Source organism: Balaenoptera musculus, chromosome 19, assembly GCF_009873245.2.
Source record: "Balaenoptera musculus isolate JJ_BM4_2016_0621 chromosome 19, mBalMus1.pri.v3, whole genome shotgun sequence".
Classification (NCBI taxonomy): Eukaryota; Metazoa; Chordata; class Mammalia; order Artiodactyla; family Balaenopteridae; genus Balaenoptera; species Balaenoptera musculus.
In genome coordinates, this window is record NC_045803.1 from 9852046 (window position 1) to 9922222 (window position 70177).

The following is a 70177-nucleotide window of genomic DNA, read 5'->3' on the forward strand; positions in this document are numbered from 1 at the left end:
TTGCCTCTCTTTTTTTAGTCTATGTCCTCTGGGGATCAGATCCACCCATATTTCTCCTCACAATCAGATTCCAATTTCACTTACTATAATGTTGACACAGTCCCTTCTGGGTCAGATTCCAGAAGAGCAAGTTGGGATGCAGGACTGGCGTTCGGTTCTCTTGCTCCTTTCTTGGACAGGGCAGTTGGTAGTGGAGGGACTTTGAAAATCCACTCAGGTGGGGGTAGGAGAGCTACCCATCATTTCTGAGGTGCAGTGGGACCCTCTCCACAGCCACCACCAACTCAGCATAGCGACACATGGCCCAGAATAAATGTTCTGGTGTCTGTGTGACCTCCAGGCCTGGCATGGGACTTGAAGTGGCCTTGGTTTGTGCATTTCTGGGTCCACGGGGCCTTGACTAAGATTATGGCAGACTCACCCTAGGAGAGCTTGTGAAACGATTCATTCATTGGGTTGGAGAGAGGATTCCCATTTCTAGGAGATGGAGGTGACCGTGGGGGAGACGGTACAGGGGAAAAACTATTCTGACCCTCCATTCTCTACCCAATTCCCACGATTGGGTTAGTTCACGAGTTCCGAACTCCTCTCACTAAACCTCTCAATGAAAAATGTCCATTGGTGCAGAAAATGCTTTCAAATATACTAAGTGCTTTATTAAAAATTCCACACCTGTATATACAAAGAGAAAAAGATTTTTAATTCACTTTTCTCTGTATAAAATAGCACACAACATTCCCCAGTTACAATGACATGAAACTCTTAACAAAATTTTAAAGTATATTATGTTCCTGGTTGGAAAAATAAGTTATTTTTAAAATGTTGTCTGTGTGTTTGTGTATCCCATGACATTCCAGCCCCTGAATTTTAGGAAGTTTCTGAATGAGATTCAGAATTTTGTCTGAAAAAGTATTCTCAGAGATAGGCAGAAAAATGCAGAATTAAGAACAAACGAGGACTTCCCTGGTGGCACTGTGGTTGGGAGTCCGCCTGCCAATGCGGGGCATACGGGTTCGAGCCCTGGTCTAGCAGGATCCCACATGCTGCGGAGCAACTAAGCCTGTGCGCCACAGCTACTGAGCCTGCGTGCCTAGAGCCTGTGCTCCGCAACAAAGAGAAGCCACTGCAATGAGAAGCCCTCGCACCTCAACAAAGAGTAGTCCCCGCTCACCGCAACTAGAGAAAGCCCCCGCACAGTTAGGAAGACCCAACGCAGCCAAAAATAAATAAATAAAAATAAATAAATTTATTTTTTTAAAAAAGAATGAAACTGTCAGCTTACTACCAAGGGTAGATTTGAGGTCAAGACCCAGTGATGTTTTTTTTTAATTTATTTTATTTTTGGCTGCGTTGAGTCTTTGTTACTGCGTGCGGGCTTTCTCTAGTTGTGGTGAGCAGGTGCTACTCTTCGTTGTGGTGTGTGGGCTTCTCATTGCGGTGGCTTCTCTTGTTGCGGAGCACGAGCTCTAGGCACGCGGGCTTCAGTGGTTGTGGCACTTGGGCTCAGCAGTTGTGGCACGCGGGCTCTAGAGCGCAGGCTCAGTAGTTGTGGCGCACAGGCTTAGTTGCTCCGCGGCATGTGGGATCTTCCCGGACCAGGGCTCAAACCCATGTCCCCTGCATTGGCAGGCGGATTCTTAACCACTGCGCCACCAGGGAACCGCCCCCCCCCCCCCCCCCCCCCCCCCCCGCTCCCAGTGATGCTTATGTGGCACTATGAGTCAGACATCTTCTAAGGGATCGACCCATGAGTTAGATACGTTATAGTATCAGCCCCATTTTGCAGGTGGGGAAAACTGAAACACAGAAAGGTTGTCACTTGCCCAAGCTCACACACTGGAATGTCACCAGAATTCAAACTCAGGCAGCCTGGCTCTGAATGAGGGCTCTGGACCACCAGGCTCTACTATCTCCCATGTGGCAGCAAGGTGATTAGCCCTCTTCTGGCCTCAGTTTACTCAACTGTGAAATGGGCTTCCCATTAGTCACCTCTTCGGTTTGCTGCAAGGGTTAAACGACATCGGGCTTAGGTCCAGGAGAAGTGTTTTTAAAATGGGCGCCTTTGTTTCTTCAGTTCCTTGCAGGAGGATGGGAGAAGAGGCCTGGCCGCCTGCCTCCCGTGTTAAGTCCTGGTGAGTTGTCCAATGCTCCACTGAGAGGAGAGACAAAACAGGGCAGAGATCCAGACCCTGGGTCTTCCAGAAACCACGGGGCGAAGTGCCCAGGGGCCTGTGTGCCTCTCCCCACCCCCCACTCTCGGCTGGGTGAGGGGCCCCTTGGCTTTACCACGGTCTCCCCCCCACCCCCGGACCTGACCACACCGCATCCTGTTGGGGCCCTGCCAGAGAAGGAAGCGGAGTCTGGGGTCCCACTGGGAAGTCCCGCGGGGTGTGATTCAAGGCCTTCCCTGCCCCCCAGGCAGATAAAGGCGCAGAGCCAGCCTGGAGCTGCTAGCCATCTCCGCGCGCCCTGCCTGCCATGACCCGCCGCCGCGCGCTGCTCGCCTGGGCCCTCCTCGGCCGTCCTCGGCCTCGGAGCGGCTCAGGAAGCCTCGGTAAGCTGCATCCCCATCGTGCCCCGCAGAGGGTGGAAGGCCCTGACGTCCGAGTGGAACCAGCGCCTAAGACGGCCCGTGCGCTACGTGGTGGTGTCGCACGCAGCGGGCAGCGCCTGGGACACCCCGGCCTCTTGCCTGAAGCAGGTCCAGAACGTGCAGCACTACCACGTGCGGACGCTGGGCGGGTACGACGTGGGCTACAAGTGAGTGAGGAGGAGAGGCAAAAGCTGGAGACGGGACTGCAGGAGAGAGAGGCGCGCGGGCCCGGGAGACCGCAGGGACCCTGTTCTAGAGCCGCCTGGCCGACACCCCGGGCACCTTAATCAACCGCGCAGCATCTTCGTTTGTCCCCAGGGTCGCTGCTTAGGGCTGGGCGTGTGCAGGCAGCGCAAAGATGCTAGGAGGAGGGGAAGCGGCTGCAGTCCAAGCTCTGCCCCCAGAGGAAGGGACAGACTTTGCCAATACGCAGGAAGATGTCCTGTGCACTGGATTCCCTTGGTAAAGTCCGGTGCCTCGTTAAGCACCGGGCCAGGTTGCCGTCCCAGCTCCATTTACTGCTGGCTGAGCCCTGGGGCAGGCATTCACCCTCTTTCAGCTTCAGTTTCACCTTCCTCCTCTGCAAAGTCAGTGGGGTCGTGGCCCACTCCATCACTAAGCCAGCCAGTACCACTTAGGACACCGCCTGGTGTGCAGTGGGAGCCCCCAAATCCATGGACTGTTGGTGCCTATTACTATGTGCCAGGCTGTGCGCCAGATGCTGGGATGGGGGCACAGCCATGAACAGTGTGAATCTAGCCCAAAGGGATTTAAAGACCAGCAGGCAGGGGCTTCCCTGGTGGCGCAGTGGTTGAGAATCTGCCTGCTAATGCAGGGGACACGGGTTCGAGCCCTGGTCTGGGAAGACCCCACATGCCGCGGAGCAGCTGGGCCCGTGAGCCACAATTACTGAGCCTGCGTGTCTGGAGCCTGTGCTCCGCAACAAGAGAGGCCGCGATAGTGAGAGGCCCGCGCACAGCGATGAAGAGTGGCCCCCACTTGCCACAACTAGAGAAAGCCCTCGCACAGAAACGAAGACCCAACATAGCCATAAATTAAAAATAAATAAATAAATAAAAATTTAAAAAAAAAAAAAAAAAAAAAAAAAAGACCAGCAGGCAGCAACAGGTGAGAAACAAGCAAAGTCAACAAGATGAATTCAGATGGTGAGAGAAGCGATGGAGAAGAGGAACAGAGTGACTGACGCGGCTCCGGCATATGGGAGCCGAGAGAAGAGTGTAGTAAGCTGGGGGTACAGCAGAGGTAGAGGCCAGGAGGCTGAGTGAGTGGGTCATTCCTGAGGGACAAAGGTCAGGGTGGCTGGAGGTAGCTGTGAAGAGTGATATGAAATGAGGAAGGAGTTGGCAGGGGCCAGATGGCACAGGGTCTTGTGGGCCATGGGGAGGACCTCCTTTCTACTCTAAGACAGGAGCCATGAGAGGGATGTGAGCCTGCTTGGGTATGAGAAGCTCCCTCCGGCTGCAGTGTGGAGAACAGACTGTAGCGGGGGTGAAGGCAGAAACAGGGGCAGTGATTGGTTAGATCTGCCTCTGGGGCCCATGCCCACCAGCTCCCTTTCCAGGGTAATAGGCTGGGGTCCCGCAAAGGGGCTTCTATAACAAGAGACTCTACTGGTTCTCAAGCCTCGGTAAACAGCAGAATCACCTTACTGGAAATGCAGGTTCCCAGGCCCCATGCTTAGAGACTGCTTCAGTAGGGCTGGGGTGAAGCCAGAAAACCTGAGGACCTCGCTTGGAAAAATCTGGAAGCCTTCAAGGGTGTCCCCAGCTCTTCTGGCTCAAGATTTTACAATTCAAAGGCTCCAACTTCAAATTTGTTTTCCAAGAGTCAGGCGCTCCAATTCTAAGCGTTTCCCTGAAGGAATGAAGAGCAGAGCTTGGCTCCACAGCCTCTGGTCTAAATCACTTTATAGAAAAGCAAACTGAAGTTTGTTTCTCAGATTTTAGGATTCAGAGTCTGATCCAAATGTTTTGAATCCCCCTTCCTTGTCGCATCTTGTTCGGAGCCTCAGTTTCTTCACCTGTAAAATGGGGCTCCTGACTACCCACGAGGTGGTGGGGTTTGAAGTTTAAATTAGATGCATCCATTTAGCTAATATACAGAGAGTACCAACTGCTTGTGCCAGATGCTGGGGCTGTGGCAGGACCATAACCAGCCCAGTCCTGGGGGTCAATATCACTATGGTATTTCTAGTCTCTTCAATCCAGATTCTGAGAGTCTGGCTTCCCAAGTGGCAGATGCAGGACCCAGTATTAGAGTTCCCACATTCTGTGCATCTTTGGTGACCTTGTGAGCCAGAGGACTGAGGTGACAGATATCGCATCTCCAAAACGCCCATCTTCTGGTTAATTCCAGGGTGCCAAATGAAACTCACTCAAGCAGGACGTGTTGAATGAGTGAACCTGACAGATCTGCTGCCAGGATTGGAAACCTCAAAGAGGCAGATGCTGGGGCTCCAGGGTTTGTGTCTGGTTGCAGCGCCAACCCTCGAGTCCCTGATCCTGTCACTCAAGTGTACCCCAGCAGGGAAGAGGAAGCAGGAAGCAGGCTGGGGAGAGGGCAGAAGAGCTTCTCAGTGGAGTTCTGAGAAGCATTAGTGTCCAGGACGTGACCTTGGGTAAATAATCTAAGTCTGCTTCCTCAGCTTAAAGTGGGGATGACAACAGTGCCTGCCTCCGAGGACTGCATGTGAGAATTCAGCAAATCAAGAGCTCAGCCAGTCCTCCAGGGAGGCAGGAGAGAGCCAGACCATGTGGGTGGGAGTCACGGAGACCTGGGTGAAAATCCTGACTCCTCACGGGGTTGAGGATGCAGAAAGGTGCATGTAGAGCTGTGCCTCACAAATGGCAATGGCCACGGTCATTGTTCTTACTGTGGAAGATTAGAGGATAGGAGGAGGGTGTTGGGGAAATTGTGTGTCAGTGACAGGGACAGGGGTGGGGCGAGCAGAGGATAGGGAGGGAGTCCTACCCCACCCCCCGAAGCCCTCCGTCACTCATCCAGACCACCCTCCCACCCCCACAGCTTCCTGATGGGAGAAGACAGGCTCCAGTATGAGGGCCGGGGCTGGAACACCTTGGGCGCCCACTCAGGTCCCACCTGGAACCCCATACCCCTCGGCATCTCCTTCATGGGTAACTACATGGGTAAGTGACTGTCCAGCCATCAGCTAGGGGGCTGACATGGAGCCTGGGGGATGGCACCGCGTGGTGAGTAGTTGCTGGGAGGCTCTGCCACCTACAAGCTCTGTGACCTCGGGCAAGTGACTCTGCTTCTCTGAGCCTTGTTTCCTCTTTTGGATAAAGACCATTTTCAACCACATGGTTTCAGTGAAGATTAGTTCATCTCTATAAAAGTTCTTAGACCAGTCCATGGCACCTAAGAAGTGCTTGATAAATGGCAGCTATTGCTGTGGCTTGGCTGGGGAGGTCTGGGGGCAGATGAGGGCAAATAAGCAGTAATCTTGACAGCTGACACTTGCCGAGGGCTTACTCTGTACATAAAATAACTCTTTTGATCATCCCACAGCCCTGTGGGCAGGCGCTTTCATTCTCCCCTTTCACAGATGAGGAACCTGAGGCACAGAGAGGTTAAGTCACTGCTTGGTGGCGGCAGGCTGGGTTCTGGGCCCTAGCGGGCCAGCTCAGAGTACAAAATCAGAAGCACTACCCACACTCCCTCTGCCCTTCGAGGAAGCCCCAGCCTAACTCCTGCCTCTACCTCCCACAGATCGGGTGCCCCCGCCCCGCGCCATCAGGGCAGCCCAGAGTCTGCTGGCTTGTGGCGTGGCTCAGGGATTCTTGACTCCTAGCTATGAGGTCAAAGGACACCAGGATGTGTAACAGATGCTCTCTCCAGGCAACCAGCTCTACGAAATCATCCAGCAATGGTCACACTACCACCGCGTGTGAGGCCCTGTCCGTCTTCTCACACCGCCCCCCCCACCCCATCAGAAACCCCACTGCCTCCCCCTCCCCCAATTAAGGCAAACCTCAAACTGTATTTCCGTGTCCCACCATCCCCCTCCCTACCCTCTCTCCCCTCCATAAGATCCCAGCCACCCCCCCCACAACCTCCCAGAACTCTGATCTTGCTCAGAACCCAGAGGCCCCGACCCTGAACCAAGACCCCAGAGATCCCAGCTTGGAAGCCACATCACAGCTCAGAACCCAGAGGCCTCAGGTCAGAGCACAGGAATAGCACCAAGTCAGCTGAGATGTCACCAGCAGAAGCTCAGGGGTCCTCACCTCCCGGGCAGGGAGCCATGCAGCAAGACACCCCGTCTCTACCACACCGCCAAAGACATCCTGGGCAGCATCTCTGCTTGAACTCCTCTGGGGACAAGCTGCTCACTCCCACCCCTCAGGTCCCCCCCCTCGTTGCTTTAGAGAGCGCGGGAGTTTTTTCTGAGCCTGTACTCCAACCTGCCGCCCAGTCACAGGCATGGCCACAAATACACGCAGGTCCCAGTTACACCCCCTCCCCACCCGATCTTCATTCCTCCTCACTCCACCCCAACCCTTCAGTCATAGGCTGGGAACATATGTTTATTTACAAAACACACTTACCCTCCCTCCCAGAATGCAATGGCTTCGGGAGACGTAGGGATTAGGGCCTCACACACCTGAGACCCCAAGAGCACCAGGAGGAGCGGGGGGCCTGGGCGGGGCCAGCACACACCAGCCCCGCCCCTCACGCCGAATCCATCCGAATCCATTGGAGGGGCAGTAGTCTCTCTCCGAGGTCACGAGCGCATGTCCAGTCTGTTCATGTATTCCTGCAAGGCCTTCAGGCGGGCGTCGATTTCGGCCATGTCAGCTGCCTGGTGGTCCGAGCTGTACTCTGTGAGAGCAGTCGTGGCTGTGGGGGTCCGTGAGGGGCCCAATATCCTGCCCTCAGTAGCATCCCAGCGGGCTCTGGGGCAGGTGAGGGGGAGATGTGGAGTCCCAGGCTCACCTTTGATGGGGATCCAGCCCCCCGAATCGGCCAGGCGTCTCTGATGGCGGCCGCGTTCCAGGGGGCTAGGCTTCTGCTGCTGGGGATGGCAGGAAAGGGGGTCAGGCACCCTCTATGCCTGCCCCCCAAATCCCACCGGCAATTCTGAACCAAAGGACCTCATAAAAATTAAGGGTTGACACCTACTGAGCACTTATATGCAAAATAAACTCCTTGTAGCTTCACCAGAACCCTCAGATGTGAGTGCTATTACCATCCCCACTTAACTGATAAAGAAACTGAGCTACAGAAGCTAAGTAACTACCGTGAGTCACACAGGTTCTAGGAAGGGGAGGCAGGTTTCAAGACCTGGGAATTTGAGGCCAGAGCCGGTGCTCCTAACCAGAGTCTCCTGCCCCCACCTCATCCCCATCCTCCTCTCCGATCCAAAGGTCTCAAAACACTGCCTCCAGAGGCATTTCGGAGCCGCCTTTACAACCTGATCCCCTAGAATGGAATCATGGGAGAAAGGGCCAGCGAGCTTCCGGTGGTTTAACGCTGCCCCTGCCTCCTCCAAAGCCTGAGGAAAGTCACTCACCGTATTGGACCCACTCCAGGTGGTGGGGCTGGGCGGCTTCCCCCGGCGACGAACGCTGAGAGGACAGAGTAATCAAGGACCAATGGGAGGGGTCTGTGGCACCTGCCACCTCGCCCTCTTCCATGGTTTCAAGGCTCCAGCCTCCATCACCCAAGTTCCCCGCAAAAGACTGTTTCGAGTCTCCCCAGACACCCGTTTGGAGGCGGTCCTTTCCCCCAGCCCAAGTTTTACCCTCTAGGGAGGGATTCAGAGAAATCCTCGAACTCGCTGCAGGAGCTGGCGGACGAGTAGCGGCTGCGGAAACTGTCCACTAGAGGGAGAAGGAGAGTGTGAGCCTCTTGCACTGGCCACAGCCCCGCCCAGCCCGCCTGTCAATCCCGCGCGCTCCAGCCCAGTTACCCGAGGAGCTGCGGTTTCGCGAGCGGTTAGCCGCGTCTCCTCGACCGGTCACGGCTGCGGGGGGCCGAGTCTGGCGAGACCAGGAGACGGATGGACCGTCCCCGCTTCCTCCGCTGCCCAATCGGCTTCGCTGCTGCTGCTGCCTGGAGAACGAGAAAGGAGACGCCCACCTGTGCGCCCAACTAATTCGGGAAAGGGCGTCGCTGCGCCCCGTGGGTCACACCTAAATAGGGAAAAATCATGCGGAGACACAGACCAGGTAGGGGTGGGAGAGACAAATAAGCAGGGCGGGGGGATGGGGGAGGCTGGCGATCAGGAGAGGGGATGGAGGTCAGGCGGGAAGCCGGAGCAGGTAGGGGGAAGGGGAGAGATGGAGCAGATGACAGGTGATGGAGATGGGAGTTGGGGATGGATGGTCAGAGGGTCAGGTAAAGGGACAGGGATACGGGCAGGTGAGGAGAAAATGGGCGCTAACTTCATCTTGATCGCTCTCTGCTTCTTCTCCTTGGCTTTCACAAAGGCTGTTGGGTCGAAACGGGGCACGCAACCACCTAGGACCGGGTGGGGGTGGGGTGTGGAGAGAAGAGGAGGCTGGAGTCATAGGATCACGCCTCCACAGTTTAGTCCCATCCACCTCCTCCCACGGGCAGGGCAGGGTCATCACAGACCTGTGGGCGAGGGCGAGGGGCGGGCAGGGCGGCCTTGACCCCGGCCCCCGCGGTCGCTCTCCCGGGATGAGGAGCGGGCAGCGCCACGGCCACGCGACGTGGAGCGCTCCCGAGACGTCGAAGCCCGATCTTCCCGGGCCGAAGGCGGCACCACCGGTGTAGTCCGTCTCCTGGGAGCACAGAGCCCACTGTCAGTTTCCCACCGGCGACAACTCCTATCCCAAGCCTCTTCCCGGACTGCACCATCTCCGAAACTTCAGGCCCATCCCCCATCAACTCCTAAACATTCACGTACTTACACGATCCTCACAGATACCTTCTCCCAGGGTCCATCCCTATCGGAGCCCCACAAACCACGCCCCCCCAAAACCCAACTGTCACTTCCCTACATCCTAACACATTCTTTCACCAGACCCTTCTCCCAGAGGTCTCCCACAGCCCCCTGGAAACCCTTCCCAATTTTTCAACACCCACCCCAATACATGCCAGCAAACATCACTCGGATACCCACCTGCTTAGCCACGCCCCTTTGCTCAACTAGACCTCAGACCCCGCCCCTTTTCGGTCCCTATCTCCAGGTTCAGCCTCCTGAATGCCGCCTCAGGCCTGCCCATCTCTCTACAGACCCCGCCCATTGTTTTCAACTACTGTGTGTGTCCTTCCCTATGCCCCATACAGTCCATTAGGCCCCACCCATCCCTCCATTCCCGCCCACTCTCAGGCTCTACCTGTCCTCTCCACCCTACCTGGGCCCCGCCCCGTCACTCAGGCCCCGCCCAACCACGCCCGGAGCCCACCTGCAGGCGGGGTCCACAGCTCCAAGGCCCCACCCACCCCTGGCCGCGCCCCTCACCCCCTCTTGTACATGGCCAGCTCAGTGTTCAGCGTCTTCAGCCGGGCACGCAGGCTCCGCTCCGATGCCTTCACCTCCTCTAGCTGCCGGGAGGGAAGAGGGGCGTAGAGGTCCAGACTGAAGCCAAAGTCCGGGACCCGCCGGCGCCCAGCCGGCCGCCCCGCCCCCTCACCTCCTTGGCCAGGCGGCGGCAATCCTGGCTTCGGCGGCCGGACCCGCGGTGCCCGAGGCCGCGCTCCTGCCGCAGCTCCAGCTCCAGGCCGCGCACGAGCCCGCGCAGCGCCTCGACCTCCTGGCGCGCCGCCCGCCCGGCCAGCGCCTCCTCGCGCGATCTGCCCAGCTGGGCCTCCAGCTCGCGCTTCTCAGCCGCCAAGCGCGACACCCTGGGAGGAGGAGGTAGAAAGCGAATGCTGGGGCGGGGTGAGGGGCATGGTGCCATAGTCCTCACTCCTCCACTGGGGTGGGCACGCACCATTTCTTGATCGGTAATTAGAGAAATGCAAATGAAAGCCATCAAGAGATGCTGAGCTGATAGGAACTTTATAAGACAGGGATCCAGCTCTCAACATCCAAACCCATCAGTCCCAACACCACCTGACAGTAGCAAATACACAGCCCCGCCGAGGAAGGCACTGTCCCAGAAACCTGAATCTGATTAGCCTATAGGTTTAACAACCACTTCGCGGGAAATAAACAGAACAGGGGACTACGTGAACCATGGAGATAAAATCAACAAAATCCAGGGACTTCCCTGGCGGTCCAGTGGTTAAGACTCCGCGCTTCCACTGCAGGGGGCACGGGTTCTATCCCCGGTCTGGAAACTAAGATCCCGCAAGCTGGGCGGCCAAAAAAAAAAAATCAACAAAATCCAGACTGTGGGAAACTGTACAAATAACCAGGCTTCTTCCACAAAGAAGTAGCATGAGAAAGGGGGGGAAGGGGTACTGTAATAAATTAAAAGAGATATCTGGATACTTATTCACACAAGCCAATTACAAAAAGACTTTCGTGAGATGATCAGAGAAGTGTCACCACATACACCCTGGGTATCAGATGACATTAAGGAATTTTTGTTAATTTTGTTGGATGTGATAACAGTGCTTATGAGTTTTTTTTCCAAAAATGTCCTTATATGTTAAAGATACATATTGAAGTGTTTACAGAGGAGATTCGGTGTCTGGGCTTTGCTTCTCAGGAGAGAGGAAAGGGCATAGATCAAACAAGATGGGCAAAATGTAGATAACCGTTGAAGCTGGGGCACAAGTACACGTGCATTATACTACTGTCTACTGTGCGTGCTTGGAATTTTTCCCAATAAAACATTTTTTAAAATCTGTGGCTCCCCCGCACTCTCCAAGGAGCTTCCCCATTCGGTCCCTTCCAGCTGACTTCCCCCCTCCCCTCCTCTCCTCCCACCTCCCTCTCCCATGGTCCTCTATGCAAACGCAATTCCCTCCTCCTGAACCCTCTCTCTCTCCTCCTTCTCCTGGCAGGAACCACTCCACTCATCCTCCAAACATCACATCCCCCCCGGGGAAGCCTGCCTGCCCTCCCAGCCAGGCTGTCATGTCCCTGTATTCTCTCCTCTCCTGGCTCTCTGTACGTTTCCTTCCCAGCACCAATCATGGTGGAGCTGACGTTGATCAGTGTGATCATCTGTTTTCTGTCTGCATCCTCACTCCAGCTGTCTGGTCACTGTGTAGGAACCCGGGCTCTGTGGCCAGGCTGATGGAATCCAACTCTATTCCACTTCTTACAAGCTGTGTGACCTGGGGCAGTTTCACTTCACATCTCTGTGAAGTGGGACGATAATAATAACACCTGCTGATAAGGTTGTAGGAATCTGTAAAGAGCGCTTAGACTGTGTCTGGCACTGAGTGATGGCTCGGTAAACATCGGTAGGGCCAGGCAGTGTGCCTGGCACACCGTAGGAACTCAGTAAATGTTGGATGACTGAATGAATGAATCTTGGAGTCTTCCCAAACTCCCTAACTCCAAGCCGGGAAGGGAAAGGTAAGAACCAACAGTCCAGTTGTGGATCTCACGGTAGATGACGCCACCTTGTGGCCATCCTGGGAAACACATGCACACGCACCAGGAAGACTCACAAGGTTCTCCAAGCCCCATGAGCTTGCACTTCTGGGAGGGGAGAGGTCTGGTCCTCCCAGTCAGCACTGAGCGCTCAGTCCTGGGCTAGCAGCTGCCAGCAGTGCACAGTGGCTGAGGAACCAAAGGTGGCTTGGGCTGATTGCCTGGATTCAAGGTCTAGCCAGGCCATATTACTTCACTGTGTAACCTGGGGCAAATTCTCTAACCTCTCTGGGCCTCAGTTTCCTCCTCTATAAAATGGGGACGATAGTAGTGCCTACTTCGGGAGGATTAAATCAGTTAAATCATACAGCACTGAACAGAGTCCCTGGCACACAATTAAATGCTCGATAAACAATAGCTACTGGTATTATTATTATTACTACTTCTAAAAATAGTATTAGCCCTCCCCAATGAATGAGGCCCCCACCAGATGGAGACCAAGTCCCAGTCAGCCCCTCCACAGCCCTCAGCACACAGCAGGCACTCGGTAAACATGCCCATCAGGTTCCTGTCACAGCCTCCCATAACACAGGCTCCCTTTCCTGCCTAACCCCACCTCCATTTGCAATATACTCGGGTGGGTATGTGATCAATGTCTCTCTGCCCCCTGCGCTGGCACTACACCATGGGCAGGGAAGGGGCCAACACGAGAGAGGCGCTTGGTGAAGGTGGATTCAACTGAATAGAGCCCTGCCTCTCACCCTGTCTTTGCACATGCTGTTCCCTTTGCCTGGAACACCCCTCCCTTCCCAGGCAGGGTCAGGTCTCCCTCTGGACTCCCTCAGCCCCATCCATGGTGAATCTTCACTGTCTGCAGACACATCTGTCTCCCGCCCTGGACTGGGAGCCCCAGGAGAGGACAGGGCCGGAATTATCTCGGTCATTGCTGTGTCCCCAGCACCATTAACACATGGTGGGCACAGAGGAGGGGCTCAGAATAAGTATTTGGGGAATGAGGGATGGCTGTCCTTCCAACAGTGCTAAGCATTGGGTCCCGCAGTGCATGATGGGATGTGTCCCCCCCAGCCCCAGCTGCCCACCCCCACCCCCAGACTTACTGCTCCCGCAGATGCCAGATCTCAGTTTCCCGGCTGTCCCGAGTGTCCTGGCCATCCAGCCCTCGAAGGCGGCTCAGCTCCTCCTTTAGTGAGCGAATGATGCCCCGCAGGACCACAGGGTCTGGTTTGCCCTGGTACGGGAGGGGCAGCGGGTAGTGAATCCTGAGAAGGAGGATTAGAATCATGGCATCTCAGAGGCCAAGAATCCACCCAGGAAAGGACATGTGACCATTTCTGGCCAAATACTACAGGAAATTGATTGGGAGTCTTCTGGGAACACTTTTGGTTTCCTGATAAAAACAGCTGATGCAATTAACAAGCACAGCCCTGTTCCATTTCCTCCTGCTTTGATATAGATGCAATGCCTGGAGAACCAGCAGCCATTTTGTGACCATGAAGAGATAAGGATGCAGTCAAAAAGCCAACACATTAAGGACGAGGAAAAGAAGAACAAAAACAAAAACAGAAGGAGCCTGAGTCCCTAACAAAACTGTTGAGTAGCAGCCATCTACCTAGACATCTCGTTATGTGATAAACTATTGTTTAAGGCACTGATAATGGTTATCCTGATACTTGTAGCCAAACACAATAATAAATGATATAACCCTCAACACCGAAGATTCCAAAGGCTAGGCTTAAGCAACATCCCCACCTAGCCCTGGGTACCAGGGGTCCCTAAGTTCTATCCACATCCTCTCCCACCTGACCACCAGCTACCAGCCTGGTGGGTATACTTGTACTCACCTGTCAAACTCCACAGAGTAGATGAGGATCAGGTAGCGCTTGGAGTTGAGCTGGGCCGATCTCGAGGCCAAGGGGCCTGGGCGGCCCCCCATCTTTCGGTTCCGCAGGGACTCCAGATCTGTGTAGGTCAGCAGGTCAAGGGTAACCGACTCACTGCTCTGTTGGAGAGAATGGGAGGGGCTGCCAAAAGACCCAATGTGGCCATACCCAGAGCACACAACCCACACACCTGGGCCACGCCCCATTCATTCTTTGGGCTAGCTGGGCTTTTCCACACTGAGGCTGGTGATCAAGACGGCCCTGCCCCATGAGGGGCTGCCACAGGACATCATTAGAGGGAGAAACTGAAAAGAACCTACATGCTTAGCCATAGGAGACAGCTTAGTGCTGTGGCTTCCAAGTACTGTCCACAGACCCCTGGGGGTCCCCAAGACCCTTTCAGGGGAATCCATGGGGTCAAAACACCTTGCATAATAATACTAAGATGTCATCTGCCTTTTTTGCTGTGTTGACATTTGCACTGATGGTGCAAAAGTCATGGTGGGTAAAACTGCTGGTGCCCATTAGCAGAAAGCAAGCCAGGGGCATCAAATGCACTAGTAACCGTTGTATATTCCACTGCCACGCAGTCTCCGCAGTGGGATGGGAAGGAGGGAGAAACACACAAATAAATAAATAGATAGATAAAAACACAGAAAATGAAACCTAGGAATGTCCTTGATAAACCTGTAAAAATTATTAATTTTTGGGGGGCCGCACTGCGCAGCTTGCAGGATCTTAGTTCCCTGACCAGGGATCGAACCCGCACCCCCTGCGGTGGAAGCGTGGAGTCTTAACCACTGGACCGCCAGGGAGCCCCAAATTATTAATTTTTTTGACTCTTGACCCTTGAGTGCACAGATTTTTACTACTGTGTGTGACAAAATGGAAAGTTCACATTCGGCTGCGTATCAAGGTATGACATTTTCTAGGAAAAGCACTTGTGTGATTGAATTTTGAGCTAAATTAGCCACTTTTTCATGGAACGCTATTTTTACTTGAAAAGGTACTGACAGACAAAAACTACGGTTATTCAGTCTTCGATGTTTGGCAAGCATTTTCTCAAAAATGAACAAAGCGAGCCTGTCACTTCAAAAAAATACAGCTAACAGTATTTGTTGCCAACAATAAGATTCAAACTTTAAAGTGAAAATTAGAATTTTGGAAAACTTGTATCTGCCACTGTGTGCTTGACAGCTTCTCAGTGTGGCAAGGCTTTCCTGGACAGATCAGTGAGGATATTAACAAATATGACTTCCTGATATTGTATAATGAAATGTGTCAACATTTGGAAGATTTGCACAACTCCGTGAACCAATATTTTCCAAATGACCAATGCATGATGTTACAAATGATGCTACAAATGCATGATGTTAGAAAATGGGTAAAAGATCCCTGCAAAGTAAAGATACACCAGTAGATTTTAATGTCACAGAATAGGAAAAGTTCACCGGTATGGTCTCAGATTCCACACTGCGATAAACCTTTAAGAAACTACCACATGTCCAGTTTTAATGCGCTGGCAAAAGAGGATATGCACAATTATCTGAAAAAGCTATTAAAGGACTCCCTTTTTCAGCTATATATCTTCCTGAGGCATATTTTTCTGCATGTACGTCAATCAGGACATATCACAACAGACTGCAGAAGCACATGAGAATCTAGCAGTTTTCTACTAAGCCGGACATTAAAGAGATTTGCAAAAATGTTAAAAGAAAACAACAACACTATATTTCTTACTAAATAATTTTGGTTTTGAAAACATTTTTCATAAAAAGGTTATTTAGGTCAGTAACAGGTTTGTTATTGTTATTTTTAAATGAATTTGTAAATATCTTTATATTTTTCTCAGTTTTAATTTACAATACGGCAAACAAATATTGATAGATAAAACCTGCATGAACAAAAGCTCTTTGGTGTCCTTAGTAATTTTTAAGAGTATAAAGGGGTCCTGAGACCAAAAAGTTTTTTTTTTTTAATTAATTGTTATTGGAGTATGGTTGCTTTACAATGTTGTGCTAGCCTCCACTGCACAACAACAAAACGAATCAGCCATACACATACCGGTATCCCCTCCCTTTTGGACTTCCCTCCCATTTAGGTTACCACAGTGAATTAGGTAGAGGTCCCTGTGCTATGCAGTATGTCCCCATCAGTTGTCTATTTTATACATAGTATCAATAGTGTGTATGTGTCAATCCCAGTCTCCCAATTCCTCCCACCCCACCCCTTTCCCCCTTGGAATCCATACATTTGTTCTCTACGTCTGTGTCTCTATTTCTGCTTTGCAAATAAGAACACCTATACCATTTTTCTAGATTCCACATATATGCCTTATTATACAATATTTGCTTTTCTCTTTCTGACTTACTTCACTCTGTATGACACTCTCTAGGTCCATCCACGCTGGGACCAAAAAGCTTGAGAACCACTGGGTTAAATAAACCATGATGCATGGGTACACTGGCATACTAAGCAACCACTAACAAGGATGACAAACTCAAAAGTTGTAATAATAATAAAAATAGACAATACCTGTATAGCACTTATTATGAGCCAGGCACTATTCTAAGCTTTTTACATGTAATTCATTTAATCTTCGTAACATTATGAAATGGGGACTACTATCATCCCCACATTACAAATAAGGAAACTAAGACATGGAGCAACTGGCCCACGGCTCCCAAGTAGTAAGTGGTAGTGATGACTGATTTCAGAGTCCATGATCTTGGCCATTATGCTATACTGCCTATAGATACCAAAATGTTAACAGTCTGAGGTGGGGGATAGAAACGGAATTCAGACTCTTACTTTCTAAGTCACACATTACTTTAATATCATCACAATTTTATGAGTGCATATTTTACCTGTAATCAGAGAAATAATGTAGTTCACAGTTTTTAAATGATGTCTAAATAGCATCTATGTCACTCTAAGCTCTAACCTGTTTCTTTTTTTCCTATTAATATTTTTAACTATTTGACATTATATATATTTTTTCAATTGTCTGTCTCTCCCACTAGACTGTCAGGTTCGTGAGGGCAGGAATTTTGTCTCTTTTGTTTAGTGCTGTATTCCAGTGCCTGGCACACAACAGGTGCTCAGTAAATGAAATGAATGATTATCTATATCCACTGACATGACTAAATTTTTATGAATTATTGTTGAATCTTTTAAAAGGCTACAGAATACCTTGGGAAATATATCAACTATATAAAATTATAGATCTGCAAATACACACACGTTCACAAGTGAATACAGAAATGGAGAAATGGCTGGAGTGATTTGCATCAAAATATTAATAAAAGGGACTTCCCCAGGGGTCCAGTGGTTAAGACTCCGCCTTCCAATGCAGGGGATGCGGGTTTGATCCCTGGTTGGGGAACTAAGATCCCACATGCCATGCAGTGCAGCCAAAAAATATATATATATTAACAATATATTACTAGGAGTAATATATTGGGAGTATTGGGAATGGAGTGATTTTTACTTTCTTCTTTACATTTCTCTGTGACTTGAATTTTCTCCATGATAATCACTATCATTAGAATTACAATCAGAATAAGGCATTTACATTTGGGAAAGAAAAGAAAACGATAGCCCTGTTCCTTCAGTGAAAGAGAAGGTAGAGGGTCTTGCATACATCAGGTGGGCATCTACCCTCCCAGAGACCCAGGGAACAGACAGCCCCCCCAGCCCCCAACCCTGGCCCCTACCTGGGTGAGGGCCGACTCCAGCATGTTACAGAAGATGTTGAACTGTTTGAAGTTCCCTGTCTTGTGAGTCAAATCTTCGATGACTAGGTAGGGAGAAAAGTCCTTCCTGAGGTCTGACCACTTGCCCAGCCCAAGGGCAATGCACCCAAGCTTTCCACCTTTCCCCAACACCAGTGGCTCTGGCCCAAGGGATGAGTCCTACACCCCCTCCCCAGCTTAGAGAGCTTCTAGTCAGGTAGAAGAGGCAGGTGGACAGGATGCTGATTGGCCTCATCTTCTGGGAGAAGCTGATCCCAGGGAAGGACAAGTGAGCCCACCCAGGCAGGCACACTCACAGCTGGCATCGAACTCGGCCCGCCACTGGTCGGCCGTCATCCGGTCCTCCACCTCCAGCTCTAGCACCTGCCCAGACACCATCACCCGCACGGCATGCTCCACACCCCGGAAGACGTAGTCCACCTGCAGGCCAGCTGGCTGGTCCATGGCCAGTGTCACTGGAGAAGGGAATGAGACAGAGACCCAGAGGGGCTGAGAGCCCAGACTCAGGAGCTGGAAGGCCAGAATCCTGGTTCCACCATGTACCACCTTAGGAAAGAGACTTTGCCTCTCTGTGCCTTAATTTCCTCATCTGGAAAATGGGTATAGTAATGGCACCTACCTCATAGAGCTGTCATGAGAATTAAATTGGACAATACACATAAAAGCACTTGGAACTGTGTCCTGCACGTTACTATGCCCAATACATGCTGGTTAATAGAATATACGATTTCCAATAAGAGGATCAAGATTAATACTATTGATTACTAATTTATTAATCCTTATACTCATTATATATTTATTATTTATTCATTTATTTAAACATTTGTGGAGAAAAGTCAAGCTGTAAAGGGAGACAGAGTATTGAGATCAGGCTGGGCAGAGATTTTAAACAGAGGGTCAAGGGCAGGCCTCCCTGGGGAGGTGACATTTGGGCAGAGAACTGAAGAAGGTCAGGGAACGAGCCAAGTGGCTATCCCTAAGGAAAGTGGTCCAAGTCGAGAGAACAGCCAGTGCATGGATAACAGATTATCCATGATAAACTTAAATCATTTACATTGAATTAACAATTGAACTTCTTCATTAGTCCGCTGTAAGCATAAATACTTTCTCTCAGCCAACAGGACTACTACTCACTGTTAGTTCCATGAGGAGCTGGAGGAGAGGGTAGGCCTCCACCCTCAGCATGAACTCTAGGGACTGGTTCAGAATGGGAGCCCCAGGCTGCTTGGGTTCGTGTCCAAGTTCAGCTATGTGCACTTAGATGGGCAAGTAACTTAACCTCTCTTGGAGCCAGATTCCTTATCATTAAAGCATAAGCCATCCTGGGTGCTGGGGATATGATGAGAAACCAGATTCTGTCCCTACCCTCGAGAGGGTGGCAACAGTTAAAGACATAAAAATGTCAACTAGTGGGGTAAGGGAATGCTAGGGAGTAGGGGTTGCTCTTTTAGCTCAGGTGGTCAGGGAAGGGCCACCCTCTCCCTGCTGAGCAGAGGCCTGGAAGGAGGGATGGGGGGAAGACAGGTGAATATCTGGGGATTAGGATCCAGGTAAAGGGAAAAGCCAGGCAAAGATTCCAAGGCAGGATGTACCTAGTTTGTTCTGAAAACACCAAGGAGGTCAGTGTGAGGGAAGGAGAGGGGGAAAGTGAGGAGATCAGAGAGGTAACGGGCCAGATGATGTTCCTGCAGGCCTTTGTAAGCCCACAGAAGGATAACAGCGTTCATCTCCTTAGATTGGTGTAAGGATTAAATGAATTAATCATGTTAAACTCCTTGGTGAAATTGAGCCATGCCTGACCCAAGCAAGCACTCAATACATATCGGCATCGTCATCATTTTTTTTTTATTGAAATATAGTTGATGGACAACATTATGTTAGTTTCAGGTGTACTACACAGTGACTTGACATCTGCATACATTATGAAATGATCACCACGACAGACCTAGTAACTGTCTATCCCCATACAAAGTTATTCCAATATTATTGATCATATTATGTGGCTTATTTTATAGCTGGAGGTTTGTACCTCTTAATGCCCTTCACCTATTTCATCCCCACTCCCAGTCATCGCTATTCTTGTTATTATTACTTTGTTGTTGTTTCTGAGCTTGAAAGGGACTAGAGAGACAAGGCCAGCCCATTCCCTTCCCAGTGTACAGATGGGGAAACTGTGGCTCTGTGAGAAAAAGAGCCCTGTGCAGAGTCCCACGGGTGCTGCAAAGACAGAGCCACCCAGGGATCCCCCAACCCAGATCATGGGGACTCCTCCAGTGCCTGACCTCCTTCTCTCCCCACTGTCTCCTTTAGTCCTCACACTTTCCCCAATTTAGTCCTTCCTAAAGTCTGATGTTGGAAAATTTAATATTTTGAGCCCTGAATCTCTAGGTCAGTGATTTTTTTTTTTTTTTTTTTTGACCGTGCCACTGCACTGCATGCAGGATCCTAGTTCCCCGACCAGGGATCGAACCCGCACCCCCTGCAGCAGAAGCACCGAGTCTTGACCCCTGGACTGCCAGGGAAGTCCCTCTAGGTCAGTGATTTTTAATCTTTTTAGAGTCCTCAAGCTTTTGAGAATCTAATGAGATCTCTGAACCCTCCCCAGATAAATGAATAGATCCATAACCTCTGCAATTTCAGGGTCTCCCAGAATACCACCCCCCCAGGCTCATCCACAGATCCCCTTTCTCAAATGCCCAAGGACAACCGCCAGAGCCCCAGCCATCCTAAGAGGCACGTCTCTGCCTCTAGACCCAAGCTCTTAACTTTATCTGGGGGAGGCGGTCTCTGGCGCTTTGGACGGACTGATGAAATCTGGAGAACATTTTCCCACTCACACTCTCATAATTGTACTTTCATTCTCTGGGGTTTCAGAAGCGGGGGCGGAGGTTAATAATTCCTGACCTACGGGCAAACAAACAGCTACACATTTCAACATATCCCTCACCCCCTGGCCCCCAGTGCGGGTGCCAGGCAGCGCTGGCCCCGCCCCACCGGGTGTCCTAAACCCCGCCCACCCACCCCGCCCCTCAAACCCCGCAAGCCAATCAGCGGTCGCGCTGTCCCGGTTACCACGGCGCCAAAGGCAGCAGCGGAACACTTGACGAGCCACGCAGCCTAACCGCCCCATTCACCACCCCACTCTTGGTACCCAACTCTCCCGAGGAGGCAGAGGAAGAAGGGGACCCGCCCCACCTCATCCCCGCTGCCAACCCGGCTCTGCCCTCCTCCTTCCCCACTCCCCCACATAAGCCCCCCATTCATAGCCCTTCACTAGATAACAGGGCCTTTCTGCATCCCACTGCCCTGATGACACAGCCGCCACCTCAGTCTCCAGATAGTAAGCCCCTGAATATTCTGCCCGAATTCAACTCTCCGCTTACGCCTACCTGCCTCCTCACCTGCACAAACTGCGCCCGCTCCCCTCCCTCCATCCTCTCTTCTAGACAGAATAAATCCCACACTCCCCAGCCAGCTCGACTCTCCCTTCCTGACCCCAGCTCCCCATCCCTCATTCCCTAGATGGCCTCGAGATTCTGGCCACTCCCCTTCTCCCAGTCCCCCATGTTCTACTGGGGTTCCCCCCATATTCTACTTGAATTTTGTCCCGTCCCCCCCAACACACACACTATTCCGCCTGGATTCTGTCTGCATATTTGCCCAAGGTTCTACTCCACACACACCCCATTTTCAGCCTGTATTCTGTAACCCTGATATTTCATCTGGATTCTGTTCCCTCTCAAATTCTATGTAAACTCCCTGCACCTCCCCTCCACCATTTTCCACTTCTCTTCCCTTCGGAGAGCCCTCCTTGAACCCCCCCTCCCCCCCCACCCAGTTCTGGGATTCTCCAGGCACCGAGTCACTCCCTTCCTCCTTCATGCCCCACCCTGCCCCCACTGCCGACCCTGTCCTTCTACCTGCATCCTCCATCCTTGCTCTGTGACTCCAACCAGTGGTCTGTGACCGCCGACCAGTGGCCCATCCTGGTCGCTGGTTTTGTTCCAGTCGCACGTCTCTCCCAGCTCCTCTTCGCCTCAGCTTAGGGACCTCCGCAACCCAGCCGGGGTGCTGTGCCCTTGAGGCCCCGCCCCTGCCAACCCGCGACGTCAGCACTTCCACCTAGTGCGCTCCGGGTGGACTCCCCAGCGCCCCACTCTGGTCCACACACCTGACACCATTTCTCCGGCCTTATGACATCATGGCTTCAGTGCACACGCGCGTGCACACACACTCAGTTTTCCAACCCCCAGCCCTCTCATCTTTCACTAAGGTGACCCCCCCTCCATTTCCAGTGTGACATCACCGCCCCTGGCTCCTCCTCCCAAATTATGCTCCCCGGATATTTCAGATTTCACAGCCCTCACCCCAGGACCGGAGTTGACAGTCCTCCACGCTGGGCTCCCCCCAAACAAGTCCACATCACCATGTCCCACACCAGACATGGGTAAATCACTGGCCCTGGCAGCCCCTACCCGATGGTTGTTTTCCCACCATCCGCTACCACCACGCCCCACACCAAATATTCCCGCCAGCCATGACCTAGCTGGAGTCTCCAATACAGCGTACCCCCCACCTCACATTCATACACGTGGCTTGGCCTCAGTGACTCTTCCGAGCCCCCAGCTCACTGCCCCGCCCCCCACCATGTGGGTGAATTGGGGCTGGATGGAACCCTCTTCCCCTTAGCCCTGCACTCCAGATCAAAACCTTCCACATTATCCCCCTGGAATGTATGGACCCCAAAGCCCTTTAGGACACCCCACAATCCAGACCCCCATAGTGCCCACCGCAGCCCATCACCACCCCCTGGGATATCAGACACCCTCCCGCCACTGTCCTTCAAATGCTTTTTGCCTTAGATAAGGACTATGCACACCTACCAACCAGTGACTCACCCTTAATTCTGCTCTCTGGTAGATATTGTAACCATCCCCCATTTTACAGAGGATGAAGCATCTTGCCTCGAATTCTGCAGTGAGGGACTGGCACATTCATCCCCCTACTCCTTACTCAGCTGCCTTTCCCTGTCTACCTTCCTTTTCCTGCCATAACTCTCTGCTCCTTTCCCTTCCAGAGCACAAATCCAAATGTGGCCTCACACCTTAAGCACGGTACACGCTGCAGGCTGGGAACTCCTGGGTTCAGATCCTAACCCACAATGTGACCCCCGGCAAGGCATTTACCCTCTCTGGGCCTTTCCCCATCAGTGAAGCGGGGATAATAAGAGTTCCCACCTCACATAGGATTATTGTGGGGATTGAATTAGTCAGTACATACAAGGTGCTTCAAACAGTGACTGGCACTTGGTCAGCTGTTACCATCTGTGCAACTAGCTGATGATTAGTTGCCAGACCAGAAGTTCATGAGGGCACAGCCATTTTGATCATTCTTGTATATTCAGCACCCTGGGCCTGGCACAGATTGGGGGCTGCTTGTGAATTAATGGTCGATGCCAGGAGGCGGGGTTCAAGGCACTGGAGATACAAGCAAGGTCTTCTCCTCTCAGCTCACTCCTTGTCATCCTCCAGGTCTCAGCTCCAATGTCTCCTCCTGCAGGAAGCCCTCCCTGACTCCCAGGCTGGGTAAAGGGCTGCCTCGATCACTGCAGAGTCCCCAACATGGCCTAGCACTGGGCCAGCCACAGAAAAGGAGTTGAATGATGAGAGTTCCAGCCCAAGCTCTGAACCAACCTGTTTTTCAAAGTGAGGGCCGCAGACCTTCAGCATCAACACGGGAGCTTGATGACAATGCAGCATCCTGGGCCTGGTCCCAAACCTACAGAAGCAGAATTTCTGGAGGTGTGCCCAGGAATCTGCATTTCCTACAAGCTCCCCCAGCACAAACTAGAGCTGAGATCTTCTGCCCTTGGCCACCACAATCTGTCCAGTTTATGATCCCATCTAGACCCCAACACCCTCCCAGCTCAACAACCCTGCCCTATATCACAGGGAGACCCCCCCAAGAAATGGTGGTAATGGTGGAACAGTACAACTAACACCTTTTTAAGCACTATGTGCATTTCTAGGTGCTGAGTTCTAGATCCACTTGGAGCCAACACTCTAGTGAGGGGCGTCTAAGAAGCCCAGTGGATATAAACAAATACTAACATATGTCAGGTAGTGGTAAACCTTATGAAGAAAAGTAAAGCCAGGTGGTGAAGGGCCAGAGGGTGGCAGGAGCTATTTTAGTTTGGGTGGTCAGCGAGGGCCTGTCTGTGGAGTTGACATTTGAACAGAGACCTGAAGGAGATGCCACGAAGGCATGTGGGGGAACTCAATGCAGACAGAAGGGACAGCAAGTACACTCCCCACGTGGGGATGTCTTTGCTATGTTTGAGGGACAGCAAGGGGGCCAGGGTGGCTGAAGCAGAGTGAACAAGTGGGATTGGTGGGATCTGAGAGCCGGGAGGAGGGGGTGCTGGATCAGGTGGGGCCTTGTAGGCTTGGCAAAGACTTTTACTGCGTGAGATGGGAGCCATGGGAGGGCCTGAACAGGGGAGCAACATGATCTGACTTTTGTATTAACTTGACCATGGGGCCAAGGGCAGAGGCAGGGGACCCAGTGAGGAGCCCACTGCAAAAGATCAGGTAAGACAGGTGATGGCTTAGGCCAGAGCAGTAGCAAGGGAGGTGGTGAGACACGGTTGGATTCTGGATGTGTTTTGAAGGTAGATCTGTGAGATTTGCTGATTGACAGACAGTACGTGGGTGAAAGAACAGGGAGGAGTGAACGACAACTCCAAGATTTCTGTCCTGAGTACCTGGAAGGATGGGACTGCCATCAGCTGGGTTTGGAGGTTGAAGGGGGAAAACGCCAAGTTTAGTTTGGGGCAAGTTTTTAAAGTCTGTATGTCAGCTGGACTTCCAAGTAGAGAAGAGCCAGCCATTGGACATATGAGTCTTGAGTTCAGAGTAGAGATCTCGACTGGAGATAGACACTTGGAAATATCATTACATAAAGAGCATATGAAGCCAAGAGACTGGGTGAGACCACAAGGTGAATGGTACAGACTGAGAAGAGAGGAGGTCATTCTACTGATGATGAAGCTGAGGCACAGAGGCTTAAACAACTCACCCAGTGGCAGGGCCAGTGGCAAAGCCAGCATTCACACTCAGGCAACCCAACGCCAGAGCCCACACTCTTAGCCACCGGTAGGGTTAAGAAGTTTAAGAGTTAATTCACATAAAACACTTGGTAGGTGCCTGGCACATAGTAAGCCCTCAGTAAACGCTACGTGTATCATAAGCTTTCACACCTCGTCAAAGCACACCCTCATCCTTGGAGTTCTCACTCAATATTGTTCTTCACCTGCCCTCCACCCAAATCAAAGCTTTAACTGATGGCAGGGACTTCCACCACCCCACAATGCTCTATAACCCTCTGCCTTAAAACCTCCCATTAAATTGCAAGGCTATCTTACAAGGACATTTCTATATTTTACCATCTCCTGTCTCCTACTTTACACACTTCCCCCTTTAAAGAGCCTCCTGCGAAACAGAAAACACCCCCCGACTCACATACCGCCCTCTGCCTCACAACTCTACCCGTGTTAAAGGGCAACCCCTCCCGATTCTCACACTGCCAGTTCTGCTGCCTGCCCAGCCCACTCTCCCCCCAGAGCATCCCCTCCCCCCAGGATCGCTACCCAAGCCCGCGCACCAACTACTCTCGCCGCCTCTCACCTTCTCCACGGACACCCCTCCTCGCGAGCCGTTCAACTGCCGAAGCTCCAGCCCCGCCCCAGGATCCGGCCTTCTCGCTTCTGATTGGTACTGGCTTACTCGCAGCCAAGTTCCCATTAGTCAAAACAGACGCCCGTCACTATAGCCCGCCCCAGAGAAGAACCCGCCCCCCAACGCTTGCAATTGGCCAACTCTGAAGAGAGGTTCCGAAATGGGTCGGGTCGTCAGTCTCCTCTCCAATCACTACTGGCCGGTAACTACTGCCAGTCACACAAAGAAGGTTGTTCCTCTGAGAGCGGAGGAAATCCCGGAAGTAGCTCTTTGACTCCGCCCATAACCCCCTGCGGCAGAGCAGGCCACGCCCACGCGGAGGGGCTGGCTGGAGAAGACTGTCCGACGCGCCTGCGCAGAGGAAGGTCTTGGCCGCGGGTACAGAAGCTGCGGAAACGTTCCTAAAGACTGGTTGAGATTTATCATCGTTCAGAGCGTTCCAAGCCTGCACTTAGCAGTTTGCAGGCCTTGGCTTAGTGATAGTTAGCAGTAACCATGCAATGTAGGGGCTATTATGATCCTCATTTTGCCACTAAGGAAACAGGCTCAGAGAGGTACCGCCACTGGCCCAGGATCACACAGCTTGAAAACTATCCCTATTTTGGCTTATGAGTCATCAATAGGGACAATACAACTTACAGAATTTGATGGGGGAGTAGGGGAGGGGAGCGTTCTTTAAGAAAAGGAATACAGAATCACTAACACAAAACTGGGTATGAACATGAAAATTTACTTAAACATGAAATAATTGTTATTGTACTTTTAATATTGTTATTGTTACTTTTAAATGGTACATATTTAAAAGAGCTGACAAATACCACAAACATTGCAAAATCCCCAAAGATAAGGTAGTGTTTTTATTAACTTACTACCTGACACACCTGTGTGGTATGTTTCCTACTTTTTTGGCTGCTTATACTTATTTCATAATATCCTGATCTGCAGAGAGAAGAGAAAAGTAAATTATCTTTCCTCTAGCATACTTGATGGAACTTTTTTTAGTCATTATCATTTAGAAAAAGTTCAGCTTCACAAGTCAGTATTGGTGATGTCATCTAAGTTTTTTGGAAATTTGTGAAAACTTTCATAAAGTTTAACTCATGTAAGCTACATGTTTTGGAAAATGTTTCCACAGACTAGCTTCTAGCTCAGTCCTTTTAATTCTTGACTCCCTTTCATTATGCAGTTGCTTCTGGAGTAGACCACTAGAGGACCATTCATACCACAACAGACTGGCCTTGTAACTAGTGAGTTAGCACCTTGGACAATAAGATTATTCTGGAAGCCATTCCAGACACCAGGACAACTAGTTGGGTAATGTAAGTACAGCTGAAAGTGTCTATGAACCACATCAAAACATCCCATGAAACCCAACCTGAATGTATCCTCAACTCACCTTCCCCTCACCTAGATCCCACCAGTAACCAAGGTGACTCCAGCCCCACCCGTGGTAGAGAGAAATGCAACAGGGGGACATAGAACTGGGAAAAACCAGTGGTCTTAACCAGCTGCATTTTAAATACCTTCCTTTTGTGAATTTTAAAAAAACATCAGCCCATAGGAACACCTTGCTAGGGCCGTGGAAGGGCCTATGCAAATCAGGGGCCCTGAAGCTTATGTGAGCTTTACTATAAATCCACTCTGAATACCTGTCATCATGCATCTATTGAATTGAATGTCCACTGTGTACCAGAGACTAATGCCAGAAATCCTGCCCTGAAGCATAATAGCTAGTCCTGACACTGCCACCAATTGGCTGTGGGGACCCCCTCCCTCTCTGGGTGTGAGTTTTCCCACCTATAGATTGAATATTGCTAAAAGACTAACATTTTTGGTTATTAGGAGGCCCAGACATAAAGTCCACTAAAGAGTGCTATTAAGAATTTGGGGGCTTTGCAATCAGAGAGACCTGGATTAGAATCCCAAAGCGTATGGAAAAAAAATAATCTCTCAAGGCTTCCTCTTACCAGCTTGGGACTGTCCATAAGCCATATGTCTTCTGTGAGCTTCGCTTTCTTCATCTGTAAATGGAGTTCAGTGCATTCATTCATTCATCAACTGTTTACTGAACACCTGCTATGTTTCAGGCACTTTTTTATATTCCAGACACTATGTGCTGAGAGTAGGTACCTCAGTGAACAGGCAGAAAAAGCCCATGCTCTAGTGAACGGGAGACAATAAAATGCAAATAAATAAATGTCAGGTGCTGATAAGTGCTGTGAAGAAAATAAAGCAGAGTAAAGGGGACAGGATAGCCAAAGAAGTGTCTCAGCGAAGCTGGCTTAGAGCAGAGACCTGAAGTAAGTGAAGGAGCCAGCCTTGTGGTCCAGGGGTAGAGCATGCCAGGAAAAGGAAACAGTGAGTGCAAAGGCCCTGAGGTTGGGAGCATGCCTGATGCATTTAAAGAACAGTGAGGGGACTCCCCTGGTGGTTCAGTGGTGAAGACTTGGCACTTCCGCTGCAGGGGACACGGGTTCGATCTCTGGTTGGGGAACTAAGATCCCACATGCGGTGCAGCCAAAAAATAAAAATAAATAAACGTCTTTAAAAAAAAAGAACAATATTGAGGAGGTCAATACTGAGTGACTGGGAATGTGGTAGAAGAAGTCTGGGAGGGATCCAGAAGCCAAGTTGTGTAGGGTCTTAAAAGCCATTGTGAGGTCTTTGCTCTGAGTGAGAAGGGACCCATTGACGGTGGAGGGCAGCAGGGGCATAATTTTACTCATGTCTTGAGCAGTCATACTCTGTTAAGAATAGGCTGTTAGAATAATTCCAATGAGATAAAATGGTACAACCTGGGAAAAACATTTTGGCAGTTCCTCATAAAGTTAAACATAGCATTATCTAATGACCCAGCAATTTCACTCCTAGGTATATACCCGAGAGAACTGAAAACTCGTGTTCAAACAAATACTTTCCATGAATCTTCATAGCAGTACCATTCATGATAACCAAAAGGTGGCAACAACCCAAGTGTCTATCAATAGATGAAAGGATAAACAAAATGTGATCTATCCATACAAGGGAGTATTATTCAGCTATAAAAAGGAATGGAATGGAGGGGCTTCCCGAGGGGCTTCCCTGGTGGCGCAGTGGTTGAGAATCTGCCTGCCAATGCAGGGGACGCGGGTTCGAACCCTGGTCTGGGAAGATCCCACATGCCGTGGAGTAACTGGGCCCGTGAGCCACAATTACTGAGCCTGCGCTCTAGAGCCTGTGCTCCGCAACAAGAGAGGCCGCGATAGTGAGAGGCCCGCGCACCGCGATGAAGAGTGGCCCCCACTTGCCACAACTAGAGAAAGCCCTCACACAGAAACGAAGACCCAACACAGCCATAAATAAATAAAATTTTAAAAAAATAAAAATAAAAAAAAATTTAAAAAAAAAAAGGAATGGAGTACCGATCCACGCTACAACATGGACGAACCCTGAAACACTGTGTTAAGTGAAAGAAGCCAGACACAAAAGGTCACATATTGTATGATTCCGTTTGTGTGAAATGTCCAGAATAGGCAAATCATAGAGACAGAAAGCAGATTAGCAGTGCCAGGCACTGGAGTCGGGGGGGGGGGGTGGAAAGGAGGGGAATGGGGAATCATTTAATGGGTGTGGGGTCTCCTTTGGGGATGATGAAAATGTTTTGGAACTAAATAGAAATGATGTTTTCACCACATTGTGAATGTATGAAATGCCTTTGGTCTGTGCCCTTTAAAATGGTTAATTTTATGGTGTGTGGCTTTCACCTCAATAAAACAATTTTTTAAGCAAAAGATAACCAAAAAAATCATTCACATGAGAGATGATGGTGGCTTTTCTGAGGGTGGTAGCAGTGGAGGTGGAAAGACGTGGTTAGAATCTGCATCTCTTCTAAAGGTAGAGCTGACAGAATTTGCTGATGGATTGGGTGTTGGGAGGGAGAGAAAGAGGAGTCAAAAATGATTGCAAGGTTTTTGAGCTGAGAAGCTGCCAAGATGAAGTTTCCATTTATTGAGATTAGATGAATAGCAGGTGCGGGAGGCAGGGGAAGAGTGGGGATCGGGAGTTTGGTTTTGGATGCATTGAGGTACCTAATAGATTTCCAAGTGGAAGTGTTGAGAGGGTAGCTGAATAGATGAGTCTGAATTCAAGGGTGAGGTCCAACCTAGATAGATAGGTAAGTAGATAGATAGATAGGTAGATAGATAGATAGATAGATAGATAGATAGATAGATAGATAGATAGATAGATAGATAGATGAATGAATTTGGGAGGCCATCCCCAAAGGAGTGAGTGGAGAGAAAAAAAGAGAAGAGGACCAAAGACTGAGCCCCAAGACCCTCCAATGTTTAAAGACCCCAAAGATGAGGAAGAAACAACAAAGGAGTCTGAGAAGGAACAGCCACTGAGATAGGAGGGAATTCATGAGAGTGGGATGTCTTAGAAGTCAAGGGATGAAAATAAACCTAGGAAGAGGGTGTGACTGCCTGAGAGAAGGCTCAAGTAATGTGTGGGCAGGGCACTGAACTATTAAATCGAGCCATAGGGAGGTTCCTGATAACCTCAAGGGGTGATTTGGCCAAGTGGCGGAGCCAAACCCTAACTGGAGTGATTCAAGAAGGACTGAAGGAAAGGAATTGGAGATATTAGTACAGGTAACTTTTTTGGAGGGTTTTGTTGTTGTAAAAAGCAGCACATCATTGGAGCTGCAGCTAGACGGGGTTGATAAAGCTTGTTTGTATTACACCGTGTCTTTACACCAATGGGAATGATCCAGAAGAGAGGGGAGAATTGATGATACAGGAGAGGAGAGAATTGCTTGATTTACATCCCTGAGTAGGCGAGAGGGGATGGGATGTAGTGCACACGTGAAGGAGTGGCCTTGGCTAGGAGTGGTTTCCATCATTAGCAGGAGGGAAGGCTGAGAATAGGGTCTCTGGCACAGGTAGCTGGGATAAATATGTTGGGAATCTGCAGAAATTCTCTTCTGATGGATTTAAAACGGGAGCAGGGTCAAGGGTGAGAGTGAGGGCACAGAGGAGGTGGTAGAGGTTGAAGGAGGGAGGAGAAGGTGTGAAACATGCTTCCAGGAATGTGGGAGAGTGAATGGGCATGAGCGGGGCTTCCAGGCATGAAATTACGGTAAACTCAGGCTCACTGCAGTGTGTGTTTTTGTCTAGCCACGTTCAGCAGGTGCAGGCACATGGCAGATGAGGAGAGTTAGGTGAGAATTGCCTGCAATCTCATTCACATAAAAGCTAGCAACAGGACCTGGTACCTGGTGAGTGCTGGAAAGGAAGGCAACTGTAATAGCTATAAGTGCTTTGATTTGGGAAGACAGACAGTCTGTGAAAAGAATAGGGATCAGGATTATGTCCAACCTTATCCCTTATCCCTTATCCCTTATCCCTTTACAGGATGGGGGAACAGAGGTCCAGGTGAGTCCCCTCCGGGTTTCACACACTCTAACATGATTTTTTTAATGTGACATGCTGTTATTACTATATTTGTAAAATTTTACGAATTTTACAAATTTTTACAAATTTGTAAAATTTTTACAGCTGTGATAATTCAGAGGCTTCATTAAGCCGCAGGTATTTTTCCTGCATCGTCTCATTCAGAGGTAGTGAGGTGGTGAATGAGCGTGTCTGCCTGGGTCTGAATCCCAGCTCTGCTCCGTCTAGTCAGTTTCTCTGTGTGTCAGTTTTCTCATCTGTAAAATGGGCGTGATACCAGGAGCATGTGCCTCATAGTGTTTTTGTGAAGAATAAATGAGTTAATACAGATAAAGTCCTTAGCACAGTGCCTGCCATGTAGTAAACATATAATAAACAGTGGCAATTATCACGATATAGGAAGGAGGTACTATTATGTTCCCTTGTTTACTGTGACAGTGGCTAAAGTATTAAACTGTTAGCATTCAAAGCCCCCCCGCCCCCCCCCCCACACACAGGTAAGTTTGTAGTAATTCTGAGCGGAGATGCAAACTAAAGCAACCTAGAGAAGCTTAATTGATCTACATAAGAAAGTACACAAAACAATGCTTTCTTTTTTTAAAATAAATTTATTTATTTTATTTATTTATTTTTGGCTGCATTGGGTCTTCGTTGCTGCACACGGGCTTCTCACTGCGGTGGCTTCTCTTGTTGCTGAGCACGGGCTCTAGGTGCGCGGGCTTCAGTAGTTGTAGCACGCGGGCTCTAGAGCGCAGGTTCAGTAGTTGTGGCGCACGGGCTTTGTTGCTCTGTGGCATGTGGGATCTTCCCGGACCAGGGCTTGAACCCATGTCCCCTGCATTGGCAGGCGGCTTCTTCACCACTGCGCCACCAGGGAAGCCCAGCAATACTTTCAAATCCATTAGATTGGCCAAAATTAGACAGTCTAAGAACACCAAGTTCTGGAGAAGTATGTGGAAGAACAGGTCATTGGGCACTGAAGTATTAATAGGTGTATCCTTTCCAGAGAACAATCTGAGAGTACTTTGAGAAATTAAATCTGAGGATGCCGGACAACCTCATTTCCCCACTGTCCAAATGAGGTGTGTATGAGGATGAGCCTTGAGTGGAGTTTAGGTAGCAAAGAGTTGGAAAGAATTTGATGTCCATCATTAAGTCTCAAAAAATGGAATGTAAATCAACAATACTTCAATAAAATAAATTTTTAAATAAGTGGAATGGAAAATATATCCTGGAACATCCCACAGCAGTATAAGAGGTAGAAGCTGACATTCATGCCATGCTTAATAATGCTTCCTAAATGCTTTAAGATGTCAGCTTGCAACGATCCTGTGAAAAAGGTACCATGATTTAACAACCCCCATTTTACAGATAGAGAAACCAAAGCCCAGAGAAGTTCAGTAACTTGCCCGAGGTCATTCAGCTAGTGGGCAGCCGGGCTGGGACTTGAACCCAGGCAGCCTCTCCAGAGTCTGTAAGACTCACTCCTCAAGAGCTAGAAATAAGCACAGCCACATCGAGAGCTCTCAAAACAAACAAACAAAAATAACACACACACACACAAAGAAAGATAATGAGTTTCTTCGCTCAGTGACATTTTTGCAAATTTAAAACACAGACAACAAAACTGACCTTAAGGATACATAGGGATCTTTGTAAAACAATAGAAGGACTGGGGGCCCCAAATTAAGCACTCTAGAGTGGGTGCCTATGGGAGGGGGCAGATGAAGGGGGGAAATTACTAAAATTAAATTCCACCAAAGGTGGTTGTGTAGAATCAGCTTCAGCCTAATGCACTGGTGGTTCTAAGCTCGAGAAGCGTGGAAGTTCCCAGGGAGGGGGGATGTTATGGAAGGGGTGAGGGTGTACCTAGAAATTCAACTGAAAAGAGGAGAACTCCTGAGGAAGAGAGGCAGTGTGATAAAGTTAAGGGGGTAGCTTCATCAGGCAGGCTGCCAGAGTTTAGTTCCAATCTCTGCTGCAAGTGACTTAACCTCTTGATGCCTTGGTTTCCCCATCCACACGCAGTGGAAAGATGCAAAGAAAGCTCCTTCTCCCTCCACCAGGCCTAAGGCAAGAAATCTATATCGTTCCTCAGTGTTCTTACAGATACCCCATTTTTGTTTCTCTTGCATACAGCACAGTGTCTGATCTGACTTGCCTTTTTAAAGGATGGCTCAGCTTCTGTCAAAAGGATAGGCAAGGGCAGAAGCCAGGATCCCAGGAAAGGGGCCCCTGTGGGAGTCCAGATGGGAGCCGATGGGGGCCTGGACCTTGGTGATGTTGATAGAGGTGGCGAGGTGGGGTCAGACTTGGAATTTAAAGGTGCCGCAGCAAAAGTTTGCTGATGGATTGGATGTGGGTGTGAGGGAAAGAGGGGGTGTCAAGGGCGAATGCAAGGTTTTTGGCCCGAGCGACTGGGAGAGTTTGGAATTTATCCCAGAGGCAGTAGGAAGTCATAGGAAGATGTTGAGGCTTGGCGGGGGTGGGGGGAGGAGGGTATGTGGTCAGATGCCATGATCACCAAGGAGGCAGCCAGGATCGGGAACAAGGCTTGAGAGACAGGAGAGGGGGATGGAGTCTAGCGCTGGCTCAGCCCCCAACTCACTGTGGGCTCCTGGGCAAGATACAACTGTTCTCCAGATCTTCATTTCCCCATCCTACAAAAAAGGCTATTAGGAATAAAAGACCCTCAAGTCCCCCTCAGCACAAGAATTTTTGCTCCAAGATTCTCTGACTCAAATATACCCAGAATCAGGTAAATATAAGATCATCACTCAAGATCAGACCTCCTCCCTTCATCCTCCTTCCCAAAGCCCATCCTTGCCCCACTGGACAGGACACAGAACCTCCCTGCTCTGGGAGCCTGGAGGATGATATCAGTGACAATGGCAGGCAATGTTTGTTGAGTACACATTCTGTGTCAAGGGCTATTCATGCTCTGCCACACAGAGACCAGACAGGAGCCCTGAGAGGTGGGTGCTTTATTATCATTCCCATTTGTAAATGGGGAAACTGAGGCTCTGGAGAGGTGAAATGGTTTGCCCAAAGTCACGTGGGAGACCTAGGACTCCAGTGATGTCTCCCCAGCTGCACTGCTATCTACCGCCCTGGTCCAGCCACCAGCACTTCTCACCTCCTCATTGGGCTCCTTACTTCTACCCCAGCCCCCCACATAGTGTTCTTCACGTGCAGCCAGAAGGATCTTGTGATAAAACCTAAGTCAACTGAGATCTTTCCTCAAAACCCTCCCAAGCTGCCCATCTCACTCAGAGTCAAAGCTAAGTCTTTACAGTGGCCCTCAAGGCAGATACAGTGTGTTCCCTGCCTAACTCTCTGGCCCCATCCCTCCTGCTCTCCCCTCCCCACTCTTCTCTAGCTTCCCTGGGCTCCTCCTTCTTCCTCCAACAGACCAGGTGCACTCCAGCCTCAGGGCCTTTGCACCTGCTCTTCCCCCAGAGACCCACATGGCCCACTCCCTCACCTCCTTCATATTCTGCTCAAATGTCACCCCCTCAAGCGAAGCCTTCCTTGTCACTCTGTTTAAAACTGCAGGGAATTCCCTGGTGGTCCAGTGGTTAGGACTCCACACTCTCACTGCTGAGGGCCCAGGTTCGGTCCCTGGCCGGGGAACTAAGATCCCACAAGCTGCGCTGCTCGGCCAAAACAAACAAACAAACAAAACCAAACAAACTGCAGCCTCCCTCCATTCCCCTGCACCCCAATCCCCCATCCCCCTTCCTTAATGTATTTTTCTTCATGGCATTTACCATCATCAAACAGACTGTTTTACTTCTTTTGCTTGTTTATTGTCTACCTCCAGAATGTGAGCTCATGAGGTCAGGAATTTGTGTCTGTTTTGTTTACTGCCATATGTCCAGTGCCTAGAACAATGCCCAACATATAGTAAGTGCTCAAAAATTTTTTTGTTAGATGGATGAGTGAGGATCTGCCTTTAGGGTTGACACTTGTAGCTACTATACGTTGTGTGCGATACCCTGCGTTAACTGCTCTGTATGTTGGGTTCTTTTTTTTTTTTTTTAATTTTATTTATTTATTTATTTATTTTTGGCTGCATTGGGTTTTTGTTGCTGCGCACGGGCTTTCTCTAGTTGCGGCAAGCGGGGGCTACTCTTCATTGTGGTGCGCGGGCTTCTTATTGTGGTGGCTTCTCTTGTGGAGCACGGGCTCTGGGTGCGCGGGCTTCGGTAGTTGTGGCTCACTGGCTTCAGTAGTTGTGGCTCACTGGCTTCAGTCGTTGTGGCTTGCAGGCTCTAGAGCTCCGGCTCAGTAGTTGTGGCGCACGGGCTTAGTTGCTCCACAGCACGTGGGATCTTCCCGGACCAGGGCTCGAACCTGTGTCCCCTGCATTGGCAGGCGGATTCTTAACCACTGCGCCACCAGGGAAGCCCTGTATGTTGGGTTCTGATCACACCCGTCCATCTCTCCTGGCCCTACTGGGGTCCAGGCAAAGAACCCCTCCTCCCTGGAGTCTGTTCTGGCTCAGTCCCAGCCCCCAGGCTGGCTCCTTCCCCTCCATTGCCCCTTTGATGCCCATGTCACTCCCCTGCTTAAAATCCTCCAACGATTCCAGGATTCCACCTCGTAACCTCCACTCCAGGGTTTTCCATACTGTGTGTCACAACTGGTTAGTGGACTGTGAAATCAACCAGCATTTTTCAGTAGCCTAGACTAGATCAGAGTCTGTGCACATAGTATAGACATAGTATAGACTAAGGTATAGGTGAAGTATGATTTCAAGAAACTTTTGGGGACTTCCCTGGTGGCGCAGTAGTTGAGAATCTGCCTGCCAATGCAGGGGACACGGGTTTGATCCCCGGTCCGGGAAGATCCCACGTGCTGCGGAGCAACTGAGCCCTTGCACCACAACTACTGAGCCTGTGTGCCTAGAGCCCGTGCTCCTCAAGAAGAGAAGCCACGCCAATGAGAAGCCCGCACACCACACCGAAGAGTAACTCCCACTCGCCGCAACTAAAGAAAACCCTCGCGCAACAAGGAAGACCCAACGCAGCCAAAATACAAATAAAATTTAAAAAAAAAAGAAACATTTGTTTCAGTGTCATATGCCTTGGAATCATGATGTAAATGTATTTCTTACTGTGGGTCGAAACATTTTGCCAAACCCTGCACTACACAGAACTGCCTCTCCTAAATCCCATGTACAGACTGGATGGATGATGTTAATATCAGCTTAGATTTCTCTCTTTGCTGGGACCCATGCCAAGTGATTTTATCTGCTTTGGTCTTGGACTCCCGGCCACACCCCAAGCACTGTTAATGATTCCCAGTTGACAGATGGTGAGACTGAGGCTCATACTGAAGAAAGCCCATGCCTGAGGTCACCAGGCTGGGAAGGAGGAGAGCAGGGCCTGAGTCCCAGCCAACCTCCCTCCCTGAGCCTGCCCACTCGCCCACTGGCCCTGCCCCTCCTAGTCTGCTCCCCACCTACACAAAGAACTCAGCTGTGCCAGCTCATCCCCAGAGCCTCCAGGTGCAAGCTGCCTCAGAGATCCTTCAACATCCCAGCCAGCAGTACTGGTTGAACCCCCATTTTGCAGGCTAGAAAATCGAGGCCAGAAAGCATTTCCAAGAATCCACCATTCTATCACTCTTCTCCAAACTCCCCTCTTTGAGAGGCAAGAGAGAGAAATGGCTAAGGACGCATCTTCGACTGTCTGGGTTCAAATCTCATGCTTCAAAACTTTGTAGCTGTGTGATCTGAGGCAAGCTCGCTGAACCTCAGTTTCCTTTACTGCAAAATAGGAATAATAATAGTAACTACCCATAAAGCCATGCTCAAGACTTAAATAAGTTGGGATAAGTGTAAAGTTCTTAGATCAGTGGCCACACCCCTTGGTTGGGAATCTTCCCAACATCTCTATGTAATTAGACTACTATTTGCCCCCCAAGTTTGTCGCAGAGAAAGGGAGGCCCTTGCCTGAGTTCGCACAGCTAGGAAGCAGGAGAGTCAGAATTTAGATGCAGATCTGCCTGGGCTTTTAACCACCTAGTCACAATAGTCCTTCGGGACGTTAGTATCAGCAGCAACGACATTTTCCGAATTAAGGAACAGGAGACTCAGAGAGGGTAAGGACATGCCCAAGTCACACAGCCTGTAAATGGCAGAGCCAGGTTTCAAAGCCAGGCTTGTGTGTGTCCAGTGCAGGCTGACTTTTGTCCCATGAGCCCCTCCATAAAGCTCTGGTGGGGCAGGAGGAGAAAGCAAGTTGAGAGCTGCCCTTGCCTCCAGCCTAGTCTGGGGGTCTTGTATCCCTGGTTCCAGCCCCTGCCCAGCCTAGGGTGACTGCTTCCCTAAAGTCTCTAGGGTGGGGGTACTGGGGTGGCACAGATGATGGCAGAGGGTGCAGCCTCCCCCTGCACCGGCCTCTGATTGGGGCCCTGCAATCCCCCAGGATTTGGTGCTTGGAAGGCTGACGTTGTGTTGCTATGGCAATGGGTTTGGGGCGGTTGCCATAGCAGCAGAACTAGCCTGGGTTTAAAAATATCTAGGAGGAGGTTTGTGTTTGTGTGTGAGTGTGAGTGCGTGACCGACCGTGCTGTTGTGTGTGTCCAAATGGGAGGGCTTGGGGGGTGTGTGTGGAACTGGGGCTGCAGGCATGACTTGAGGGTGGGGGCTGAGCAGCACCCGGACTCCATGTGTGCCGTGTGTGTTGCTGAGTGGCCTGCGAGGTCCCATGCATTTTGTGCATTAGTCTACGTGGGCCATGCATCTAAATGTGTGTGATTCCCCAATTAGTGTGGAAGACACAATTGAGTCTGTCAGTCTATATATCACGTCACTAACATGTATGCCTTATGTAACATAGGTTGTGTATGTCTTGTAGCTTTGATCCTGTATGTGTAACTTCTCATCATGTGTGTGGCCAAGTGTGGATTTGTTCTGACTCTGAATAGGTGCACCTGGGACATACTCAGATATTAGATTATGTATCCATTTGTGCATAAGAACCTGTGGCGTGGCTTTGTGAATGTGCATAATGCATAATGCACATTCACATGAGTGAATGTGCACTATGCATTATGGGTATGTGTGTATGTGTGTGTATGCCTATTCCCTGTGAGTCTTCTTCATACATCAGAGTGTGCCTGTGTAAAATTGTTGAGTGTGCACCTGTGTGTCTGCAGGGGGGCCTGTGTGACTCTGTGTGTTGGGGGGAATTTCACACCTTACTCCACGGATGTTGGGATATATATACCTGTGTGGTGTGACTACATGTGACTCAAAGGTCTAAGGTGTGGATCTCTGCCTGACCCCAGTATCTCCCTGCATCCCTCTGCCTCTTCTCTGTCTCCATGGCAACCAGCTCCTCAGCTCCCTCCAAGAAGATGGAGGGGGAGGATCCAGACTGCAGTGGACCACAACCCCCTCCCATCCCCCTTGACTCTGGGGACAATGGGGGGGAGGGGACAGATGGGCGGCCACCCCATCCACCCCAGGCCATCTGCTACCCTCCCCATCCTGGGGACCTGAGAGCGTGGCAAGGGAGGGACAGTAGTGGGATGGAGCAGAGGGAGGGGCCCCCCCAGCTGCCCCAATTACCCCCATCCAGGCCCCCTCTGAGCCTAATCTTGCCTCTGGCTGACCTAGGAAGGAAAAAGGATCCTTGGAGACCAGAAATCCAGGGAGAAGAAAATTCATGTATCAGACAAAATTAAATATTAGCAATGATCCATTCTAAGGAAGGGGCCCCTACTTCCAGTGACTTTGGGCTCTGAAATTAAGCTTGGCCTATGTTTGAAACCCAGTTTTCCCTCTGTCTACCTATACAACCTTGGACAAGCCACACTGCATATCCTGGGCCTCCATCTGTCATCTGAAAATCAGGTTTTCTTAATGACATGAATAGTAATACTTACTCTTTAAGGGCCAAGACTGTTTTGTCCCCTGTTGTATCCCAGTGTTTGGGACAGTGCCTGGCACTTTGTAGGTTCATAAGTGCCATTGACTGAATTGAGTGTCATTTGGGTGCTAGGCTCAAGCACTACATTTTGTAAGTCAGGTGTTCATTGAACTCAATCCCCTAAGCCCTTGCAGTAACTCTGTGTCGATTCTTCAAGGGATAGATGAAAGATTTGAGGAGCAATTTCCCAGCTGTCGGGGGTGGGAGACATGTGAAGTGGGATTTCTTTTAGCAACCCAGTGATGTCAAGTGGCTGAGGCTCAGTTTCCTCATCTGTAAAACGGGGGTAACGGGAGTACCTCACAGAGTCGGTTGCTCTAGGAATTAAATGTGATAATGTTTGTGAAGTGCTTACTTAGAAGCGGACCTGGCACATGGTAAGTACTTGTTCAATAAACGCTCATTACAGGCGAGGGGTGGGGAAGGTGTGGAGGAGCCCAGGGTCCTTACTGCAGCCTGGGGTAGCCTGGTCCCTCTCGTAGCTGCGGGGAGGGGCGTGGTCAACTCAGGGGGCGTGGTCCAGGATTCAAGGACAGGCCAATGGGGCGTCGAAGGGCGTGGCCCTGACCTGCATGGGCGTGACCTTGCGCGGGTGGGAGGGGCCAGGCCGCTGTGGGAGCCTCCGGGAAGAAGATGCTCGGGCCAGCAGCCACCGCCAGCCCAGCCACCGCTGCCGCCCGCGCTCGCCGCCCCCCGGGTCCCCACTAGCGGCCGCCTCCGCCTCCCATCTCCGGCCCCGTTCCTCCGGCCCCCCGCCCCGGGCAGGGTCTGGGGGGCTAGGCCCTCTGCCCCGGGGAGCAAAGAAGGGGGTCCCGTCCCCCCAAGTGGCGCGGCCAGTCCCCGGCCTCCGTAATCTTGAGAGAGACCCCACCCCTCAGTTCTCTCTGGGCCCTATCCGAGACCCCCTTTTCCTTCCCGTCCCGCTCACATCCGCTCTCCAGGCTCTGTCAGCCCCCCAGAAGCAGCTCCCTCCCTCCTCCCCTCTCCGGGGTTCCCCCTCCCCCATCCCTCCGCCACCGCCCCCTCCCCCTCCCACATCCCCTTCCCTCCCCCTCCCTCTCCCCCGTCCCCCGCCCCCCCCACCATGAGGATGATGGCCGCCGGCGCGGTGCACGGCCTCTTCACGGCCTCCGCGGCCCCGCAGCCGCCGCCGCCCCCGCCGCCGCCGCCGCCGCAACCCCAGCCTCCCCAGCAGCCGTCGCCGCCGCCACAGCAGCCGCCGCCGCCGCCGCCGCAGCCGCCGCAGCAGCAGCAGCCGCCGCCCCAGGCCCCCCCCATGGAGCCCGAGGCCCCGGATTCCCGCAAGAGGCCCCTCGAAACGCCCCCCGAGGTGGTCTGCACCAAGCGCAGCAACACGGGAGGTGAGAAAGGGCTGCGGCTCCGGGGGGGGGGGGAGCGGGCAGGGGGCCGCGCCTTTCTCTAGCCTCCTCCCCCCCCAAATGGCAGGTGCAAGGGCTCTGGGGAGGGGAAGGGCGCCCCTCCCTAGACTGGGGAACGGAGAGGGGAGTTGCGGAGGGAACAGGACCCCTTCTCCCTCTCGACGCGGCCCTGGGCTGGGAGCTTTGTCTGCGTTGAGAGGGCTTGGGGGGGAGGGGGTGGTAAGTGTCCTTGGGGGCGCGCGAAGGATGGGGGGCGTGGGTGCCTCCGAGCGGGTGTCTCTGTGTCCTTGAGGGGTGTGTGATGTGACCCTTTCGGGGCAGGGGTGTTCCCGGGCTGGCGTGTCCTGGCGGGGGGAGGGGAAGGAGTTGAGGAGGCCTGTGGACCCGGAGCTTCCCAGCCTCCCTCCCTGGGGATGTCCTGAGCAAGGGTTGTCCCGGAGGGAGGCATGTGTGGGCCATGGGCGGGATTTTGCGTGGGGACAAGCTAGGTGGGTGTGTTGGGTGACATGGAGGAAAGGGTGGGTGTGTAAAGCTCAGAGAATGTGTGGCTGGGACAGGTGTGTGTGTGTGTTCGTGTGTGCGTGTGAGCCCTGTAAGGCCTGGATGTGTGACATTAGGGATCATGGATATGACAGAAAGGAGGGTGTGTGTGTGTGTGTGTGTGTGTGTGTGTGTGTGTGTGTGTGTAAGAGATGAGAGGGGCTGGGCTCCGTGTTTGAGACCCTCATAGGGGTATATGTGACAAGTGCGTGCATGTCACTCCAGAGGGGACTGTGGCAGAGTGTGACACATGAGTGAGAGGGTGTGTGTGACATGCAAGGGGGTGTGTGTGGGCTGCCGAATGGGCCGGCTCTGGGTGTGAGCCATGAGAGGCTGTGTGGATCAGAGGATGGCAGTTCAGTGTGTGTGACACAGGCGTGTCCCGGGTGGGGTGGGACCAGGAGAAGCTGGTGAGGGTATATGACAAGAAAAGAGTGTGGGCGTGACTCCAGAGAGGCTGTGGCTGGGTGTGACACACGGAGGTGTGCAACGGTGACATCAGAGGGGGTGTGTGCAACAAGGGAAGGTGGGTGTATGACAGGGGAGAGACTGGGGCTCTGTGGTGAAATTCACGAGGGTGTGTAACAAGGAAAGGGAAGGATGGGGGCCCATGTGACAGGGAGCAGGAACGTGTGCATGTGACACCCAAGGGGTGGGAAAAGGGAAGGTGTGTGTGTGACACCCAAGTGTGTGTATATGTGTAACAGGGGGCTGTGTGTGAAATGGTGTGGGGATGATTCTGTGTGTGTATGACAAGGGAGTGTGTGTGTGTGTTTGTGTGATGGCTGCATGTTTGACAACACAGAAGGGGTGTGTGTGTAAGACAAGAGGGACCCTCACTGTGTGTGTGTGAAGAGGTATGTGTACCAGAGAATAAAAGCCAAGCTGGGAACTCTAGGTGTATGTCTACCCGTGAGGTAGGGTTTGTCAGGGGACTCAGAGCCCAGCCCGTTAGCTCCCTGGAAGGAGGGAGACCCCACAGCAGACAAGCCCCTCCCAGCGGTCACCTTGGCCAAAATCTCCGCTTCCTCTGGCCTTTTCCTCCGGATGGGAAAGGGATGGCCTCGGCCAGAGCGCACTCTTCCCACTCTGTCAGGCATTGTAGTGGGTGGGGTGGGGACCTCCCACCTCCTCTCCTTGGATGAACAGGAGCCGAGTCTCTTCCTCCCATCCCAGCCCCCTGCCACCCCTGGCCAGGTGCGATAGGAAATGGGGGAACCCCTGGCTGCCTGTGAGGGTGTCCAGCAGAAATTGGAGGAAAGGGAAGTTGGGGGAGGGGTGGGAGGGAGTTTCCTGTCCTTCTTCCTGCTCCCCCGCCCCCAGCACACACATGAATGTGTCCCTGCCACATCCTTGCCTCCTTCCTGCCTCACTGCCATTCCCAGTCCCAGGAAGGGTCGGGTACCCAGGCGGTCCCTGAACCCAGCCTGGAGGTCCAGCCCCACCCCTGCTGGGGGGGAGGGGAGGAGGTCTCATCCTTCTCTTAAAGGGGCTGAGATGCTCAAAATCTGAACACTCAGAGCAGAGCAGCACCACCTAACTGTGACGCTGCCAGGACGGTCAGGTCCAGGTGCTTGGCACCTACTACGAGTCAGGCTCTGAGATACGGGTTAATTTCCCAGTACAAGCCTCGGGGGAGATGATTTGAGCTGCTTTTTCAGATGAGGAAAACTGAGGCTTAGCGAAATGAAGCCACTAGCCCAGACTCACACAGCTCATAAGTGGGGAAGCTGGGATCTCTCCAACCCTGGGCTGCCTGCCTCCAGAGCTCATGTGCTCGGCCACTGTGCATCCTGCCTCCTTCAGCTGTGGGGAAACTAGGGTGAGCCCTTAGGGACCCTCTCCTCCAGACTCTTCCCAGGGGAAACTGAGGCCCAGAGATGCGAAAGGACAGTCCTCCATTTGCAGAAACCCTCAGGGGCAGAGCTGGGCAACCGTCCAGGACTTTCGTCTCAAAATTGACGGCTCCTTCCAATAATATTTTCATGTCTGTGGGACACTGGGTCAACCTCACGCCTTTTCTGGGCTTCAGCGTCACCATCTGCCAAATGGGGAAATAACAATAGTTACAGATGATAGCAGCTACCAGTATTCTTGCTTACTGCCTTACATGCAATATTTCATTTAATTCTCCCAACTTTCTATGATGTGATACTACTACTAATAAATAAATAATAATAATAAATTATAACAATGGCTGACAGTTATGGTGCCACAGTGCACCAAAAGTACTAGGGAAAACACTGGGCACGGACCAATCATTTAATAATCCTTACAGTCTGATTATGTTACCCATCTTACAGGTGACACACTGAGGCACAGAGAGGTTAATTAACTTGCCCAAGGTCAGTCAGCTAATAAGAGGCAGAGCCAGGATTTGAACTCAGAAGGCTGGCTCCATTGGATGGGTAGACTCTATAGTGAACCCCAGTTTCAGGCAAGCAAACCAAGGCTCAGAGGGGTAAGGGACTTTCTAGGGTGTCACAGCAAGTCGTGCCAGCCTGGGCAGATTGAACTCCTACCCATGGTGCCAGCCTAGGGGCTGATAGAGGAGACGGTGGCTGTTGAAACTGGCTTCTGGGCATTGTGACTGGCAGGCAGACACCGTTGGGAAGGAGACGAGGCGCTAAGGACAGGAGGGCTTGAATGAAGGGGTTGGATGGAAACTCCAGTTGGGAACTCACTGGAGAAACAAATAATCCCAGTCTGGTGGCACGGTAACAAAGGGTGTCTCCCTTGAGTACAGATGATAACTCTTTTTTCTTTCTTTGGCCACGCCGTGTGGCTTGCGGGATCTCAGTTCCCTGACCAGTGAAAGCGTCCAGTCCTAACCACTGGACCGCCAGGGAATCCCCACAGATGATAACTCTTCAGGTGCTACTAGAATGGCCCCCATACTCCTGACTGTATTCCCACCTCTGTCAGCCCCATGTACACAGAAACAGCAACTCCCCACCGCACACACACACCGCACACCCCAAATGTAGCTTACACCAGCCAGGCCTTGCTCCCAAGATCCTCGATGGTTAACACAAAGTCAGTATCACCAAGGTTAAGAGCCCTAGAATGAGAGCTTCCAGGGTTCATCTCATCGCTGTCATGTGCTTGGTGTGGGGCCCTCGGGTGAGTTCTTTCACTGCTCTGAGCCCCAGTGTCCTCATCTGGAAAATGGGAACTGTTAAGATGCACCTCCACCTCTCCAGGCTGTTGTGTGGGTTCAGTGAGATTGTATGTGAAGCACACGGCATCAGGCCTGGCAGATAGTAAGCACTCAATAAACAATAGCTATTATTATTACTATTATTATCATCATCATTATTATTGCTACGGAGAATGTCACATTCCTGATTTACCATCCAGTGGTGATTCGCCCCAAGGAAATCATACCCCATCCACCTGTCTCTCACTTGGAGGCAATGTCACAACTCAAAGACAGTTGTATTACATTTCTCACACAGACAGGCAGCACCGTCATTCACAGAAAAATGTCACGCACCCAACATCCCATCCCTCCTCAGAGGTCCCACTCCCAACCACACCCCTGCCATCTTGTCTTCCGCCAGCGACATCCTCACGCACTCCCAACGACAATATCAACATCCCACCCCAGCCTCCTCAGACCTCCACAGGACACACCGATGCTTCCACCCCCCGACCCCCAGACAAGAGCAGGTACCATGAGTGCAACACCCCAACTTTGGTTCCCCCCGAAATATACTGTCACCAAAACAACACCTCTGCTGCATCCAATTCTGCCCCCTCTCCCGGATCCAAGCCACCTTTCGGGATCAACTCTCGGTATAAAGTGCCACTCTTCCCATAGCACCCCAAATCTTCTGGGTAGGTTAACATTATTTGTGGAGGTAGGAGAGTATTGGTTACTTTTTGGAAACCTTTATACGCATTCCTGAGGAGGTTGGACACAAAAGGGAAGGGAAGACCAGAGACTCAGAATGACTAGAAAGTGGGAAGGCAGCTTGATCCCAAGGTGGAAATATTGAAATTGCAGCAGAGGGGAACCAGGAGCGCTGAAGTTGGCATCTTCATTTGCTGTCCTGTGTAGACGGAGCTGCCTGGACCCCAAAGGAAAAGCGAAGGGAAGGGTGGGTGGGTGGAAAGTTCTGGCATCTAGATTTTGCTTTGGTAGAAGAAAGTACTTTTTCACAGGCAGAGCCTTGGTTTTTCAAACAGGGTGGGATGTGTGAGGTCTGGGGACTCCGGGTTTAGCTGAGGTCACGTGTCTGCCCTTTGCTGCAAGGCAGGCTGGCAGATAAAGGCCTGGCTTCTTCCTGGAGGAGGTGGGCTTCCCACGGTGGGAGATGCAGAAGATTCTGAAGAAGAGCAGAGCAGACTGTGGGCTGCCATGGGGACTCCTGGGGCTTAGAGTTCTGAGCTTCTACAGGCGAGAGGTCTCAGCTGGTCACTCTCTGTAGGACCCTGGCCTCTGAGGAGGGGCCTCCAAACTTCCACTAGTCTGATATAAGGACTGCCAAGCGCCCACAAGTTTGTCCACGGACAAACTTTTTTGGAGGATCATTTTTAGTTTATATCAGTGTGCTTTGGGAGGAAAAAATATAACTAGCCCTTCAAACTCGGACTATTAGCAATGATTTTTTAAATGTCCTCTTTAAATAGATGCATTTACATTTTAAGAGGGAGTGGACTTAAAGGGCATGGACTGCCTGTCTTGTTCCCTGCTATGTCCCCAGGATCTAAAACAAGGCCTGGCACGTAGCAGATGCTCAGGAAGGATTTGTTGGAACGAGGGAGGGAAGAGGGAGAGAAGAAGCAAAGAAATAATAGTACGGGGGGATACAACAAGGGCCAAATTCAGGAAGAGAGTTACAGAGATGCTGGGAGGGTGAGTGGAAGCAGAGCCTCGTTTCTATCAGTGAGAAGACATTCCTCCTCCAAAAAGCGGGGAGAAGCCTGGGGAAAGGTGATGAAGGAAGTGGGGTCTCCCCTCCTCCTACTTCCTAACAAAACCCCAAACCTTGGAGGCTCATTTCCCCATTTACCAGTAAGTCTCTCTGACATAGAGCACTTACTGTGTACCAGACACTGTGATAAGAACTTTACCTGTGTTCATGAAATAGGTAATATTAATAACGATGATGATGATATCTGACATTTCTCAAGTGGTCTGTGTGCCTGAGACCCTCCTAAGTACTTTACAGTTTAGCATGTCATTAATGATAATAACTCCAGGAACTAGCGCTCTCCTGTCCCCATTTTACAGATGAGAAAATAGGCCCAAAGAGGTGAGGAGACTCGCCCAAGGCCACACAACCCATCAGTGGCAAAAGTTGTACTCAGTCTAGGGCTGTTTCTGCCATTTCATTCGGAGATTCTCAGACAAAACCTGAGGAAGTGTGAAGGAGGGGAGTGGGGGGCGTCCCCAGTTTTCTTCCGAGCAGACGATTACCTTCCATCTTCAAGAGGGAAGCTGGGGAAGTGGCTCTGGCTGGAGAAAAGATGGGGAATGAAATCAAAGAAGGAAAGAGGACGGAGTTCTAGTGAGAACACCTTCCCATCTTTCTGAACCTTCCAAAGATGGAGAACTGGCCCCCCATCTCTGTGTCAGGTTGAGGGGCAGGGCTGGCAAGGGGCCACCTCTGTGAGCCCAGGGAAGGAAGTAATTTGGGGGGGGGGAGGGTGTCAGGATGATTGATGGAAAGGCACCCTGGGGGGCTAATTACCTAATAGGCTTAGTGGTCTGATTAGGCAAGTTTAAGAGGATTGCCTTGGGCTAAAGGAAACCCCTTAATTCTGGACCCCTCCCCATGCCTGCAAAGCCACATCCAGCCCTCATACCTCCATCTTCACACATCAGGGAACCCAGAACTTTCAATCTTAAGGGACCAGGTGGAGATGGGCATGACTCCCAGACCCCCAGTCCTGCCCCCACTTTTATTTTAAATTTTAAAATTTTTGGCCGCACGGGGCGGCATGCGGGATCTTAGTTCCCCCACCAGGGATCAAACCCGCAGCCCCTGCAGTGGAAGCGCAGAGTCTTAACCACTGGACCGCCAGGGAAGTCCCACCCTGCCCCCACTTTCAACAGAGCAGTTTCTCTTTTATCTGCTCTGGATGTTGGAGTTTCACGGGAGACATTGAAAATAGCTTTCCTTTGCTTAAAAGAAAAAGTTGAAAAACCAGTGGGGGATGATGGCCTAAGACCTTAAGCTTTGGAAGCAAAATGACCTGGCTTGTCCCTTCCTTTTCCCAGTGTTTACTGCATGCCTACCAAGCGCTGGGCGCTGCATGAGTCCATGGACACAAGGGCAAGCTTCAGTGACGTGGCCCACACTGGATGACTGTGGTACATCGTTCCGAAGGCATGAGACAGAGGAATCCTTCCCCTCCTCAGGGTTCCAGGAAAGCTTCCAAGAAGGGACATTTGAGGGGGCACCTGAAGGACAAGAGTAATTCACTGAGGGAGGGGAGTTCCAGGCAAAGAGAATGTGCAAAGGCCCTGAGGTAGGAGGGAGGAGGGAAGTTTGAGGAACAAAAAGGAAAATGTGTCTAGTGCACCTGGAGGAAGATGAGGGTGTGCGGCTGGAAATGTGGACGGGGCCAAATCACAAAGTAACTTAGACTCAGAAAGTTCCCGAATGTCTACCCTGGGGGCGACAGTTTGGTTAGAAGGTGGGAAAGGTTAGGCACTTGCCTTGAGACTGCATTAACAAAGGGCTTTACACGTGACCAAGAAAACTGGTCCATAACAAAGAATGACCAAAGCCCCATAAAGGGTCCCTGGTGCCACTTCACCACCTCTAGGTCTTTGAGTCTGTCCTGAAGCACATTGGTCTTTAGCCACCAGCAGGGGAAAGTGTTAAGCATGGGTGGGCGAAAAATGAATCAGAGTTGCATTTGAATCTCAACCTAGCAACTGTCTTGGTGCCCTTGGGCCGGTACCTTCACAGCTCTGTGCCTAAGTTTCTCCTTATGTAAAAATGGAGCTCATTCTACCCACCTCAGTGGGCGGTTGTGAGGAATGGATGAGATCAAGCTGGCAAAGCACTCAGCAGAGCACCGGGTCAGCAGTGAGTGTTAGAACCTCTCCGGAGTCCAGCCCTCCTCTCCCCTCCCCCTTCGCTGCTTCCACCAGTCAGACCACCATCACTTCCTGCCTGGACCATTGCAGTTGCCTCTTGCTCTTCCACCCATGCTTGTCACAGTCTGCTCACCTCATGGGCATCAGAGGGATCTTCTTAAAATCTAAGACAGATCACATCCCTCCTCTGCTCAGAGCCTTCCCGTAGCTCTCATCTCACTTGGAATAAAAACCACCTTGGTCCACAAGCCTGAACACTCCACCACTATCTCCAACCCTCTCAGCCCTCATTTTCTGACTCTCCTCCTCCCTCACTCAGCCCCAGCAACACTGGCCACCTCTCTCTCACTCAAACAACGCAGGCATAACCCCATCCCAGGGCCTTTGCACTTGCTCTTCTTCCACATAGCCCCATAGTTCTGTTCCTCCACAGCCCGGAAACAGTGTGTCATAATGGTTCAGAGTATGGACTCTGGAGCCAGGTGGGGTTCAGATCTCAGCCCTGCCACCTACTAGCTATGTGAACGGGAGCAATTTCTTCACCTTTGTTTACTTACCTGTAGAATGGGTTTTTTTAAAGTACCTCCCTCATAGCATCAGTGTGAAAATGAAAAAAACTCGTATTTGTAAATTACTTGGAACAGAGTCTAGCGCATATTAGGTGCTATAGAAATGTTTGATGAACAAAGAATGCCGCATTCTTGGGGAAGGCTTTCCTGGCCATCGGATCTGACAATGCAGCACCTACACTCCCCTTCCTCTTTCCTGCCTCTTTTTGTTTTCTTAGTACTTACCACCATCCGACAACGTAAAACACACTGTCTGTCTCCCCCCTCTATAAGAGTGTAGCTCTGCGAGCTCTTGGCTGAATCACCAAAACTCTTTTGGCCTTATTTGCCTTATTTGCGAAATCAGGGAGCTTTGTCTGTTTTCTTCATGGCTGTTTCACTAGAACGGTGCCAAGCACGTAGCAGGTGCTCAGGAATTATTTGTGGAATGAATGAATAAATGAGCGAATGAAGATCATGACGTGTTTTATTTTCCTACTGCTATTCTCTTGGTCATTGCTCCTCTGTGTTACTACTGTGATCCCAGTGGTTTCCTAGCCCAGCCCATGCCAGTGCCTCCCTGGAGGTACCGTCCAAAGGTGAAGACCCCTCTCCCCTGACTCCCCTCCCCTCTGTGTGCCCCTGCAGAGGAAGGCGAATACTTCCTGAAGGTGCTGATCCCCAGCTACGCGGCGGGCTCCATCATTGGCAAGGGCGGGCAGACCATCGTGCAGCTGCAGAAGGAGACGGGAGCTACCATCAAGCTCTCCAAGTCCAAAGACTTCTATCCGGGTGAGCCCCAGCCCAGCCCTCTTCCTCTGGCCTCCCATCCCTCCCACCTGGGCCCTCTAGGAGGGGGAAGGGCTGCCCTAGGGGCAGTGAGAGTGGTAGGGGGCCTCCCCTCCCCCTAAGGGGACAGAGCTGCCCTCGGCCCCAGGGGCCAGGCCTGAGCAGATGGAGGTGGGGGCAGGGCAAGACAATAGGGCTGCTGCATATTCATGAGCTCATTTGCATGATGTGCTGGCAGATGTGCCCCTTCCCACACACCTGCCCCTTTGGGTCAGTTGGAGGAGCTGGGGTGGGGGGCCAAGGAGGCAGGTGTTAGGGTGTCCCTCAGGGCTTGGGGGGCCAGCCATGCATGTTACATAGACCCTCACTCTTTCCCTTTGGATTCCTCTGTCACCCCATCTTGCCCCAATCTGAGTCTCACTGGTTTTCCATCTGTGTCATTCTTTATGTGTCTCTCATTCTGTTTCTGACTCTCCCATCTCTTGTTCCCTTAGGCTCCATTCCCATCGGCTTCTCTCTGTCTCCTCCTGCTCTGCTTTCTGCTCTGTCTCCCTGGTTCCGTCTGGACATCCCCCATCTCTGTTCTCTTAGCCTCCCAGCCAGTCTGTGTGTCTTGGCTTTTTCCTCTTCCTCCCCTCCTCTTCCCTTCTCTTTCTGTCTTCCCATCTCTCTCCCCATCTTTTCCTTTTCCCCCACCTCTCTTATTCTCACATATTTCTCTCTCTTCCTCTTCCAACTCTCTCTGTTCAGTCACCCATTCAACCAGTAGTTGGTAGCGCCCCTCAATGGGGTCATTCTTTGCCGGCGTTGCCCCTCATTTCTTTCTGCCCCTGCTTGCCCATCTCTCCCTTTACGTTTCTCTTTTTCTCCTAAGTCTCAGCTCCCTCGTGTTTTTTTTCTTCCCCTCTCTCCGAAATCAGCCCCTTTTCTGCCTCTCCTCCAGCTCTATCGCCCTTCCTTCAATCATAAATTTTTCCAGGCCCCTCCACTCTCTGTAATCTCCCTCAATATCTCTCACCCCTTCATATATCCCTCCCAAGACCTATGCCTGAGTTTTGACATCTAGGAATCCAGGGAAGGCCCCCTGAACTGCATCTCTGGTCCAGTGCTGGTTCTAGTTCATCCTTAATCCCCTTGGATTTTTTAGGTCAAACACCAGAGCTGGAGCCGAGGGTCAGGACAAATTCATATTCTCTCTCTCTCTCTCTTTCTCTGTGTGTCTCTCTTTCTCTCTCTCTCTCCTCCCTCCACCCCCCTGCCTCCCATCTCACTAAGCAGCTTTGGCAAGAGGTTTAGAGAACAGTCCAGGGAACCTGGCACAACCCCCTTTTCTCTTCCTCCCTGGCCCAGTTTCCCCCTCACTCCTCTAGCCCACAAGATACGGATGAGACCTCTGCTTGGGACTTTCATCCAAGGACACTTGGTTCCTTGCCCCTGGATCACATTCTGTGACATAACACATGTCATTCCCTCTCAACTCAGTGACACATCCCACTAGCCAGGCAGCCTAGAACCCCAGAGGATGGGACAGTCATTGCCTCTCTCCTGGGCCAAACACTGTTCAAACAAGCAGCGTGAGCCAGCGTCTCTCCCCAGCCCCTGGATGTGCAGCCAGCCCCGCTCCCCACCCCCGAATTGGAACTTCCAGATCATACAGCATATGCTGGCTCCTGGCTCAGAGATGTAGGGCACAGCTCCCTACATCCTGGTCTTGTCCCTAGGACTTCCCAGGACCCACAGGAACATAAGAAATGGAGATGCTACTGCTCAAGCATGTGTTCCTCTGCTCCTGGCTGATACCTTTCATTCATTCATTCAACATATATTCTCTGAGCATCTTCTCTATGCCAGCACCGTACCGGACCGGGATGGGGACATAAGCACTGACTGTGACACCCCAGCCTAGCCCTCCCGGATCTCACATCCCAGTAAGGGGGATAAACCGAACACCATTGATGACCTAGAGTGGTCAGGGCTGGGACAGGGAAACCCAGAGGATGGAGGGAGCCCCAGACAGGGCACCCGACCCAGCCTGAGGAGATCAGGAAGGGCTTCCTGGAGGAGGAGGCCAGAATAATAAGAGTGAGCTAGGTAAGGAGCAGTGAAGGGTGCTTCAGGGAGATGAAAGAGCATGTTCAAAGCCTGGGGGTGGGGGTTAGTTTGTTCAGTGTGGCTGGTGAAAGGACAGGTGAAAACTGATAATAGAGAAATTGAAAGGGTCCTCTGGGCCTAGTTGGTTCTGTCACACACACACACACACACACACACACACACACACACACACACACACACACACATACACACTGATGTGTCTACTCCATGAAACAAAAACCTACCTGGCCTTTACCCAAAGGGAGGGGTAGAACACCCAAAGGGTGTCCCCTCCTTGATACAGAAACCCCAAGCCCCAGATTCAATCCCTCCAGGTCATACATGGAGAAACTTAGACCCAGAGGAGGCAGGTACCTGCCCAAAGCCACACAGTCTTCCGTGTGGCTCACCAGACATTCTAGTGATTCTAAAACTCCTCCTGATTTTGAGGAGCTGCCTGAAGCCCTGGACCCTAGCCCCAGAAGAAAAACGGACACATACACTTTTTAAATTTTTTTAGTGATTATAACATCTCTGCAGCCAAGTGCAAAATCTTAAGTGACTACTTAATAAATTCATACATATTCTTTTTTACCATCAAAAATACAAAAGCAGAATTGCAGTCATTGTATGCCTCTCCCCACCACACACACACACTCTCCACCCACCCCAAATTTAGCCCAGGGTGGCTCAGTGGTTAAAAGCCCAGACTCTGAAGCCAGACACCTGGGTTCAAAACCCTGATCTTTCACTACTGGCTGAGTGAACTTGGACAAATCCCAGACCTCTGTGCCTTAGTGTCCTTAGCAAATCAAGAATAATAATATTGCCTGCCTCATGTATTAAAGTGAACAAATACATATAAAGTGCTTAGAATGATGCCTGGTGATTGGTGTTATGTAAGCACCAGCTGTTATTATTAGATATTCTTTCAGGGTTTAACTGAGTCTCCCAAAGCCCCTGCAGACCCTGGTGAAGAACTACAAGTCTGTCAGATCACAGACTCCCTGAGCTGGAAGGAAGCCTCCCAGAGATGGAGAGCTGGGCCACTTCAGTCAGGCTCTCCCTGGGGCCACCCCACCCCCCAGTTCCCACCCTGACCCACACCCTTTCCTATTTACACCCAGACGGAGGCAGCTTGCACGCTGACTCACGCTTGGCTCAGACCAAGCCATTGTTCTGGGGTGGAGGGGAGTAAGAGGAGGAACAGCGGCCCAAAGGAGATGGGGGATGTCGTCTACACCAGTGACCCAAGACAGTGACTCTCAGACACATGGCGAGACTCGCTTGCCAGGCTGAGGGATGGCAAGCAAGGGGTCAGGGTGGTAACACTAGCGTGCCACACTGGAATGCCCACAGGACGCCAGACACTCACCCCCACGTGTCCCAGACACACAGGCACACAGAGCCTGGCGCACACTCAGGACCTTTTCCAGACCCAGGGAGTTTACTGGCCCTGCAGACAGAGTCCCACCCAGGAAGAGACACACACACACACACACCCCACACACCTAATATGTCCAAATCAGCCGGGCACTCACAGCTTCACCCCGGCCAGGCTTGGTGGAGTCTTCTTTGTCTGGCTGTAATTCAGACACTCAGACACACACACAAATACATCAGTCCTCCAAACAGTCTTACATACTGACCCCTGGGGCTGCCTGTTGGTCTCTTTCTCTTCCTCATGTTCACACACATCAGTCACAGAGTCTTGCCTGTTTCCTATACACACATCCTTACACATATACGTGCATTCCACGTACCACTCATCCAAGTAGTCTTTTGAACACCTAGGGGTGTCTGGATATCTCTTTCCTTTACACACACACACACACACAGAGTCATACAATCTCCAAGTGCTATACATTCATCATACAGCCTCAATGCCACTTCCTGGGATTCTTTGTTTCTTATTCTCAAACCCTCGGGCACACCCAGCTCAGTCTCACAAATAGTGTACATAACCTTGAACGGCACAGCGACACCCAAAGTCTTTCCCCCCACACAAGAGTACACACAAACGTCTTTACTGGAATCACTATGTCACACAGTCTGTTTATATCTGTGTCTCTCCTGCTCTTTCTTTTACACAAACACACACACACACACACACATAAAGATAATTGAGCCAGTCTTGCCCAAGTATACACATGCACACACACACCACTCACCCAGACAGCCTCACAGATGTACTCACACTGGTCAGTCAGTGTTACCCAGAGTCTCTCTCCCATATACATGTATCCCAGCATCACCCAGAATTAGTGTCTCTTCTCCCTGCTGCCCACCCCCAATACACACATACAAATAGTAAGGATGCCCAGGTCAGAACCACAGCCAATATCTGGAGAATCGCCAGCAAAGGCACCCACCTCACCCTGCTTTCTCCATCCCCCTGTCTCCACTCTTCCATGAGTTGCCTTTGCCCCACTCTGCTCTCCCCTCTCCACAGCCTTGCCCTCCCCCACCCCTCAGCCCTCCATCTGGTGGGTCCAGGCAGGCACTCAGGCCTCTCTGCTGTCTCCCCCATCCCCCAGCCCTTCCCCATCCTCTCCAAAAGCCCAGAGGCCGTCGCTGCAGGCTTTCAGGGGTTGCCATGGCAACGGGGCCTCATCCCTAGTCCCCCTGGGGGTGGGCTGAGGACCCGGCCAGCCACACCGATAAGGGGGTTCCAGTTACTGTGGCAACCATTGCAGGCCTGAGCTCTCGGCTTCTAGAAGGTGGGGAGGGGGGAGTGAGTGAATGGTTGCCAAAGCAACCGAGAGAGCCAGCAAGGACTGGGAAGAGGCAGCTGAGCCCTGTCTCCCTTGCCCAGGGCTGCTGTGGGCATAGCAAAGTACTTAAGCATCATTCTTCCATCCTCTGGGGTTGTTTTAAGGGAGGGAGAGGAAGTGCAGATAATAAAACAGGGATTCCACTCATTCTCCCAGCTACCCATCATGGTCTGGGAGCCCATGCCAGCTTGCCCAGGCTTACCAAGTGACCTGGGGCCAGTGAGGTCCACTCTCTGGACCTCAGTCTTCTCCTTCCATTAAGTGGGGCCTGTCTCTCAGGAATGCTCCCCTTCCTGTCTGATGAGTGTGCCCTCTCTCTTCTTTGCTCAACAGGAACCACGGAGCGAGTATGCCTGGTACAGGGCACAGCAGAGGCCTTGAATGCTGTGCACAGCTTTATTGCCGAGAAGGTCCGAGAAATCCCACAAGCGATGACCAAGCCCGAGGTGGTCAATATCCTTCAACCCCAAACCACAATGAATCCTGACAGAGCCAAGCAGGTTAGCAGGGGCAGAGGCTGAGTTTCTGTAAAGCTGGTGGGGTTTGAGAGAAAACACTTCTTCCACGTCACTGGATTGTGATGGGGGCTCAATGGGATAATGGCTATAAAACATTTACCAGTCAGATACATGGTAGTGGTTAGTATTATTGTTAGAGAGTCAGCCTAAGGACTCCAGACCTCTTAGAGTGATTTGATTCAGAAGGAGAGTGAAGGTCTGGGAGAATCTGGCCCAGACCCCCTTACTTATTCCTCCTTCCTAGGATTCTCCAGATCCTCTTCTCTCTTCCACATCTTCCCAGTGTCTCTCAAAACCACCTGCTTCCCACTTCCTGTTCTCACCGGAAGTAACCTCAGTGACATCCCCATCCATAGGCAGAAAATTTTAGAAACAGCCTCAGGTACTCCCTCTCTCCATTAATTACTGAATAGGACTAGCCACCATTTTGGGGAAAAGGTGTTTCATTGGGCGGGGGCGGGTCCCTCTCCTACACAGCCCTCTCAAGGAGGGATGGAAGGAGGAGGGCAGAGCCTCTCTGTTGCCTCAGTTACCGGGAAGCCGTGGTGTAGGGGAGTGGCAAGGAGCTGACCAATCGCTTCCTGGGCCTCTCCCGTTGCCAAGACCACCATGCACACCGGGCAGGTGGGCTTGCTGCAAAGCCCCTGGCAGCACGGTCCTGACTGCGTAGAGGGCCAAGGAGGAAGAGAGCACGGGCTTGGCTGCAGTAAACTCCCCGTTTTCTCTCCCCTTCTCCGCTCCCGTATACATGTGCACACGATGCACAGGGGCGAGATGACCCGGGCAGGCGGACAGGCCACTTGTGAGGGTTCCTTAACGTCTGCCTAAAAGCAAAGACAAGACAGAGGGCCTCGGTAAAAGGGAGGTGCAATTCCCTGGAATTCTTTTTGCCCTGAGGTGGGGGAGACCATGGGTCTGAGTTTCTCTGAGCTCGTGGGGAAACAGTGGGCAGAAAGCTCTGGAAGAATGCTTCGGAGCGGAGCGTTCCCCCCAAAGACTGCGGGCTTGGGGCTTGGAGCGCGGCTGCTGTCCTTGGTGCTGAAGCAGCTCTGCTCCTCGAGCCCTGCCAGGCCTCTCCCAAATCCCTTTCCACCAGCAGGCCACAGCTTACCCACAGTTTACAGGGAGGCGAGGACATTGCCTCTTCCCTCCGCCTTGGTCGTGGCCACTAGGGGCTCAGGGTTCATCAAGAGTTTGTACATGTTGCAGGGAAAATGGGGTCAGCACCATCTGTGCCCGAGCCTGCCTCTCCACCACCTAAGCCACAGGAACTGTGAAATAGCGGAGCCGAAAGGTTACAGAACCAGGACTTTTTCCTCTGCCTTATTACTCCGGGGCTCCAAAGAATGAGAGAGAAAATGGCTGAAGGCTCAGGCTCTGGAATCAGATGTTGAGTTGAATTTTCCTCTGATACTTCTTACCTGTGTGACCTTAAGCAGGTGACTTGATTTCTCCACGTAAAATGAGATTTATTATGGTACCTACTTAAGGGTGGTGGCTAGTGGTCATTAACGTTTGAAAAGCACTTATCATGTATGCCTAATGCATAGAAAGTTCTCAAACAATGTTCGCCGTTGTCGTTACTATGGGATTTTTGAGGCAGGAGGCAGGTCTATTCCCTTTCTGCCTTGGACTTGCTGTGTTGCTCTGTGTCTTTTTCCCTTCTGTATGCCTCAGTTTCCCTTTCTTTTCAGTGGGGAAGCTGGGCCAAACCAGGGCTTATAAATTGAAATGCCTCCAGGATTCAGAAAGGGAACATAAAGGATTGAGGACTGCGGACTCAACATAGAGATAGCATGCCATCCCTAAAGGGGGCAGCTGCTATTCAGCTTCACTTGATTCTTGCCATTTGGGAATGGGGACAGAGTATTACCGCATCTTCCCCATTTTTCCAGAGAAGTCAAAAATATTTTAAATCAACTGATTTTTCAATGTTGGCTCAGTTTTTAAAACACTGTGTGGCTGTGGGCTGGCTATGGGCTGACCATCACCAGTTTGCCACCTCTGGGCTAGACCGGTGATTCTCAGCCCTGACTGGTATCTGAGTCATCTGGGTAGCTTAAAAACACAGATTCCTGAGTTGTGGCCTGGAGCCACTGAATCAGAGTTTCCGGGGAGAAGGCATGGGGATCTGAACGTGGACTCTGGCCTGGGATCAGATCCTGGCTCTACTGGTCACTATCTGTGTGACCTTAAGCAAGTTACTTAACCTCTCTGTGCCTCCGTTTTCCAATCTATAAAGTGTGATAATAACAGTACCTACCTTGTAGGGTTGTTGCTAAACTTACGTAAGTTACTATATGAAAGTATTTAGAAAAGTGCCTGGCACATGGTAAGCACTGTTAACGGCTGCTGCTGTTAATTGTTGTTGTTGTTATTATTATTTTTAAATCTCCAGACTTGCAAACCTCTGAGGCAGATGGTCTCTGAGGTCTTTCTGGCTCTAAGACACCTACAATTCTATGGCTCTGAGATTCCAAGATTCTAGACATGTATTATTCTAACAGTCTACTGTTCTAACATCTAAGATTCTGTAGAACTGCATGTGCAGATGTAAGCTGCTGTGGTCTTGCAATCTGGGCCTATCACGAAGGCAGCTACTGTTTTCTGAGGGCTTCCCATGTGCCAGGCACTAAGGGATCATTTTAGTCATTGAATATTCTCCATAATTGTATAGAGTAGCTGTGGTTATGTCAATGTCAGAGATGAGGAAACGGAAGCACAGAGAGGTGAAGTCATTTGCTTTCACCATTTCTTGGCGAACACAGTTCCTTGGATGAAAAGGTTCCATCCTTCCCCCATTGCTCTGAAATGCTGTATCACATACTAAATACCTCTTTACCCTTAGGCCTGGTTTTGTACATTTTTCTGTTCTATCCCCTTGACTTGTCAGACTTCTTTTTTTCCAATGATTTCTTTAAAATAACAGCTGTATTGAGATATAATTCACATACCGTAAAGTTCACCATTTTAAAGTGTGTAATTCAGTGGTTTCAGTATATTCACAAAGTTGTGCATTGATCACCACTATCTAATTCTAAAACATTTTCACCACCCCAAAAAAAGCCCCATAGCCATTAACAGTAATTTTCCATTCCCCCAGTGCCTCTGCCCCAGCCCCTTCCCACCATTAATCTACTTTTAGTGTCTATGGATTTCCCTATTCTGAATAGTTTATATAGATTGAATGATATTTCTGTGGCATTTTGAGTCTGGCTTCTTTCCCTTAGCATAATGTCTTCAAGATTCATCCATACTGGGAATTCCCTGGCAGTCCAGTGGTTAGGACTCCACGCTTTCACTGCTGAGGGCACAGGCTCAGTCCCTGGTCAGGGAACTAAGATCCCCACAAGCCGCGTGATGCGGCCAAAAAAAAAATTTTTAAAAAGATTCATCCATACTGTAGCGTATAACAAAACTTCATTCCTTTTTATGGCCAAATAATATTTCACTGTATGGATATACCACATTTTGTCTATTCATCAATTGATAGAAATTTGGGGTGTTTCTACTTTTTAGCTATTATGAATAATGCTGCTAATGAACATATGTGTGGATGTATGTTTTCAGTTCTCTTGGGTATATACCTAGGGTGGCATTTGTAGGTCATATGATAAATCTACGTTTAACTTTTTGAAGAACCGCCAGACTGTTTTCCAAAGTGGCTGTACCACAGATGTGGGATTTAAATCCAGGTCCGCCCATGGGGATAACAATGACAACCACCATTTCATGTGTACCCACTATGGGCACATATTAATTGCCTGCTCTCATGGCATCCAATGCTTGGCACATAGTAGGTGCTCAGCAAATGTTGCTTGTTTGAATGAATGGGTGATGACGTGCCCATGGGGACCAAGCAGAAACATGACTGAGGGGAGGTAGTCTGGTATAACCTGGCAGAGGTAGGCACTGTGTGTCATCTGAAGGGCAGCCATACTCAGTTCTGGCTAATTGTGGCCATGCTTGAACTTCAAGCTCATCATTTCATGCGTGATCTCTATTAGACCTCACAGTAATCCTATGGAAGAGGTATGAATATCCCCATTTTATGGAAGAGAAAACTGAGTTTCCAAAAGATTAGGTCCCTTGCCCAGAACCAGCGGCGGAGCCAGGATCTGAACCTGAGCAGGTGCCTCCAGAGTCCAGGGCAGCTTGTCAGGGATTTGTGTGCAACGGACTGCAAACTGGTAGTCTGGCTGCTACACAGTGGTTCCTAGACGTTTTGAAGTGGTTACCAACATTTAAAAACTAGGACGCTTCACATTTTACAAGTCAGAATTGCCAGTTAATCTATAAAACTCATATCAGGCTGAATTTGAATATCACACACACACAGAGACCACCACCACCACCAGGTGAGATGCACCTGGCTGCCTCCACCCAGCCCCATTCCTGCTTGGTCCTTTGGGCATTTCATCATCCATTCTTTCATCCATCCATTCATTCACCCACTCTTGGCTAGGTATGTGCCAGGCATTCCTCTAGGCACTGAGAACCCAGCAGTAAACAATACAGACACAAATCTCTACCCTTGCGGATCTTAAATTCTTCCCTGGAGAATCAGAAAATAAGTAAATAAATAAAATGTATAGGATGTCAGAGAGTGAAAAGTATTATGAAGAAAAGACAGAGAAAAAGGAAAGGAAGTATTGGGGCCTTTTTTTCTCTTAACTTTTTATTTGGAAAATGTTTAAAGAACGTTACAGTGAACTCCCTATACACTGCACTTAGATTCACCAATTGTTAACACATGTTTTATCTGTACACACACACACACACACACACACACACACACATATGTTGGTTTTTTGTTTGTTTTTTTGTTGATCTATTTGAAAGTAAGTTGTAGATCTCATGACTCTTCACCTCTAAATACTTCAGTGTGTACCTCCCAAGAACAAGGAGAGTCTCCTATGTTATTATATTACTATTATCACACCTATAAAAATTAACACTGAATTCATAATATTATTTAATAAAAAGTCCATATTCAGATTACCCCAAAATATCTTTTATATCTATAAAGTATTTTTTATTAAAGATTCAGTCAATGTTCATGCGTTGCATTTGGTTGTTATACCTCCTTAGTCTCTTTTAAGCTAGCATAGTCTAGGATATATTTTTGAAGGTAGAGCCAACAGAATTGCTGATTGGATGTTGAGTGTAAAGGAAAGAAAGGACTCCTAAGGGTTGGGACTGAGTAGTGGAAGGATGCATTTCCATATGCTGAAATGAGGAACACCATGGCAGAAACACATTTGAGGAGGAAGATGAGGAGTTCCATTTTGGATTTTAAGTTTGAGGTGTCCACTCAACATCATACTAGAGATGTGAGGTTAGCAGTTGTGAGTCTGGATGTATCCATGCTGGAGATGTAAAATAAACACAGACAAGCTTTGATAATCAGGTGGTCAGGGAAGGCCTTTCTGGGGAGGTGCATTTGTGCAGTGAATGAAGAGAGGGGCGAGCCGTCTTTTCTGGGGAAAAGCATTCCAGGTGAGGGAACAGCAGGTGCAAAGTCCCTGAGTCTGGGCAGAGCTTGGCAAGTTGGAGGAACAGCAGGGAGTCTGATGTGTCTGCAGTGGAGTCAGCAAGAGGGAGGGAAGAGTGAAGTCAGGGAGATCAACAGGGAACAGAGCATGTCAGAGCAGTGGTTCTCAGCCCTGTTTGCTTGTTTGAAGGGAACCAATGTCCCCTTTCTCCTACAAATATTTTCCTATGCCCACTTTACTCTCTGAAATTATATATATAATATGTCTGTTTGTATAAATAAAAAACATATCTGGGGCTTCCCTGGTGACACAGTGGTTAAGAATCCGCCTGCCAATGCAGGGGACACGGGTTTGATCCCTGGTCCGGGAAGATCCCACATGCCGCGGAGCAACTAAGCCCGTGCGCCACAACTACTGAGCCTACGCTCTAGAGCTCGTGAGCCACAACTACTGAGCCCGCGTGCTACAACTACTGAAGCCCACGCGCCTAGAGCCTGTGCTCCACAACAAGAGAAGCCACCACAATGAGAAGCCCGCGCCCCTCAAGGAAGAGTAGCCCCGGCTCGCCGCAACTAGAGAAAGCCCGCGCAGCAACGAAGACTCAACGCAGACAAAAATAAATAAATAAATAAATTTATTTTTTTAAAAATCTACATCTATAAGATTTCTTAAAATTTATTTATTTTATTTATTTATTTTTGGCTGCGTTGGGTCTTTGTTGCTGCACAGGCTTTCTCTAGTTGCGGCGAGCTGGGGCTTCTCATTGGGGAGCACAGGCTCTAGGCGCATGAGCTTCAGTAGTTGTGGCTCGCGGGCTCTAGAGCTTAGGCTCAGTAGTTGTGGCGCACGGGCTTAGTTGCTCCGTGGCATGTGGGATCTTCCCGGACCAGGGCTCAAACCTGTTGTCCCCTGCATTGGCAGGCAGATTCCTAACCACTGCGCCACCAGGGAAGCCCTATATTTTAACAATTTTATTGAGATATAATTCACATAAATACATTTGACCCATTTAAAGTGTGCAGTTCAATGGCTTTATTATATTCAGAGTCCGGCATCCATCACCACAATCAATTTTAGAATATTTCATTTCCTCAAAAGGAAACCTTGATCCCCTTAGCTAGCACCCCTCAATCCTCCCAGCTCTCCCCACCCCAGCCCTAAGCCACCACTAATCTACTTTGTCTCTATAGATTTGCCTATTCTGAACATTCATATAAATGGAATTATACAATATGTGGTCTGTTGTGCCTTACTTCGTTCACGCAGCATAATATTTTCTAGGCTCATCCATGTTGCAGCATGCATCAATCCTTCATTCATTTAAATTGACTGCCAAATAATATTCCATTGTACGGATGTACATTTTCTATATCCCATAAGACTTTCAAATAAAGGAGAGATGAAAGGAAGGTTATTTGTTATAAAATAAGGTGAATTTTAATATGTAAATACTCAGCCAGGGCCACAGTAGAATAAATAATGAAATAGTCAGCTGCTCACACCTAATGTGGGCTGAGTGAGACAGAGCGTAGTATTGGAGACTTAAATGATACAGGTGGCATTACTACTGAGGTCATGGTTTTCTTTTTTTTAATTGAAGTATAGTTGATTTACAGTGTTGTGTTAATTTCTGCTGTACAGCAAAGTGATTCAGTTATACATATATATATACATTCCCTTTTATAGTCTTTTCCATTATGGTTTATGACAGGATATTGAATATAGTTCCCTGTGCTATACAGTAGGACCTTTTTGTTTATCCATTCTATATATAATAGCTTGCATGATGTCATGGTTTTCTAAAATGATGAACGACTCTTGGTAAAATTCAGAACAAAATAAAGTACAATCTTCCCTTGATTTACCAATAGTTACATCCCTGGAAATTTCAGTAGATCTTAAAACCGTGCAAAAGAAAAAAATACTTGGTACTTACACGTATCATGGGGCTCAGTTCTGGCTGCGAGATTTATAAGCAGACTTCTCGCCAACATGAACGTCCAGGGGGACATTAAAAAGTTGTACAGGACCTGGGACTGTTCTTCATTGTGAGGAACTGACTCACATTACGGGGTGCAAACATCCCTGACCCTGCCCACTGAATGCCCGCACCTGCCCCCAGTCATTGCAGACAACCAAAACCACTCCCACAATTTTCCTAACACCCCCAGGGTCTGGCTTGGGGGTGGAAAGGAGAGGCAGAGATGAAAGCTTCAGAGGGTAGAATCCACAGGTCTGAGGGGACGTGAGAAGGATTGAGAAGGAGGAATTTGTGTGTAAAAATGCTCTTGGAGATGTGAAAGGAGACATTTGGTTTTGAAATATCCCCACTGGAATCAGGATTGATACGGGGGCTTCCCTGGTGGCGCAGTGGTTAAGAATCCGCCTGCCAATGCAGGGGACATGGGTTCGAGCCCTGGTCCGGGAAGATCCCACATGCCGCGGAGCAACTAAGCCCGTGCACCACAACTACTGAGCCTGCGCTCTACAGTCTGCATGCCACAACTACTGCGCCCACGTGCCACAGCTACTGAAGCCCGCGCACCTAGAGCCTGTGCTCCGCAACAAGAGAAGTCATGGCAATGAGAAGCCCACGCACCGCAACGAAGAGTAGCACCCGCTCGCCGCAACTAAAAGAAAGCCCGCGCACAGCGACGAGGACCCAAAGCAGCCAAAACTAAAAAATAAATAAATTTATTAAAAAAAGATCCGATTTGTAGCTGCAAAGGATGGGCTGCTCTACAACTGAAAAGGGGGACCCTCATATGTAAGTGACCAATTTTCTCCATCTTCTCTGATGTAAGCTTTTTTTAATCATCATTTTGTAGATAAGACAACTATATTAGATTGCTAGAGCTGTCATAACAAAGTACCACGAACTGGGTGGCTTAAACAACAGAAACTCATTTTCTCACAATTCTGGAGGCTAGAAATCTGAACTCAAGGCATCGGCAGTGCTGGTTTCTTCTGAGGCCTCTGTCCTTGGCTTGTAGATAGCCACTGTCTCTCTGTCGTTTTTTTGCGGGGCGGGGGGCCCGCGCCACACAGCTTGCGAGATCTCAGCTCCCTGACCAGCGATTGAACCTGGGCCACGGCAGTGAAAGCCTGGAATCCTAACCACTAGGCCACCAGGGAGCTCCCCCTCTCTGTCTTCACATGGTCCTCCCCCTGTGTGTGTCTGTGTCCTAATCTCCTCTTCTTATAAGGACACCAACCATATTGGATTAGGGTCCACCCTAATGACCTCACTTAACCTTAAATGCCTCTTTAAAGACCCTATCTCCATATACAATCATATTCTGAGGTATTAGGGGTTATGACTTCACCATGTGAATTGGGGTGGGAGGGGACAGCAATTCAGCTCATAACAACAATGAAGAGCTTAAGCGAGGTGACCATGTCATAAGGTGGAAAGCACAATGGAGCAGGAATCCACGAGGCTGGATTTCAGTTCCTTCGCTGTCTGGGTGACCTTGGGGCAAGTCCCTTCACCTCTTAGGCCTCAAGTGGCTCATCTGCAAAGTGAGACTAATGATGCCTTTTCTGGGGCTGAGAGTCGGAGTACTTAATGATATAGAAGGACATGGGCACCAATGCAAGATCGGAGAGGGGTCCTGGAGGGCTCCCACTGGGTTAGTCATTCAGCTTCTAGGTGCCGGATGGAAGGGAGGTCCCAGATGGAGGGGAGGTCCCGGGGGTCCCAGGAACCGGGTGGCTGAGAGGCTACTAAGGAGAGATGGAGTACTAGCTCCTTTTTTTTTTACCAATGAATATGGAAATATTTCAATATTTCTAACGAGTAGAATCATACTGGTGCATATCAAGGGGGTGTGCTGGGCCTGATTTTGGACATTTGAGAGCCGGGGTGGGAAATGACTTGAGATGGCAAGTCTTAGACTAATGTTGCCCTTCAGTCTCCGATTACCCCCTAAAGACCCTCCCTCTGGCTCCCCACGCAGGCCAAGCTGATCGTCCCCAACAGCACGGCGGGCCTGATCATCGGCAAGGGGGGCGCAACAGTGAAAGCCGTGATGGAACAGTCGGGTGCTTGGGTGCAGCTGTCCCAGAAGCCGGAGGGCATCAACCTGCAGGAGCGCGTGGTGACGGTCAGCGGCGAACCGGAGCAGGTGCACAAGGCCGTGAGCGCCATCGTGCAGAAGGTACAGGAAGATCCCCAGAGCAGCAGCTGCCTGAATATCAGCTACGCCAACGTGGCTGGCCCTGTGGCCAACTCCAACCCCACCGGCTCGCCATACGCCAGCCCCGCTGATGTGCTGCCCGCCGCTGCCGCTGCCTCGGCCGCTGCCGCCTCTGGCCTGCTGGGCCCGGCGGGGTTGGCGGGCGTGGGAGCCTTTCCTGCCGCCCTGCCCGCCTTCTCGGGCACCGACCTGCTGGCCATCAGCACGGCGCTTAACACGCTGGCCAGTTACGGCTACAACACCAACTCCCTCGGCCTGGGCCTCAACTCGGCCGCAGCCTCTGGGGTCCTGGCCGCCGTGGCCGCCGGTGCCAACCCTGCCGCCGCCGCCGCTGCCAATCTCCTGGCATCCTACGCCGGTGAAGCAGGGGCCGGGCCAGCCGGCGGAGCTGCTCCACCTCCACCCCCGCCGCCTGGAGCCCTGGGGTCCTTCGCCTTGGCCGCTGCCGCCAACGGCTACCTCGGGGCCGGGGCGGGCGGCGGGGCGGGCGGAGGGGGTGGCCCGCTGGTGGCCGCTGCGGCCGCAGCGGGGGCGGCTGGGGGCTTCCTGACGGCGGAGAAGTTGGCGGCTGAGAGTGCCAAGGAGCTGGTGGAGATTGCGGTGCCTGAGAACCTGGTGGGAGCCATCCTGGGCAAGGGGGGCAAGACGTTGGTGGAGTACCAGGAGCTGACAGGCGCCCGCATCCAGATCTCCAAGAAGGGAGAGTTCCTGCCAGGCACGCGGAACCGGCGGGTCACTATCACGGGCAGCCCCGCGGCCACGCAAGCCGCTCAATACCTCATCAGCCAGCGGGTCACCTACGAGCAGGGAGTGAGGGCCTCAAACCCCCAGAAAGTGGGATGAGGCCTGTGGTGTGTGCTCCCACCCGGCTCCTGTCCCTCCTTTTCCTCCTCCTCCTCCTCCCCCTCCCCCTCCCCTGCCCCCCAACTCCTGACCTCAGCTCGGTAGAGTCCTGCTCCTCTTGGGATGGGGCTGGGGTAGGCCTGACTGCACCCCCCCTTTCTGGTAGTCATAGGCAGGATTGAGTGATGGCTGGGGATGGGGCCCAGAAGCTCCCTCCCCAGCCCTGAACTGACCCCTTCTTCCTTCCTCCCTATGCTTGACTGGGCCTGACCCTCCTCTCCCAGGGCCCAGGTCTGTGTGATATCTGTATATATTGCATTTTGTTGATTTTAATAGAAAACAAAGCGTTATTTTCTCTTTCTTTCCCTCCTTTTTTTCCCTTCCTTTGATAAGGATTTCCTCCCCCCCTTTATAAGTTTTTGTTTCCATATGGGAGGAGGGGAGGGAGCCTCTGGGTCACCTAGAAAGAGGGGCCGCCCCAAAACAACACCCCGCCTCTCCTGCTTTCAGCTCCGGATCTGAGGGACCTGATGGGAGCAGAGGTAGCAGAGGAGTCTGAGTTGAAGTGGGGCATTTGGAGCAGGGACCCCAGAGTTCCCAGATTTTCTCAGCTACTCTCCCCTCACTGAAGTTGCCCCTCCTAGGTGGGACTTTTCACTTTTTTGTTGTCAGGTTGTATGGGGGGAGGGGTGCGGTGCTGCTGGGACTGAGGCCGTCTCTGGGATTGGGCCAGTCCGGTGGGCAAGACTCTGGCACAAGGCTGGAACAACTTCCTGTGGCATCTCCTATGGTTTTTCCTAGAGTAATGGGCATGAAGGTCCCTGTTGTGCTGTCACTGAGTCAAGTACTTTCTGGGGTGCTTCTGGCACTCCCTATGATGTCACAGGAAGTAGTTCCCTGGAGGTCACTTCCTGTGATGATAGGAGAGACAGGTACTTCCTATGATGTCTCAATGAGCCTTCCTGGAAGGTTACTTCATGGTATCATGGGGGCGTGTACTTCCCGTGGTGTCTCCAGGTTACTTCCGATGATGTCATCGGGGTGAAGCATGCACTTCCCGTATCAGGCCATGGCCAGTCACTGATCCTCCTTCTCTACCCACACCCCTCTTTGGTGGGTCTTGGCCTGGGGGTCTTCCTAGGAGGAGAATAAGGGGTGGGAGTTGGATCTAATCTGGAGGACTCTAAGAAAGAAGACCCACTATTGTCAGGGTCATCTCCATCCAAACGCACCAAGTCTGAACTCACCTGGCAGGGAGGGGGTGGGAGATGGAGCTGGTGAAAACTGTTAAAGACCCTCATTCCCACCCCTGCCTTTTGTGTGCATGCTTGTGTCTGTGTGGCTTTGTTTCATTAAGTCTGGTGAGCCAAATGTATGGTGGCTCTGTCAGGCCACGGTGGCCCAGGTGTATTCAGGGAGCCATGGTAGGGTCCCTTGAGCCGGAATGCTTCGTGTAGTCTAATGCATTAGATTGACTTGTGGTTTCCAGCAAGCTGGAGTACTTTGGTGGTATCTGATGGATCGGAATGTTTTGGTGCTCTCACCAGGCTCTGAGGATACTAGAATGTTCTAATGGAGTTTGCCAAGCCAGGCAGCCCTGAGAGTTGGTTTGAGAGTGGCTCCCTGGGCACTGCGGCTGTGATCAGCTCTAAGGCCTTGTTGGTAGGCTGAAATTTCAGGGCCTGACAACCCCATGGACTTAGGATAGCTGAGACCCACTTCTACCCCCATCCATCTCCCCCTCCCCCATGGAGACCACCTCCACTTCCTCCAACCCAAGGCAGGGCCTCCCAGTGCCCTGGTTCCATCATCAGCATCTCTGGGGGAGGGGCACCCCATGCCCACCCTCTCCCCCAATTGTCCCCCCTCCTAGGTCTTCCAGACCCTTCTCTTCTCCATGGCTTTGGGGGAATCCAGCCTCCTCGTCTCTCTCCCAACAAAGGAGGGGAGAAAAGCCAGAAACAATTCCCACCCCTAAAGCCTGGGAGACCCCTGCCCCTTGCGAGAGAGCCACCCCCAAATCAAAATGTGAAAATCCCTAGAAAGCAATAGCCTTCAAGGTACCTTGCACTGAATTTCCCACCCCAGCCCTTCCACCTGATGGGAGGCTGTAGCTTGGGCACTAGGGTGACTTTTTCCCTGCCCTCTTCATCTCCAGGGTGGGGGGCAGGCCCCATTTCCCCATCCCTCACCTCCCATCGCTGCTGCCCTCACCCCTAATCTCCAGACTGAACCCAGATGGAGATTTGAGTGCCAAAACAATTCTTGATGTAACTTTGTACATATCTTCTGCAGTTGGGGGCTCTTGGGGTCGGAGGTGGAGGTGGCCCTATGGGCCACTGCTCCCCTCCACCTCTCAAAAGACCTTACAGTATTTCACAACATCTCCACCCACATGTGGGTATTGCAGTATCTAGCTGGACTATCCCCACCTACAATTCCCCGAGCCGCCATAAGGAGGAGAAGGAGCCAGGGAGAGGTGAAGTAAGGTCTGGGAGTGGGGAGGTGGGATTTGAAAGCACTCATTTGCATATCATTTGCATCCTCAGCTGCCCTCCGGCTTGTCAGATGCTTTCTGTAGACCTATTTCTGGGTCCCAATCAGCGGGATCCAGTACTCCTCTCACACAGACACGTCTCTGGAGGCTGGGCCTCCTGAAAAGTGTTCTCTTGGGGTATCTGTGTGACAGCCCCCTCCCTATTCACATTTTTCGGGGACCCCCTACCCCGCCAGCCAGGGCTATCTGGAAGGTAGTTTGCTAGCTCAGTGAGCTGGTTCACTCACTGTGTTGGTGAGTGGAGAGCCACACACCTTTCCCCATTTTACCTTAGGAAACTCACTCTATGGTCTTCCCCATCCCTTGAAAGTCCCTTCTGCAATCTGACCTCAATCTTTTGTGCTGCAGTTTGTCCAGAGGGGACACAGATGTGGGGTCAGGGATGGGGATCATTGAAAAATCCATCACCTCTTTTCCCCCCCCTTCCCTGTTAGCCAATCAGATCTCAGAGACTCTGAGTGGCCTCCCTGCACCCTACTCTTCAGCACCCAGTAGGTGCTTAATAAGTGTTTGCTGCAATGAATTGTCTCCTTGTTCTTTCCCATTTGCCCTCCAACTCCCAACCCCCCCCCCACCCGCCCCCAGCATTTTCCTCTCTCTCTGGCTCCCTATGACTTTCACTTTCTCTCCCTGTGGCTTCCGTTGTTACCTGTCCTGTCTCTATCTTCGTCTGTGTCTGTCTTTTCCCTTTCCTCAACTCTCAATCCTCTCCCTTCTTCTATTGCCCCATTAATTAAAAAAAAAAGTGCCAAACTTCCTTGGAACTGAGCCGCTCTGGGGGGAGGGAACCTCAGACAGAGGGGAGGAAATGGGACCATCTTCCTTTGAAGAGGCCCCTAAGAGGCATTGAAAACGTCTGTGGACACTTAGCTCAATTGCGTCCCCCTTCCTCACCCTTCCCGCCCCCGAGTTTTTCTTAGAATCTTTGTAAGAAAAAAAAAAGAGAAAAAAACTCTCCTTCAGCTAACCCCTAATCTTTTGGATTCCCCCCAATTTCCACCAGCCGGGGAGAACCCCACTTGCCTCCTTCAGGCAAATCTGTAGAAATTGAGGAGGGGGAGACAAGCTCAACCCCTCTTCTGCTGTCCTGAGGGACAGTGCCAACTGGATTCGAGAGAAGGACCTCAAAGCACTTATGAGAAGAAGGGGTTCAATGTGCCAAATTCACCTCCTTCATCCCCTGTCCCAGGGGGCTCTGAGCCAACCTGCCCCAGCCACCTTCTTCCGCCCTGTCCCAGCCATCTCTACGTGGGCAAGGAGGCTTCACTGCAATAATTATTAAGGGATCAGAAGGCAAAGATCGTGCCATCTTTATCTGCCCTAATGCCTGCCCTGGACTTGTAGGTGGGAAGTATGGGTATCCCAAATGGAGTTTGGTTAAGAGTCGACTTAATAGATGGTTGCGGACCTATACTTGGAAGAATACGGTACCACTCTTCTCTGAGTGGTATACCTTCTCCCCTTCTTAACCCGCAAATCACTCAATATCCCCTTGTTCTGTTTCTCCTGCCTATTCCTCCATCCCCCACCCTCTTTATTTTGTTTCTGATTGGTGGCCTACTGTTTGGAAAGTGAGAGGATTCCCCTGCATTGAGTATTGCTCTGTCAAGACCAGGATTAGAGGCTGTGATAGACTGAGAGGTGGAAAAAGTATTGAGTATAAGAGTGGCGATGAGGATGGCATTTGGGGCTTCCAGGCTGCTGATTGGGTGCACACCTATCACCACAGCCAGGCAGGCCTTCGCTCTTGGCCACGCACCTGCCCCCCTGCCGTCTGGAACCCCAAGGCCGGCTGTCGCGAAAGCCTGAACTGGATGTCACGATGGGGAGAACGGGATCGCGATGCCCACGTTGGGGCACTGCGGGCCGGGGGCGCTGGTTTTACGGCTCTCGTGGAGTCGCGACACCCAGCCCGGCTATCGCGATCCCTCTCCACTGCAGTCAGCCGCCTGGACGCCGTAGTGGAGGAGGTTTCTTTCCGTGGCTCCGCTGCAGGTGTGTGTATGGTCTCTGTGCCCTCCGCCCGTTGCGTGGGGGATTGCTGGGTGGCAGGGAGGGAGATGGGGAAAGTCTCGTTGGTGGCGATGGGGGTGGTGAAGGCTGTTGCTTTTTGAACCCTTCTCAGCCAGTCCAGGACGCTCTTGTCCCCCAGAGATAACTGGGGGGGACCGCCTAATCCCCCTCCCCTTCCCCCTTCTCCACTCCTCCCCCACCCCCAAAACCACCAACCTCTCATCTTCTAAGTGACTCATCACCACCGGCCACCGGGACCTGCGGCTTCATTGCTCCAGCCCGCCCCACTCGACCGTCAGACTCGCTCATCGAACTCTTTCTGATTAACCCTTTCTGTGTTCATCCCACGGAAAACTGTGTGTCCGGCGTGGGGGAGGGGGGAGGCGAGGGGCAATAGCTACCTTTCCTCCATCGCCTCCCACCGCCCATGCCTCCCCACCCGCACCCCATCCCATGCCCCACCCCCATCCCTCACCCCAAGGGTCCTCCCCAGCCTGGGGATAGAGACG

General features: G+C 51.0%; 3 protein-coding genes across 9 annotated transcripts; 2 read left to right on the plus strand and 1 right to left on the minus strand.

The window, feature by feature from the left end:
- Positions 1-1867: 1867 nt before the first annotated feature.
- CCDC61 (coiled-coil domain containing 61) lies at positions 1868-25497 on the minus strand. 7 transcript variants are annotated; one of them, XR_005017332.1, is made up of 15 exons: positions 21675-21902; positions 18051-18209; positions 17716-17798; positions 13961-14118; positions 13217-13378; positions 10240-10450; positions 10068-10150; positions 9215-9384; positions 9022-9097; positions 8547-8689; positions 8379-8457; positions 8148-8202; positions 7571-7649; positions 7183-7456; positions 1868-2152 (listed from the first exon to the last, which is right to left on the minus strand). XR_005017332.1 is itself a non-coding variant. In XM_036832187.1 (15 exons), exons 3-15 carry the CDS (start codon positions 18196-18198, stop codon positions 7359-7361), a joined length of 1545 nt encoding a protein of 514 aa, XP_036688082.1. In that variant the 5' UTR covers positions 18199-18209; positions 23448-23532; positions 25440-25466; the 3' UTR covers positions 7157-7358. The 7 variants fall into 7 exon arrangements, 6 of the variants coding, with proteins under 6 accessions (XP_036688082.1, XP_036688081.1, XP_036688080.1 ...); XM_036832187.1 differs by lacking the exons at positions 1868-2152; positions 21675-21902 and adding exons at positions 23448-23532; positions 25440-25466 and having other exon boundaries at positions 7157-7456; XM_036832186.1 differs by lacking the exons at positions 1868-2152; positions 21675-21902 and adding an exon at positions 25440-25497 and having other exon boundaries at positions 7157-7456.
- Positions 2479-6525, plus strand: PGLYRP1 (peptidoglycan recognition protein 1). The gene is given in 4 exon segments (XM_036832190.1): positions 2479-2517; positions 2519-2760; positions 5639-5760; positions 6344-6525. Coding segments are annotated over 4 exon segments (585 nt in total).
- Positions 25498-40102: 14605 nt separating the features above from the next.
- NOVA2 (NOVA alternative splicing regulator 2) lies at positions 40103-65448 on the plus strand. The gene is made up of 4 exons (XM_036834948.1): positions 40103-40226; positions 49038-49181; positions 54377-54543; positions 64016-65448. Exons 1-4 carry the CDS (start codon positions 40142-40144, stop codon positions 65096-65098), a joined length of 1479 nt encoding a protein of 492 aa, XP_036690843.1. The 5' UTR covers positions 40103-40141; the 3' UTR covers positions 65099-65448.
- The last annotated feature ends 4729 nt before the right edge of the window (positions 65449-70177 follow it).

Bases quoted from the DNA above. Each gene is read 5' to 3' on its own strand.
- CCDC61 (XM_036832184.1), bottom strand. The intron at 14,119-17,715 runs GTAGGGGCCAGG...TCTCTCCAACAG, and splicing joins TGGAGTCGGCCCTCACCCAG to AGCAGTGAGTCGGTTACCCT. The intron at 10,451-13,216 runs GTAAGTCTGGGG...TCCTCCTCCCAG, and splicing joins ATCTGGCATCTGCGGGAGCA to GGTGTCGCGCTTGGCGGCTG.
- NOVA2 (XM_036834948.1), top strand. From the start codon at position 40,142: ATGGAGCCCGAGGCCCCGGATTCCCGCAAGAGGCCCCTCGAAACGCCC. The intron at 40,227-49,037 runs GTGAGAAAGGGC...GTGCCCCTGCAG, and splicing joins CAAGCGCAGCAACACGGGAG to AGGAAGGCGAATACTTCCTG. The intron at 54,544-64,015 runs GTTAGCAGGGGC...CTCCCCACGCAG, and splicing joins ATCCTGACAGAGCCAAGCAG to GCCAAGCTGATCGTCCCCAA.